Consider the following 72089-nt stretch of genomic DNA (forward strand, 5'->3'; position numbering starts at 1 on the left):
TCAAGAATCAATCAAAAAGTTTAAAGGTGACAGCTGCTCAGCAGTAGTTGGAAGGAAGGAGACACACTTGCATTGAAAGGTACAGAGTTTATTGTGGACCCTTGCCTGGGATGTGGTGCTTTAAAAAGAGCCCCCATGTTTCATAATTGAAGAATGTTAATGATATCAACATAATTGATAATATCCTTTTCATTATAGATTTATCTTTCTTACAGAATAAGTGTTTGACAAATGCCTAAGTACTGTGATATATTACCAAATTCTAAAAAAAAAAAAAAAAAATTAGAAAATGTCTTTAAGCCAGTCTATGGCGCTAGAAGTGCAATATAACTTTAATGAGCAGACATGGCTCTCTTTAGGAAGCTTAGTACTAAGCTTTTCGTACTCCTCTTTGAGCACTTACCTGTATCTGACACCATATTTATTAAGTACTGGGAAAACAAGGGAAGCAGCCAGGCATGGTCCCTACTTTCATGGAGCTGGTGGAGACAGACACAAACTAAGTAAACAGTGAAATGAAAGAAAATAATAGTTATGGATAAGGTGATAAGTGATGAAATATAGAATTAAGGGCAGGATTCACTGCAATTAAGATGGTGAAGTCTTAGAGTAGAAGGAGGGGAATGGAATGATAATCTCCTTTAATCACACTCAAGGTGATTTGATGTAGTTTTATTATCACAAGAATTCAGTAATTGTTTAGTATTGTATAGATAACTATTTAGGGGAAGCGAATATCATTCTTCCAGTCATTTTTGTAATTCAGTGAAGAAGAAGGGGGAATGACATCTATTAGTGTCTCTCATGTGTCAGGCATTGTCCACCTATATGTTAATTTTCTCAAGTAATCACTATTATACTCATTTCACAGAAGGGAAGATCCTGAAAGGCTTAGGATCTTGTCTAAGAACTCAATCAAAAACTGTTTCCTCTAAACTAGAATCTTACTTACATCTGTAAAAGGCAACAAATCATTTCCTTTATCCCAATTGGGTTGATTTTAAAATTAGAACCAGTAAACATTGCAGTCTTAAAAAATGTCTCAAATTAATTACATTTTTAAAGCACCTTTTTTTAAGCAGATACATTAAAAACATAATACCTTCTACTGAAAAAAAGAAGGAACACATCTCATTTGAGGTTTGCAGGAGGCCGGTTCATAATCCTATTCCCAGTTGATTCCATCTAATCTCATCCCATCTGCTTGTCTTTTTAAAAATTGTTTCCTCTCAGATATGCACCTAGATTTCAACAAGAGGTTCAAGTTCTGTGTAACCATGGGAAGGCCCCCCACTTTTATGTCCCATCAACTACCCTCTATCTTATCACCTTCCTTCTCCATGCCCTCAAAGAGTTAAAGATTCATTCATTTTTATTCAACATTTATTGCGGTGTCAGAAAGTACACTAAGTGCTGGGTACAAAACACCATGTGACTTTCCTCTTGGGAAGTCTGGTCTCCTTAACTCCCCGACATTCTAAATGGGTTGTTTTCTCCGCCTTTTCCCATCCTTTCTCCTCCCTCTGTCCCGGGAGGGGTTCTGAAGCTTGTTCTTGGGGTGGTTAAAGGGGAGGAGGGTGGACCCGCAGAGCTTGCCCAGATCTTAAGACGAAAGGCTCACAGTGCCAAGAGACGCCTTGCAGGAAGCCAGACTGACTCTCAGGAATGCCATTGGCACCCAGTGAGTTTCCACGGGCAGTTCCAGAATCTGGAGGAAAGGAAGAAAAGTTAAGAAAGGATGTTGAGCTGTCCGGCTGTGCCCCCTCGCGCCTGCGTTCCCTGGGCTGTTGCCGTAACCCAGACCCCGCCCTCTGCTGCGTCTCCGGTCCTGGCAGAGCCGCAGCAGTACACTCACCCTGTCTCTGAGATCGAGTTCGGAAATGGACATAAATAAGGCTGTGTAGGCTCGGGTTCAGAACTGGAAGTTTCTCTCTTACCTCCTGCTTCCCAAAACTCTTCCCTGGTAGAAAAAAATAATAACAACAATGGAAGGCCTTTCTCTACTCCACCTCTGTGCTCCCTGCACCCCAACCACGGGTTGATTTCCCTTTGCTCAGGGTGCTGAACCAGAGTGAACCCGATTTCTTCTCCTACAGTGATGCAGAAATCTTTTCTGGCCTGGGAATGAACGAAGGGATCCTCCTGCAAGGGGCGTGAGTCCAGGGTGCCCTGATTTCTCTCCCCCTTAGAGTAGCAAGGGCGCCAACAACAACCTGGCCCTATTCCAGCCAGGTCTTTAATTCATCACCTAACGACTACAATTTATCTTTGAGGGCATTAGATGAGGGTACCCAGGCTCATACACCAGGGTGTAACAAATCTTATTTTCTAAGAACTAGCCATTTAATTTCTCGAACAGCAGTTAGTATTTAGAGTCCATTGCATGCCACCCTGGAGTAAATAGAAAATCCAATCAAACTGGAGCCCAGAACATGCAGCCTCCCTCTTAAAACAAACATTCCACTTTGCAACATTTCCTTTCCCTCTGCATTAATTCTTTTTGTTTCCCTAATAAGACAGATCTCAAAACAGCCGTTCTCAAGATGTCCTTGGATCAGCAACAATCACCTCAAGTGGAAACTTAGAAGAAACTTACATTGTCAGAGCATCCAGGTGATTCTGAGATGTGCAAAAGAACCATTGGCTTAAAGTTCCCTCAGGCAGTATTTTCACTAATCACTAAATACACATAATACACATACACATAATGTGGACACCACATTACCACTGCTCAGCACTTCTCTTTTCAAAGACGAGACCCCATTCTCTGGTTTTCTCTTGAAAGAAAAAAAGTCTTCCATTTGGCAATGGGAACACTTGCTAAAAGTTCACTGAATTGCCTGTAAAAGACAGACAAGCAATGGAAGGGAGGGAAGCAGTGGAGAGAGAGAGAGAGAGAGAGAGAGAGAGAGAGAGAGAGAGAGAGAGAGAGAGAGTTTTCCTCTGCTACAGTATGGTTTGAATATGTATGTTCCTCCTGCAAACTCACAGACACACTATTTTGAAATACTTCATTTTTCCAGGCATCTATGAGCATCTTCGGTAATTCCTGGTTCTTCCTGAAAAAGTTTCTAATAAGATAATTTTCATAACCTATAGCTCATAGGGTATTCCCCACTCCTCCTCACTCCTGGCTATACTGGCTTGGGGCAAATGGGGTCCTCATTCACGTTTTGCACCTGCTTGTCAAATTACAATTCAAGTGAGTAAACTGGGCAAGGTAGGCTGAGAGCTGCACTCTTTGGGGAAAGATGCAAGGGGATGAAAAAAGTGCAAGGAAACTGGGTCTGGTTAGGGTGGGTTTACTGGTGATCTGAGATAGAAGGACCCATGGAGAAAGAGAGCCGTTTAGCTCGTAGTGTATGGTGGGTATGCAAGGGTGGTCATGTTGTGTTCTTGGGGCTAATGGTCACCACGACCCAGTCATTTCCTTCCCACTGTTTGTTTCATTTAGTCTAAAACTGTGGAGACCCAAGTGTGCCCACACCACTTGGCTGTGGGCCCTGATAGGACTTTATGTCCCCCTCACTAAACATCGGTGTCCTCTTCCACATGCAGCTCTAGTTCTGGGCGAATTTGGAGAACACTGGGGAGAGGTGGAAGGTGAGAAGGGTTCAACACTGCATGGAAGAGACATGATGTAGTTCATACAATAAAAGCTCATTGCCTACACATTATAATATACACCTTTGAGCTTCCTATCTGAGACACTTTCATTTTGGGGCCTATGCATATGCAGTTCACCACCTGCCATTTAGTACAAGTAACTGACATTTGCAAGGAACCTTTCCTTTATGAAGAAATTGCACCGATATAATCTCATGTGAGTCACACTAAGCCTTTGTGCAGGGAAGAGAAAAGCATGAGTTGATTATTACTGTCATTATCACCATCTTTATTTTTCAGGGAAGAGAAAATTATGGGTTGGCTGGCTCAGGATATAGCTAGCTGGATGCAGACCAGGGCCAGAATCTGGGTGTATTCCCTTTTCATAACCTCTTGCCTCCTGCCTAAAGCCAAGCCTCCAAATTAGAGGTAGGAAGCATGGAGACTTTTTAAAAATATCGCAGTTTGGGATTGTCAGAGAATGAAGAAGTTACTTCTCCTGCGTGGAGTGCTTAAAATGGGGAGCATTTATCTGGTGTTTTAGAGCTTGGCAAGTTTGCTGAGCGTGAAAGGCATACAGCTGAGTGGTGCTGGTTCTGAGTGGTGGTCTTAACGATTTGAACTCTAGGCTGGTGGAGGCAAGGATTCTGTCCCTCTAGAAGAAGTAAAGGAGGAACACGAATTTGGGAAAAGTGGAGCTGGCTAGAATTGGAAATACGCTCTTGAAAGTCAAATTGGGTGTGGGTAGAAGGTAGCCTGACACCTTGAAATGTGCTCCGACGTGCAGATGACGTGGAGGAGGAGGCACGGAAGTTCCCAGCCCCCGAAGAACCGACGCTTCTTGGTACAACACAGCGGGATCCCGCTGACGGGGCTGAGCTCCACCCGGCCAGCAGCCTTTGGGGTTGGCTAGATGCGGGAGGAGGGAGGGAAAGTCCTTACGCCAGGTACCAAACTGAAGTCCAGAAAAGAAGGGGTGGGGGGGATCGAAAAGAAAGAGCAAATGAAGCGGAAGTTTCAAGGCCCTCTACGAGGAATAACAGTATAAATAACCGAAGACGTCTTGTAAACACTGCGGTCATAACCCCGAACATTAAACAGCCCCGGTGGCATCTGGCGCATCGGCAGCCGCGGGCTGCGCTGGGGCAGCTAGGGAGCCCGATCCCAGGCTCCTCTGCCTCCCTTCTCTGTTTATCTCAACTTAATCTTCCTCTGCGAGCTGTTCCGTAGCCTGGAAGATGTTTAAATTAAAAACCAGCCCGCCGGAAGTCGTCGAGGGTGCTGAACGCAATGGGTAACCTCAACCGAAGTGCAGGCCTGCGCGAGTTGTTAGATTTAAGTAATGAATTATTAATAAGAAATATACAAGGTATGTGGCAGCACTTGGTAATCATACAACACTCCCTGAGGGCCGTGGAATTTGCATCTTTTATAGTCCCCCCTTATTTTTTCACTACTTTGCAAACGTGGATTGTTGGGATCACAAACACGCCTGGAAATTATAAAACGTGGAGTTTACTTTCCTATTTGTGTCGCAATTATACTGTGGAATACTTGAAAAATATAATGTCCTCTCTATGCTGTGATTTTTCCTCTTGCTCCTAGTAACAAAATAACTTTAATCCTGCTCTTTCTGTTTATAGTTACAATATTTCTAATGGTCTTAAAAGTAACTTGTAAATGACGTGGAGTTTGTTTTTAGGATTTCAAAATATGTTCCGTGCCTTCATAGTGGAAATAACATTTAATCCTTTTCTAGAGGTTTGGATTGAGGTTTGAAAGAACCATTGAAATCAGTCTTCCTCATTGTTTTCAACTTTTTCTTCCAATTAAAAAAAAAGTCACACCAATGTTTTTAGCAATATAAAGAAAGATTTATTTTTGAAAGTAGCAAAATGTTTGAAAAAAATATATATCTTTAAGTGAATTACTTTATAAATGTGACTGTCAAAGTCAGCTATTCTATGATCTACATTTTACAACACTGTACAAAAGATACACATTGATAGGCTCTTATTATCTATTTATATATTTATAATTACATATTGCACTTGGACCAGCAAGGCTCGCAGTCATTCACGGTAGAAGTTAATAAAGTTAAATAGATGGGAATCTAAAAGTACGATTGATCTCCTCCGGTTTGGAAACGAATCTCCTCGTCGCTGTCAAGTGTTCTCTCGGGGTGGGATGGGAGAGGAGCGTTGCGAGGGGGAAGCAGAGACAGAGAGCAGGGAGGGCAGGGGTCGCCTTCCCGGGACCCGCTCCCCCCCGGGAGCGCGCCTTTCCCAGACTCGCACCTCCAAGGTCAGGACGCCGTGGTTCCACATAAGCGGCTCGCGGTCACCACTTCTTTCAGGTCATTCTCGGGTTTTCCGGCCACCATAAAGGGCCACGTCTGCAGAAGACAAGAGGGTGGAGGAGGTAAGTGGCCCTGGAGGAGGAGAAGGGGTGGGTTCGGGCTGAAAAGCTAAGGAGGAGGCGCGGTGGGGTAAGCAGTGAGCAGGAGAGGGTGGTTATTTCTTCAGTTTACTTGGTGTCCAAGTGGTCCCGCAGTTGCAGTTGGATAAAACAAAGAAGATGCCTTGGTGCCAAGTCACAGCTAGAGGTGGTGGTGGTGGTGGTGGTCTTTTTGAATAGAGCCTAAAAGGCCCATGCTGGATTCCTACTGAAATCCAAGAGAGGCCCTGGTAAAGCTAAGTGTGCTGTGGCACAGGCAGGAGGAAGAGGCTCAGAATAGCCTGAGCAGAGAAACTCAGAAGGACCTTGCACCTACTGGGCACAGAGAAGAACCCCTTAAGCCCCTTTGATGAGGCAGTGGCCAGGTTTCTGGGTTCTCTCACCTTCAACCCCATCTATCTCCCTGGTGCAGACTTTCATTTCTTTCAAACCCAGGATTTGACTACAGTTTTAAGTTAATCACCAGCTCTAAAGGGAGGAAATAATGCTAATAATAAGTACTCAGTCATTTTATTTACGATCATTTTCCTACTATGGAGAAAGCAAAGCTATTTCTTCCCTTTTCTGGGCTCTTTTATAATAAAGCTTATTTAAATTTTAATTCAAAGATGAAGGAAGGCAACAGCAAATATTCTAGAAAATATTTTCATTTTAGTTTCTGATCTTAACATCATTGGGGGGAAAACCCTTTTAATTGGAGGGGAAACTATTTTTCATGGCAAAACGTGTTTGTATCCCCTCCCCCAACTCCTGAGACCAATTGGGTGAGACAACTCAATCCTTTAGGCACTAGTCCTGGCCGATAAGACTTGACTTTAAAGAGGAAAATCTCGTTCTTATCACATACAAACAGAAGTTCTAGTAAGTTGTTGTTTTCTTTAGAGCCTGCACCTTTTAAAGTGAAATCGAATGAAAGAGGAATTAAAAGATATTTCTTAAACAGGAAAATATATTTGAGAAAATAGTAGGCTCAACAAGCATTACTTTTTTTGTATTTAAAAGATAGGTTCAATGGGTATTGCTTTTTAAGAAGGCAAGGTAATGTGTTCTTAAATCTTAGGCGAGAGTGACCTGTTATTTTAGTGTTATTCAGGACACTAATACGTTTGCGAATTTGTTAATGATGCTGGTATCTACCAGAATTGATGATATTTAAAAATGTTAACCCACCTATAGGAGAAACAGAATAGTTAAGTGATTGGAGGTCTTCCATTGATAAGGAAGCCGGCAAGAATGTGTCCACATCCAATGGTCCTATACTTGGGAAAGGAACGGAACTGGATGTTTATAAGGAGAAATCACGTTTTACTCTTAGCTAAAGGAAGAATCAAGGGATTAATAAGATGTCTCTTCGGTGCGCAGCATCTCATCAGTGTTCCCTATCCTGCACCAGCCCCTTCACGCCAGCGGGAGCTGCCCTGGCACCCGCGCGGGGGATCCCTCCTCTTTGCCAGCTTAATACACTTGGAAATCCCTAATGCGGCTGCCACGTCAAACCCTCGCATAAATCATCCCAGTGGCTGCAAGTAGGGCAGGAGCGATGTCGGTGTGGAGAGCGCCCGCAGTCCGTCCCTAGAGGCGCGGGGCCGGCGGTGGCCAAGGTGTGTGGGGCACACCAAGGCCGGCACCCCCATTCCCAGCCCCACGCACACGAGCTCACTCACACCCTGCGGGCCAGACTCCGGGGCTTGCGGGACCGCCGCCCCACACCGCAGAACTCACCAGGTTGACCGGGTGAATGTAACCGTTCTCATACTTGTCGTTAGCCAGGATCTGCCTCAAATGGGCGATGTAGCTGGACGCCAGCCTAAGTGTGTCCAACTTGGAGAGCTTGGTGTCCGGGGGCACCCAGGGTAGGGTGGTCTTGAGCCTGGAGAAGGCCTTGCTCAGCACCCGCATGCGGGCCCGCTCGCGCGCGTTGGCCGCGTTGCGCTGGACCTGCTTCCCCTCCTGACTGACCCCGCTCAAGGGGCTCTTTTTAGCCGGCGCCTTCCTCCTCTTGCCCAGGCCGCCGCGGCCTTTCTGGGGAGACCCGTTCTCGCAGTTGGAACTCTCCTCAGTGCTCTCGTTGGAAGTCACAAACTCCTTGTTGGAGTCCACTTTTAGCCCTTCGCATTCCAGCATTTCCACCTCTTGAAGGTCCTCCACATCGCTGAGGGAGCCGGTGGACATGGTCAGGGTAGTGGTGGGAGACAGAGAGAAAAAAAAAGTGTGTGTGTGGAGAGAGAGAGAGAGAGAGAGAGAGAGAGAGAGAGAGAGAGAGAGAGAGAGAGAGTGAGTCTGAAACCACGGGCCTCCAAAGTAAGGAGCAGCCACCTCTTGTTGGGAATTGAAATTGGGGGGTCTGACTACTTGGGTCTCACCCCTTCCCAGAGTTGTGAAAACCCAGCGCTAAGGCTTCTGAGGGAAAGAAACTGGCGATCTGTTTCCCCACCCCCGGAGTCGTGGCCGCAGAGGAGTGTGAGAGAGCGCTGAGGAATTTGGTGGACACTAGGAATTTATCTGGGGAATAGAGAGGCGGATCCTTGCAGTCTAGGGGAGGGGCCTGCTAGGCTAGCAAAGCTTTTGGACCCCTTTCACAAGCAGAGGAGACACTCGTGAACAGACCCCAGTTTCCAACTTGTAAATCGACTCAATTGCAACGCGTGCATACCAGTCTCATTCTTCCACTTTGGCCCAAAGAGGAGCTAGTCCTACTACAGCTTTTGTCTCCTGCCCATTTCCTAAGGCATTCTTTTACTCTGAAGAGGTCTCAACTAATTGTTACTGAGAAAAGTAGGAAAATGTCCAGATCCTTTGCTTGTTTCTGGGCCTTGCCCAACAAATCTCACAAATGTTTCATGCCCCTCTCCCTTCCTTCCAAGAAACAACAACTAAAATCCAGAGGAGACTCAACTGCTTCCTGTTAACATCCCATGAGACTCCAAGATTTTACCCAGATAGCTTACCATTTTACCTGGGAGAAATTAAGAAAACAAGTGTCTCATAGAATCTTTATGGTGATGGCAGAGAAAGTACAAAAACAAAAATCCATCTGTACTTGGTCACTTTAGAGACACCAGTGGATTAGACAAAGAGGACTGAGGGAAGGGAGGTGGGATAGGAATAGGAAAGACAGTGGAATGAATCTTCCAATGTACATATATGACTACATCACAGTGAATGTACATCCATGGTGTACATCACCATGATGAACATCCACAAGACTGGGATTCTAATTAGAATAAGATATACTCATGTTTGTATAAGTATGTCAAAACAGACTCTTCCATCATGAAAAATTAAAATGAACAGCAGCAACAACAAAAAGATACCAAGGAACTGCAGTATGTACACACATTTGACCATTGCATACCTACACACAATTTGGTGGGGAATGAAATAGAATAATACAAATGTGGGAAAATATTTTATTAGGTAATAATCTTTTCTTTTATGAAATTAAAACTTTCCCTGAAATTCATTTTCAGGAGTGCTTTTCCTATAGTCTTCAGAGCCTTAGTTGCTCTAGGATATCATCTTGCCTGGGACTTCTTGTCATGCAAACTTCTTTCCACTGCTGCTGCCGTCCTCTTAGCTGTCAGGGTAATTCAAGTGAAGCTGACATTATGAACCACAAAGCAGGACTATGCTTTTGAGAAAGTTTTTTTTTTTCATCCTTAACTCCAGCTTGGGCCATCTTTCCTGGAGAGTAAAAAATCTTCTAGGAAGTTAGGTAGGTGAGCAAAGGGAACTGGAATGTAGGGGTTAAATGAAAGTGATGCCATCAAACTAGGAAGACTCTCTCTTACTAATGCACGATCTCTCCTACTCATTCTCTGCCAGGTTTTCTTTCCTTAAAATTAAGTATCAAGGAAGAGGAGCTGAAGCAGAACTCGGTGGAAGCTTCTGAGCCTTTGGCTGACTCTGAACCCCTCCGCTACATTAAGATATCATATCTCTAATCCTGGGCTCAGCTGGGAATTCGCTAACCTCTAACGTTTTGTTTTGTTAGCAGGGTCTTGTTTGCTTTCCCCCTATGCTGTAAACTAAACAGATTGTCAGCAAATCAGTCTTTATTAATGAATTAGTGAACCCTTCCCCCCTAATATCTTTGCCAAGGATCCAAAATTTGTTAATCACCAGTATAGAGATTTATGAGCTCTTATTTTCTGTTGTTTGTGCAGGTGGAGATTTAAATGACCATATCCACTACCAAGATTTATTGCGAGAGTGATTGATGTTATAAACCAGGAAAAGGACTCTTCCCACAGCAGGGATGACAGAAATATCAAGTTGAAGTTGCCTTTGTCTTCATGCACAAATGACCCAGTACTACAACACAGAGTGTATAATACTTTAATCTGAGACCCAAGACAGCATTAAGAGAACACCCAGCAGGCCTGTTAAAAATTCCCCCTCCTGATTCCCAAACTAATTTTCTTTAATTTGCTTTCGTTTTTCTCAGTCTTGGTAAGACTTGAAAGTCAAAGTTATTTTTAGGCTAAAGAGCTATGTGAAAATGGGCATTGGCCAGCACTTTGTGAAATGTGTGTGTGTCTGTGTATTTGTAAGTGTGTGTGGTGTGTAGCTACTGAGATATCTGCAAAATAGCCACAAATTATTTATTTATTTGGACTCTGAATGGAATGATAATTAAGAATACAAACTACTGCCATACATACACCAGGCTATAAACTGTGAAGATTCTTCTTCTTGGAGGACACATTTTTTTCTTCTGTTTTTGGGTCTAATTCTCTGCCATATCTCAGTAGATAGGCTGCTTAGGTTGTTTGGGGGTTAGTGACACTCACAGTAATATGGACCACTGAATAGATTGCTGCTTTCTATAATTCTTTTCAATGCTGGAAACTTAAAAATAGCAGTTTGTAGAACAGAGCAAAACTAACCTCATGCCATGAACTGGCTAGCTATTATTTGTCTTTATAGCAAAATAGAATTATAGGAAAATAGCATCTCTTGCAGTTGTTTTTCTTTATAAAAATGTAAACAATAATTAAGTATCATGTTCATTTATCTTGCACTGATACATTCAGGCTGGGGAGGACTAGTATGTTGATAATGAACTAATGTTTCTAAAATTCTGTAGGGGATAGTTACTAGTTTTGGAACAAAAACCAAAGAGGGCTATAACTTGGATATCCTGAAGAAAGTACATTAATGCATTTTTCTCTTGAAATTTTATGTCTATCCCTGCTAATAAACAGTTCAGGTAAAACAGGTGAGGAAAGTAGCTTATTGTCAGATTTTACTGAACAAATGATTTAAGCTTCAACTTAAACTGTGCCAATTTTTCCCAAAATGTAAACTGTATTCTGTGAGAAGAAAAGCACTTTTGATATGCTTATTAACTATTACAATAACAGGAGAAAGAAATACTTTGAAAATGAACTGTTTCAAAGCACTTAATAGAAAACTAGTGCTTTGAAAGTGTGAGAGTTTTTAAAGTTCTTACCTTACTTTTAAGTAATAGTTTATGCTTCAGAGGCATCTGGCCAATTTGCTGCACACTTCTAACAATTTGTTTTGCAAGGATGGCTATCTTTGAAAGATTTTAGTGCTAAGGAAAATTTATCTTCAAAAGTTGTAAAATGAAGATTAGTAATGGAATGTATCCTTGAACTTAAATCCTGCTTTATCAACTGATAAATTTTCAGGAAGTTCAAATTTGATTCAGTTGCACTTGGGATGGACTAATTTGCTTCCTTTTTTATGTGAAAGAAAATATTTCAGGCTTCTTTTGAACTGACTTGTATGCCATCATATTATCTTTCCCAGAGAGAAAAATATGCCTTTAAAATAAAATGTGCATACTTTTCTTATATTCCCCATGATGAGCCAGGAAATCCCTAGTGCTGGAAAATCAGCAAATCTGCCAATTTCCTTTTTCCTTCACATCTAACGAACATCTCCAGATGTTTTATTCTTTTTATTTGATGGAACTAACTGCTACCATTTTGCTGAACTTATATGCAAGTTAGTGCCTCTTCCTTAATTCTATATAACTGCCACTATCTCTTTTGTTTGCTGTTGACTGATTTTATCATCTGCTTGTAAATCCATTGAAGTCTGACTTTTTTAAAATTAAATTTTAACTTCATTTCATAAATTAAGAATTATCTCCCCTTGTTATACATCATAGTGGTGCCAATCTTTTGCATTTTGGCTGCCAGGATGGACATAGCACTGACGTAACTAGTGCTTTTCTAAGGCGATCAGTAATGGAGATGCTGATTGTGACCTTTCCCTGGCATCAGCCCAGGGCATGAATCCCTTTAGTAATCAGAAGTCCTCTTGGTGTTCACTGTACCTCAACTCTCTTTTCACATTTAGTGCAATGAATTATAGAGCTGATGTCAACAACAATAAGATTTAAAGCGGACTGATACCAGTAAAGGATAAAGACGCTTCATAGTTCTTTGGTTCCAGAAGTTAACCTTGCATTCCATATGCGCCCTGATGTAGCTTTGAAAGCAGCCAAGCCTGTGCTCTTGAAGGACTAGGTTTATCCTAAGGAACAAGTGACTGAATGAAACTCAGGTAGACAGTGAGAGGTAAGAACTTTACAAAGTCAGTTTACCATCCTTTTGTTTTCTAACACTAGAATAATTTTATTACACCTACTCAATGTTAGGAAAGAGAGGGCAAAAGCTGGAGCAAGACTTGAGTTGTGTACAACCCAGTGTTCTTTCCTTTCATTCTTGGATTTCATTTAGAATCTTTCTTTTCTCTGGAGACTACTCGAGAAAAATCTGCTATATGAAATGCAAATCTGAATTGAAATGTGTGCCAGAGAATTTCTCCTGTAACAATGAAGTTTTAGAGAAATTTAAGTGTATCTTATCTTCCACATCTTTCATTAAACTTGGAAGCAAAATCTCCATGGTTTCCTTAAAAACAATAAATCTTGTGGGATTTATGGAAGACACCTATAAATCACTTAAATATTAAATATGGCTTTTGATGGGTATGAAAAAGAAACTGGTCAACTTGATGTCAGCCTCTTTTCTGTCAGGATAAGAGAAGATGAACATTAGAATAAAAGGGTCTTTCTTGTAATTATTTCCTCAAGATTATTTCCTTGAGGAGTAGAATCATGGAATTTAGATCCTGGAATCAATAAGAGAGTTTTAAAAGTGTAAATCCTGACTTTACAAACATAAAATGATGTAGCATTTAATAATAAAGATACAAAATAATATACAGCTGGAATTAGAAGGGGCTAGGAGCTAACGAGCCTCCACACAGTCAAGAATTCTGTTCCTGTGAGATGAGAGTGACGTACTGCCACTTGAACCGGTGTCTCGATTTGCCTCTTAGCTGCAAGGAAAGTTTGGAAATATTGTTTCAAAATATGCTCTTTAGCTGCAAGAAAACTTGGGGTAGGGGTTTATTAGTAAAAAAGAAGGGGAGTGAATCCAAAAGTCATGGCTAGTGTATTTATAGTATGAAATACAGAGTTAACTATATAAAAACCTGAATATTTTCTTTGACCTTGATAGAAAATTCATTTTATGTGTAAGCAAGCTTCAATGATGATGTGCAGATTATGAGTTCTTTGTGGATTTATAAATAGTCTAAATCAAGTTCAGCTCTTACCTGGAGCTCAGAATCAGTTGAAAAAATTAACTTACCTCTGGTTACATGTCTGAGAACATGCACCAATGAAATAATTCCAACTAAATGGAGTCATTCCCACTAATGTTATCACTAACTTGCCTTCGGTGAAAGCTTTATAAATTACTCCTTTTCAGGATGGAACAGTAAAAAGGTGTGGATTGTTAAAGAAATATACAAAGCACCTTGGGCATTCACTAAATTCCTTCAAGTTGCTTGTTCAATTTTTATCAATCTGATTATGTAGTAAGTGTATTTATGCAGCAAGAGTGGATGGAAAGCTTTTTCTAATATAAAATTTCATATAGCTTTAAAAAATTGAATAGCAGTTTACTGTCTTGGGAAGCTCAGGCTACCATAAGGAAATACCTGGGTGACTTTTATTTTCTCACAGTTTTGGAGTCTGGAAGTTCAAGACCAGAGTGCCAGCTTGGTTGGGTTCTGTGTGGGCATTCTTCTTGTCTTGCATGTGGCTACTTTCATATTGTGTCCTCAAGTAGCTTTTCTTCTGATCGTGTGTGGACAGAAAGACAGAGATACAGAGAGAAACAGAGAGAGCTCTTCTTATAAGACCACCAGCCCTATCAGATTAGGACACTCTTATTGCCTCATTTAAACTTATTTACCTCCAAAAAAGCCTGTCTCCAAATATAGTCCCATTAAGGGTTGTGGTCTCCAACACATGAATTTTGGGGAGATACAATTTTGTCCATACAATTTGACATTAGAAATTATAATTAGAAAAATGGTTATTTATTGTTTCTTTTATGAACTTAAGATGAAATGAAACTATACCTAAGCCTCTTTGCCATTTGATGGTCTACTGTAAATTTTATACCAATGACACAAACAGTAGGGACAACAATAAATCTCAGGATTTTGTTGCCTGTATTTTCTTTCATGAGGAATCATTTTTTTATGATGAAGGGTTGTAGAGCCAGATTCCTGGTCTATGATGAGGAGAGTCATCTGACTCTCATTTCTAAAATTTGCAGAGAGAGAGAGAGAGAGGGAGAGAGAGAGAGAGAGAGAGAGAAGAGAAGAGACGAGACGAGAAGAGAGCCACTCTCTAGTTAGAAGCTCTGAGGTTTTTGGACATATTTTTTTCTAAATCAATTTTAAAGAACCATTAGAATTTAAGAATTCTTCATGCAGCATATCTGAGTACAACACACAGCTCCCAAACAGAAATAGAAGTGGGTTAGATCAGTTCAGTAATAAAATTTGTCAAATGCTTTTGAGCAGGTTACTCTATAGACAAAACAGTTGATTAACTGCACTGGGGTCTTTTCAACTGGACACTGACATATTTTAGATAAGACGAATATTGTTTTAAGTTAGAACATTAGGCAGATACTAAACTTCCTCGTTTCATATGAATAAATAATTCTTTTTTAACCTAATTGCAAAGACCTCCATGATGAAATAATTTACCAGAAAGGGTAGGCTCTAACACTTCTCAAATGAATTTGAGTATGGAAGAGTGAACTAAATGTTAGGTGGAGAATATAAAGTTCACATCCTTCAAATTGTGAAACATGGAAGCCCTTAAGATAATTATAATTTTTGCTCTTTTCATATTTTTTCTCTAAAGTTCTTGTGGCTCGGTATAACATTCCTGAACCAAGCCCAAATTCTGCTTGTACAATTAACTAGTTGTGTGAATTTGGACAAGTCCTTTAACTTTACTGGGCTTCAGTGTCTTCTCTTTAATGTGGTGATAGCAGGGATGGGTCCCATGTGGTGACTGAGATCATTGTGAAGCAATTTCACTTAATGCTTAATACATAGTGCTTTAGGCAGTTTTTGTGTTGCTGTGACCAAAAAGACCTGACAAGAACAACACGCAGGAGGAAGAGTTCATTTTGGTTCATGGTTTCAGAGGTCTCAGTCCATGGACATCTGACTTCATTGCTCTGGGTCTGAGGTAAGGCAGAACATCATGGCAGAAGGGTGTGGACCAGGAAGGGGAGAGGGAGAGAAGGGGGAGGGAGGAAAGAAGTGGGGGGAGGGGAGAAAGCTCCCTCACCAGGGACAAAATATAAACCCCAAAGGCACACCCTAGTGACCTACTTCCTCCAGCCAAACCCTACCTGCCTATGGTTACTGCTTAGTTAATCCATATCTGTGGATTAATCCACTGATTATGTTATAGCTTTCAGTTCATTCATTTCACCTTTGAAAATTCTTGCATTGTATCACACAAGCTTTTGGAGGATGCCCATATCTAACCCATAAAATATAGTAACTGCTTACAAATGTTGGTGTGATAGTACTTTGATTATTACCTCTAAGGCCCCTTTTGACACTAGCATTTCTGCCCCCACCCCTTCTACATTGGGTTATGGGTAAGATTATACAGAATGTATGACTTTTAACAATGGCAAAGGAACCACTTCTTTTAAAACTAAGTACAAAAAACATGTGTGTTGGGGGTAAGGAGAATTTTCAGTAAAGTCAAAAATTCTATTATTTTGTCTGAAAAGCGTTTCATGGTCTCAGTCACAGAATTAAAAATCTATTTGGTATTAAGCATAATTACTTCAGTCATTCCCTTCACTTTTTGATGATTTAAATGATCGTTTCATTACCAATTATTTTCCCACCAAATTAAATTCATTAAGTCCATACCATGTGCAATATAAATAAGCATATAGTGTAAAACTCCCACAGAGGGCACTGATGTCATGAATCATCTGATCATAGGAGTAAAAAAAAAAATCACAACTTTTTTGCTATAAAGTTATTTACACTTTTAAAAGAAAATTTTAGTTTGGCCTCCAATTCCATTTGTATAAAGAGAGGTTGATATCCTGAAAAGTTCTTATCTTTATATTCATGAATGATAAGTATATTTAGATATTTTAAAGTTCAACTCTTTGTTTCCTAGGCTTTCATAATGAATTATCACAATCTGGGGGCTGAAAACAAGAGAAATTTGTTCTCTGATAGTTCGGGAGATAAGCAGTCCAAAATCAAGGTGTTGTCAGGGCCTTGCTTCCTCTGAAGGCTCTAGGGAAGGACCCTTACTTGCTTCTTTTGGTTTATGTGGCCTCTGGTGATTTTTGTCTTATGACAGCATAATTCTAGTCTCTGATTTTATGTTCACATGGCCTTTGCCAAAGTTAATTTCATGTGTGCACTCACTTGGCCTAAGGGATGCCCATGTATCAGGTAAAATATTATTTCTGGGTGTGTTTATGAGGTTGTTCCAGGAAGAACTTAACATTTTAATCAGTAAACTGAGTAAATAAAGCCATATGCACCAGTAGAGTGGGCCTCATGTAATCTCTTGGGCCCAAGTGGAACAAAAAGGGGAAGAGGAATAAATTTACTCCCGCTTATACTGGGACATCTATCTTCTCCTTCCCTTGAGCATTGGCACTCCTGCTTCTTAAATTTTTTGGGTCTCTTTGGCTTCCCTGGTTCTTAGGTCTATGAGATTGGACTGGAATATACCACTGACTTTCCTGGGCCTCCAGCTTGCAGATGACAGAACATGGGAGAAGATTTCAGCTTCCAGGGACACATGAACCAATTCCTTATATTCAATCTCTTCACATCTATATCTTTATGTATATAAAATATATACAAATAAATTCTGAAGTTCTTGGTGGACATGACTTTTGGGAGGGGGTGGTACTATCCAAGTCACTATAAACTTCAATTTTTGCTTTGTGATATACAGTACATATGCTGCAGACAAGGGTCATAAGGTGGGCTTCCATGGGTGGAAGAATCAAAATGAGTGAAAGAAGATATTTAGTCATGTGTTTGCATCATAAAAATAGTTAGGCTTATATTACATCTTTATAAATAGGGAAAATGAAGCCAACTTTTGCCACTGGTGATGCATTAATCCTTAATGAACAAACTAACTAAATATGCTTTTTAAATGACCAACAAAGCAACAGAAAAGTTTTTAAAAATGGCACTACTGAATAAGTAAACTTTTAGAACACAAGGGAAAAATAATTATACCTCTTAATAATATTAACATGATTTCCCATTTAAATGGGGTACTTAATAAAATTGTCAAACCTCAATTTCAATGTTACCCCAATGTTTCTTTTTATTTTAATTTTCATAGATGTATTTGTATTCGTATATATTTCATCTTACCAAAAATCAAGTTTTAAAAAATAATCTAACAACCAAACTAATTATTGCATATATTGTTTATCATTTTATTTTTAAGGAGGTGTTTTTAAAATATAATAGTTTATTTTTATCTCATAATAAGTGTGAAAGGCTTAAGGGTTTCATCTTCAATTTTTTAATTTCTACCAAGTAATTCTACTAGATTCCATTTATTTACAAACCTTTGTTCCCTCTTTGATTAACTTTTTAAAAAATGTGTTCAAAGTCAATTCTAGCCTGAGCAATGAGGCAAGAGAAGAAAATAAAAGGGATAAGAACAGGAAAGGAAGAAATCAAATTATCACTGCTTTCAGATGATATGATCCATACATAGAAGATCCAAAAATCTCACCAGAAAAACTAATAAATTCTGCTAAGTAGCAAGTTGCAAAAGTTAACATACAGAAATCAGTATTTCTTATATACCAACAATGAATCTGCTGAGAAATAAATAAGGAAAACAATCTCATTCATAATAACATGAAGGAAAAATAACAACAACAACAATAATGACAAAACCTAGGAATAAATCTAATCAAGGAGGTGAAAGACCTCTATGGTAAAAACTATAGAATACTGAAAAAAGAAACCAAAGAAGACACAAGTAAATGCAAAGACCTCCCATGTTCATGGATAGGTGAACAATATTGTTAAAATGGCCATACTATCAAAAGCAATATAGAGATTCAATGTGATCCCCATCAAAACACCAATGACATTTTTCACAGCAGTAGGGAAAAAAAAGTCCTAAAATTCATTTGGAAAAATAAAAGACCTGGAATAGCCAAAACAATTCTAAACCAAAAATTCAATGCTGAAGGCATCATAATACCTGATTTCAAATTGTACTACAGAGTTATGGTCACAAAACCTGCATAGCACTGGCATAAAAAAGACACAGACCAACAGTACAGAACAGAAGGCAATGACTTTCTCAGCAGGAACCCTGAAACTCAGAAAATAATGCTGAGAGTTAATAAATGGAATGATATCAAATTAAAAAGCTTCTGTAGAGCAAGGAAAAGAATTAAGACTATGAAGAGAAATGGGAGAAAATTTTTGCTTTCTACTCTTCTGACAGGATTAGTATTTAGAATATATAAAGATTTTAAAAAGCTAACACCAAAACCACAAATAACACAATTAGTGAATTGAAAAACTAATTAAATGGATACTTTTGAAAGTAAGAAATACAAACGATCAAGAAACACATGGAAAATGTTCAATATCATTAGCAATTAGGGAAATGCAAATCAAAACCATCCGAGATTTCATCTTACATCAGTCAGAATGGCAGTCATCACGAATACAAATAATAATAAATGCTGGAAAGGATGTGGAGAAAAAGGAACACTCTGACACCATTGGTGGGATTGTCAATTAGTACAACCACTATGAAAATCAGTGTCTGGAATTTCCTCAAAAGACTAGGCATGGAACCACTGCATGACCCAGCTATACCACTCCTTGGTATTTATCCTAAAGCATTAAAGTCATCATACTATAGTGATACTGCATATCCATATTTATGGCAGCACAGTTTACAATAACCAAACTATGAAAATTGAAGGGAGATCAGTAGAGTAGAGGACAGGGACTAGGGGAGGAAGGAAGGAATGGAAAAGGGAAATACTGAGGAATGATATTGGTCAGATTGTATTGTTATATTGTATACATGTATGAATATGTAACCACAAATCCTACCATTATGTGCAGTTATAAAGCCCCAAGAAAAATGTGGAAAAAAGTGTTCAAAACCAATATCTTAAAGATGGATAATCTTAGGCTAAATGTGCTTCACCTACTCATCCCTTGTGGATTTTTATCCATGGGATCAAAAGTTTTCATGCATTTCCCAAACAATAAAGAAGCAGCCTTAGGAATTTCACATAAATTATGGAGGTTAGCAGTATTTCCATTTTTAAAATTTTATAACCATTTGTTCCCAATGTGTAAGAAAGACTCCTGATCAGACTGCTGTTTTTTCTTGCCCCTTTGGTTTCTTTCAATTCGTGTTATTACTTCTGTACACTGAAAGTGAGGATAGCTGAGCACAGTGACACACACCTATAATCCCAGTGGCTGAGGAGGCTGAGGCAGGAGGACAGCAAATGCAGACCAGTCAGCAATTTAGTGAGACCCTGCCTCAAAATAAAAGCAATTAAAAGGGCTAGAAATGTAGGGGTAAAGTGTTCTTGGATTCAATCCTCAGTTATTAAAAGAAAAAAAAAAAAAGGTAGGGTATACTCTCTTTTATAAATTAAAAAAAAAAAATCTTTAAAAGACAACCTGAATATAATGTGCTCAGTTCAGATATGTTCTTTTTAAAAATAAAATGTTGGCATATGGACTTCCATACTTGATTCTGGAAGTGTTACTGACACACACTATGTGAAACTTGTTAAAAGATCAGTATCATGAAGTTTCTGTAGGCAGTTTTTGTCCTTCACTTATAAAAATGATGATAGAAATAAAACATTCTTTCTCCTATCTGAGACTACTCAAGAACACTTAAATAAAGTAACCAATGTCTATGTATGTATTTATTTATTTATTTTTTATTCTTAGTAAGTACACATCAATTTCATTTGGAAATGGCAAAAATGTGGACATTTCAGAGTAATCTTAGTAAAGTAATATGTGGTATTGAAAATTTATTCATTACCTGTTTTTTTGGGCAGTGATAAATATTTTCTTAAAAAAAATTTTTTGATACACGTTTATAGGATGTCTGCCTCATTTTACCATTCTTCCCATCCCCACTGCCCCACCTCTCCCCTCACTTCCCTCTGCCTAATCCAAAGTTCCAATGTCTATTTTTAAAAATGCATCTCTTTATAACAGGAAAGAAAAGCATGGTAAGGGGCTGAGGGAGATTTGTGAGATGGCAGCACATTCTGTTGTATTAGCTTTTTTTTTTTTACAGAGAAAATGTTGGGAGTGATAATGTCTTTTCTTGTTTGTTTCTGGAATGTTAAACTCCAACAGAGCACTTACTTCACTTACAATGATTCCATACATGCAAAACCATCATGGGAATTTTCATCATTGGGATGATCCTTGCCAATTTTTACCCCCCAATACAAAGAAACAGACAAACTGGCATTTTGGAAAAGAGCTTAAATTATTGAATCAATCACCTTCCTTCTCTGTTCCATGAACACCACTGTATGTTTTTTAAAATGTTTTAAAATACTTTGTATTTCTTTTTTCCTAATGTAGCATTAGATCTGGGTCATATTTAGTGAAAATTCTCATTTTGATTTCAAAAGACATTTCAAAGAGTGGGATCAATTTGACCAAATCATCCTTTTGTTCCCAGCTTCCTACAGGTTGGTTTCCTTTGAAGACGTGTAATGTCCTACATCAATTACCTCTTCACCACCTGAACTTGACTGAGACTTGCAAACTTGTGGAAACAAAAGCCTTACAGCCCCCGACAAAAGTGAAGTGGGTTTTAAAGAGCAGGCAAGACATAAGTTATAATGAGGGCTGTGGGTAACTCTATAGCACAAGTAGCTATTGACCTGTCCATGGAGTTACTGAAACCTCTCCCAGAGCTTCAGGAAGGAAAATAAAGTGTTAGAAGTTTCCTGTAATCCTTCCTCATCCTGACATAAGATCCCTTGGGAACTCGGCTGCTGTTTTCGGATTTCTCTGCTTCTATGTGGAATGGTGGTTATCTTTCTAAAGCTACATTCTGGGCCCCTTAGCGAGTAATCCGACTCATTCTCCTTCACTCAGATTTCATCTATAAGAGCAGGTCTTCTCAAGTTGCTGTATTTTCCCATTTCAGTTTTATTTCAAAATGGGCACATAAACAGTACATGTAAGTGTGTTAAGATAAATGACAAAATGTTTCAGATTTATTATTTCAGTCATTGTGACAGTGTTTCAATTTTAGCAGCTTTATTGAAGCATAATTTACATACCATGAAATTCCCCCTTACAATTCAATGATGTTAGTAAATGTACAGAGTCCTACAACCATCACTACAATCCAAATTTGACTGCTTCCATTGCATCACAAATTTCCATCCAGTCATTTGCAGTTTATCCTCATTCCTGCTCCTAGACCCTGACAATCATTGATCCCTTTTCTATGTCTATCAATTTGCCCTTCCTGGACATATTATATAAATTATAAAGTATATCATTACAGAATATGTGATCTTTTGCATCTTCTTTCACTTAGCAAAATGTTTTTAAGGATCTTCCATATTATAGTAGAAGTTAGTGTTTTGCTCCTTTTAATTGTTGAATACTATTCTTGCATTTCAATTTTTAACCAGGTATTTGGCATAGTATGGAACACAGACTAACATTAAGGAGATATGATGATCAGTTCCTCATAATTTCTATTTAGTTTCTTATGAAGACAATCCTGCACTTAGTTCTGGGGAGTCTGTAACAGATAGATCACTGGTTGTTTATTTATATCAAAAACTTCTGAGAAAAAAACTTTATTACCATTATTTTCCCACACACCATCTGGGAAATATTCTTTCCAACATTATGTATAGAAAAAGAGAAACAAGTTATATAACAGAACATAATAGAAAAAAGCAAAGGTTTAATGTTATACAATGTGAAAAATTACATGAATGACAACTGTATTCAAAATCAAGGGTGAATCATGGAACACATTGAATATCAGAATTAACAAATGAAAAAATCAGGGTATAGAAAGCTACTTATAGTATGATTGTTTAAGTATGCATATATGAATGATGAAACTACATAAAAATATAAGGAATTGTTGAACACAAAATCTAGAATAGTGATTTTTACGTGGAGGTCTGTGTAGAGGGATATAACTGTATGTGAACAAACAGATTCACTGATATTGGCAGTGTTGTAGCTTTTATGTTGAATGGCAGTTCTAGGTGTTTTAAATTACTATACTTTATAACTTACAAATGTATTGCACAATTTTTTTTTATTTTGTGGCTCATATATTTTATATTTATATCATTGCCTGACATAAAAACAGGAAACAAATCCAATGCAGTCCACCTTCCCCATAGGTTTTATGAAGTCATTAACTTGAATCTTCTAAAATAATGTGAAAATATATTTGTATTTATAAAAGGAAAGCTATTCTTTGATTTCACTGAACATTTCTCATGTTAACTTTCCAAAGAAAACTACTATCCTCTCTCCAGGCATATGCCAGGAAGATTAACCTGTTGAGGGCATTAACTTCAGTGAGGTCAAACAATTTTTTAGCAACTTGACTAAATATCTTTGGGGTTCACTGCTTCAGCCTTTGGGATTGATTGTCCAGTTATTTTTCCCACTCACCCTTTCAGACTTTTCACTACTCATTAAGCAAAGGAGAGGAGGTGAAATTCAAAACGCCCAGTGTTATTTCATTGTTGGCTAGCAAGCTGCACTGGTAAAGAGCCATGCGACGGAATCCAAAATTAATGGCTGAACTAAGTGTTTTGGATGAAATGAAATTCACACTTAGGAGTTTTTTCTTACATTATATAGACAGAGTCCAAATAAAAATAGGCCTTTTTGATGAGTTTTATATCAAGTAACAAGAAACTCCATCCTGATTTAAGAAAGAAGTTAGTAATTTATTGGCTATTACAGGTGAAAAGTCTGAAGATAGAGTTGGCTCAGCACAGTGAGGTTTAGAGGTCCCACTTATTATTAGAATTCAGTCCACATTTCTCTCTGCCTCTATTGGTTTGACTTCTGGGTTGTCAGATTCCAAATGGAATCAGATTACCACATGATGGTCTAGATATACTTCCTCCCATGTATGACCTTGGAGGAAGAAGGAGAGAATACTCTTCTCCTGGCACATTAGCAAGAGGTTCCATGGTGACTTGGTGGCCATAACTAGCTCACTGCATGACACAGACTTAATGCCAAACAAGTCTGTGGCATGCCTATTTCCTTTATCTGTTCCCTCCAGGAAACAGATAGAATCTGTGACCCACCCCAATTTCACCTATTCTCACCCTGTGACCAGAATCTTTTTCTTACCAATATTCTGAACTTGCTCTTCTAGACTATCATCACATTTTAAATGAAAAACTGTAATGTCCATTCTCCTCATACAGCATTGGTATCTGGAATGACATAAAAATTTCATGATTTATTCAACTTTTACACAAGTTTGTGTGTGTGTGTGTGTGTGTGTGTGTGTAGGTGCACACATACATACCATATATGGGATTGAACCCAGGGACAGTCTGTCAAAAGCTTAAATACTTTTTTGAAATATGAAAATCCCCTTCATACCTAATGTTCTCTTTCTTCTGGTGGGCAACCTTAAAGCCTACTCTATACTAACATTCTATGAGTATATCTGTGTCTATCAATCATCCAGCAATGTAGATATATAGGTATGCATGTATTAACATATATCATACATATGTACTATGCAATGTTTCTTATTTTCCTCTTACCTATTTAGGATTCTACAACATATATATTTCATATGTAGTTGTTCATTTATATTATTCTGTGATTTCCTAATGTGGCTTTGAAATTTTTCCATGCTAGCAAGTATAGATCTAACTGATTCTAGTGCTTTTGTAGTAATATTATATGGTATTACTGTGCCATAACTTAATCACTTCTTGAATGATGGTTATTATCATTGTTTTATTACTTAAAAAATGATACATCTGTTTCTCTATTTTTTAGGGAGCTTTTTTTGGGATTGAATTCAGGATGTTTAACTATTGAGCCACATCCCCAGCTCTTTTTATTTTTATTTTTTTATTTTGAGACAGGGTATCACTAAGTTGCTTAGAGCCTAAGTTGCTGAGGCTGACTTTGAACTTGTGATCCTCCTGCCTCAACCTCCTCAACTGCTGGAATTATAGGTGTGTGTCACCATGCCTGGCCAGTATCTTTATTTTTTAAGTTTTCTCTTTGAATCATGCAACACTACACACTTTATGTTGTCTTCACATTGTCTTTGATCACCTGGTTTGTCTTCACTGTGTCCTATTCTTATATAAACAACTTACTGTGGGCATTCCCCAAGGTTTTTTTAAAAAATTATTTGTTTATTTATTATTTTTTTGATTCATTGTACAAAAATGGGGTACAAATTTTCATTTCTCTGGTTGTACATGAAGTAGAGTAACACTGTTTGTGTAATCATGTATGTACATAGGGTAATGATGTATGTCTCATTCTGTTATTTTTCCTTCCCCCCTCCCTCTCCCCCCCTCTTTTTCTTCTATACAATCCATCCTTCCTCCATTCTTGCCTCCCTCCCACCCCCTGTTGTGTATCATCATTCGCTTATCAGAGAGATCATTCATCCTTTGGTTTTTTGGAGATTGGCTTATTTCACTTAACATGATATTCTCCAGCTCCATTCATTTACCTGCTTTGAATGCTCATCTCCTCCCATTTAATGATTCCAACCATTTAGTATTTCTGAATGTATGGTTCTTAAATTGTCTTACTTTGGATTTAGTTCCCAAAGGCCAGGAAAGAATGTCCCTTTCCCTTTTGATCATTTTCATATATTTCAAAGGCACCATGCTCCATACTACTTACTCTTTCTTTCAAACTAACTTATCCATGCCAACATTGATTATTGAGGAGAAGGAAGCTTTGGCTATTGATGAGAAAGAATTGGGATTACAAAGAACCAGATTTTCAGAGCTTCAAACCAGTTCATCCCAGGTTATGCAAGAGGATGAAAATATGATTATATAATAATGATAAAGCACTTTATTCATTTTTTAAATTTTTATTTTTACAGACTGCATTTTGATTCATTGTACACAAATGGGGTACAACTTTACATTTCTACGATTGTACACAATGTAGATTCACACCATTCATGTAATCATACATATACATAGGGTAATACTGTCTGTTTCATTCTACTATCTTTCCTTCCCCCAAACCCTCCTGCCACATTTTCCTCTACACTATCCAAAGTTCTTTCATTCTTCTCTCTGTCTTCTCCCCAGTCACCGCCCCCCATCATTATGTATCATCATCCACTTATCAGAGAAAACATTTGGCCTTCGGTTTTTTGGGGCTTGGCCTATTTCACTTAGCATGATATTTATTTATCTATTTATCAGGAAATGCCATAATTTTATTCTTCTTTATGGCTGAGTAATATTCCATTGTGTATATATACCACAGTTTCCTTATCCATTCATCAAGGGCATCTAGGTAGGTTCCACAATCTAGCTATTATGAATTGAGCAGCTATAAACATTGATGTGGCTGCATCACTGTAGTATGCTGATTTTAAGTCCTTTGGGTATAACCCGGGGAGTGGGATAGCTGTGTCAAATGGTGGGTTCATTCCAAATTTTCTGAGCAATCTCCATACTGCTTTCCAGAGTGACTACACCAATTTGCAACTCCACCCGCAATGTAAAAGTGTGCCTTTTCCCCCACATTCATGCCAACACTTATTATTGCTTGTGTTCTTGATAATAGTCATTCTAATTGGAGTTAGATGAAATCTTAGGGTGGTTTTAATTTGCATTTCTCTAATTACTAGAGATGATGAACACTTTTTCATGTATTTGTTGATCACCTGTATATCTTCTATGAAGTGCCTGTCTAATTCCTTAGCCCATTTATTGATTGGGTTGATAAAGCACAACTTTAAAAAAAAAGTCCCCAAACTGAAAAACAAGAATCAAATAGAAGAAAAAAAATAACCTAAGGTCATGAGATATGGAAAATTATCACATTTGTCAAGGCCCTTGTATTCTTTGGCAAGTTATGGTGGGCAAAATCCAGCCATCCTAAGGCACCCAATCAGTTCTAAACAAGGAATAGTTGATTAATAAACCAGATTAACCTTGGCTGGTCTGAAATAGCAGTTTTTTCTGAGTCTTGTAATACTACTGCAAAAACACTGATGGTTAAAATTGAAATATTTCTATTCAGATTGGTAAATATCTCAACCTTGTCACATGCCTCCTCAATTCTCCAAATATTCCCATATTTAGCTGCTTATGGATTTATGCCTGGACACCTGAGGGGGCAAAGGAATAGGGGAGCAGAATTCTGAAGCTTATTTCAATTCAATAGTTATCCAAGAACAGGGATACAAATGGTTATTGTTGTGGGGATTAAAAGGGATACAATGTATAAAATCTATTTTGGAAGTCTTGGCACATAAAAAGTAACTCATAACTGTCTTCATTAGGTTCTTCAGTAGTTAAGTGACATACAAAATTAAGTAGACATACACAAAATATTTTTTTATATCAAGAAATGAGAGCCAGGCAATATAATAGTGGGTATTGTTTTTGTATTTAAAAAAGTTTTGAATTAGAAATAAGAGCAGGTATAACCATGGATAAGGAACCAAAATAATTCAGAAATAACTTTGTTCAACTAAATGAAAACCTTTATGGTGTCATAGAAAAATTAAACTTTACCCAAAAGATACAGAAAAATTCAGTAGTTCTTAGAAGAATTGAAAAGTTTTTAAGACTACACCACCACCTCACTAATAAAGCAACAAATCTAGATGATCTTGTCATGGAATTTCTCCCCTCTAAGGGACATATGAACCTATCATTACTTAAACAATTTCAGAGGATAGGGAAAAGAAAGTTTCCAAATTATTTTTGAAAAGTTAGTGTGGCATCAATGCCTAATTTTAATAATGCTAATGTACTTAAACATGTACATACATGTACACAGTCACCCATCATCCCTAAGAACTCTGCTTCATGTTCATGCAAATCCTTGCTAAAATGTTAGTAAATATAATTCAGCAGCTTGTGAACAGACTAATGTGATACAATAAGTGCATTAATAAAAATCTATGACTACAATGGTATTTTAGTATAAGGGACTCATATTTATTATGTTAATGAGTCAGGAAAAAAACGGAGTTATATGTGCTGAAGTCATTTGAGAAAATTTAACATCCAACCCCCTAAAAATTGTTATAACAAAATAGAAACTTCTGTAATGTGATAAAACATGCCATGAAGCCTAGATATATTCTCATTAAAGTCAAGGACAAGAGAACAAATTATCTTTGCTGATATTTATTATGGCTGTGTAAGTCTTAACCAAGGCAATTACAAGGGAAGGAAATTAAGGAATTGGTAAAATTGCATAGCTGGAGAATAATTTATGACCATTTTCAGATGACAAAATTTCTTACCTGGATAATTGAAGAGAATCAATTGAAAAACTATAGAAAGAATAAGATAATAAATTAAGATGAAAGTTTATAAATCAATATACAAAAATAGTGATCTTCTTACTCTGAGTGATAAACTGCTTTTGAAAATAAAAAAAGAAAAGATTCAATTTACAATATCAAAACAAAAGATAAAGCACTTCGGAAAAAAATCAAGAACCAATGTTCAGTGAGGATGTAGCAATAGGAAACATTTATTGAGTTGTTACTCCTGCCAGTGTTTTAAGTGTTTCCAATGAAGTTTTAAATTTAATCCTTATTATTACTCTTTGAGACAGTAGCCAGTGTTATTTCTGTTTTATGTGGGAGAAAGTAGGAGCAGAGTATTTTTGTAACTTTTGCTCAAGGTTTCATTAGCATGGGAGACTTTTCTCTTAATCACTATAATTCCTGCTGGTCAATAATTCCCTTCACTGAGGAACATTAAAAAAAAAAAAAAAAAATGGAAGAATAAAAATTCACCAAGAAACAGTTTCTCATGGATCCCCAGACTCAACGTTTTGAAGATGTCACTTCTCCCTACATAACTAATAAATTTAATGCACTCTCAATAAAAATACATGTAAAAAAATTAGAGCTAGGTTAACTGGTTCTTCTATTGCTAGAAATGTCAAAAAAAGTAATGAGGTAATAGGGGAGGAATGTTAACATTTATTATGAATCTATGTTGATTTAATAATTGTGTGTTGACACCTGAGTAAATGGACACATTTGTCAAACAATAGAATCCTGAAAGATTCTATTCTTCTATTCTATTCTATTCTATTCTATTCTAATTCTATTCTATTCTATTCAAAGAATCCTGAAATCCATATGTAAATTAAAACTTAATTTAATGGATAGGTGATATTTTAGACTAATGGAAAAAGAAATTTCTTAGTGGAAAGTTGAATTATAGTGGGCTGGGGTTGTGACTCAGTGGTACAGTACTTGCCTAGCATGAGTGAGGTATTGGGTTCAATTCTCAGCTCCACATATAAATAAATGAACAAATAAAGTTCCATCAAAAACAACAAAAAATTAATTATATTTTATGATAGCCCATTTTTTTATTAAAAAAAATTTTTTTTTTTTTTGAGCTGGGGATCGAACCCAGGGCCTTGTGCTTACAAGGCAAGCACTCTACCGACTGAGCTATCTCCCCAGCCCCTTATTCAAAATTTTATAGACATTTTTGAATGTCATTAAATTTCTTCTGACATAATTGAATAACAAATTGATTTTTCATGTTGTATATATTCATTTCCATTTTTTTGTTCTTGTGATATTCCTTAGGTAAAATATTTGCAGATTCTTTATTCTTTCTGTCAAATAAATTCCCCAAAATAGAGCTAAAGGGTATAGGCATTTTAGTTTTTTAATAATAATTTTAGACATTCCTAGTTTATTGTATTTTATACATTCTCAAGTAATATTTGGAAGTGGCTGTTTCATTGGATTCTTGTCAAAATTAAGCAATTATTACATTTTAAGAAATTTTGACTAGAGTGTGGAAGTTATTTATACTATTGCTTTAATATTTCATAAGTCATTACTATTGAGATTAAATTTTATTATATTTGTATATTGGCTATTTTTACTTTTGTGTATTTAAGCATCCATTGAGTAAAGATAAGTGCTATTTCTTCTTGGCTAAAATAACTATCCAGACTAGAAAGAAGTGAACTGATCATTTTAATTTCTCTTATCACTAAAGTAATTAGTTTGGGAATAGTGTCACAAACTTAAATAGCTCCTGTGGTCAAGGAACCTGCATATGCAGATTCACCCAGCGCCAGGCAAGAAGGAAAACCTGGAGTCCTTACAGAACTTGGATGGTTGTCCAGGATTCTTGCTGATGGTAGAAATTTTGCAACTAATTCCTACACTTTTTTTCTTATCACCTCTTTATGTAATAAACCCGATAATTTACTACTTTCTCTCCAATGGGATTGGTTTCATTTTCAATGGCCAAGGAAAGACACAAACATCTTGATGTTACATCGTCAATTAAACCAAGGTGGAGGAGGGGGAAGGCCAGTACAGTGATAAATGAGCAGTCATTTCAATGTTTTCTTTCCAGCAGAAATCTCAGCCAGATTACACTTTATCTCACCCTGACTTTTAGCAAGACGGATAGCCACGCAAAATTTTCAGGTTCAAATAATCTCCATCAAAAGAGCTAAAATCATCACCTTTGGGCCACACTGGAAATTTCATCTTCTTTACTGAAGGGATCTGATTTTCTTTACTGAATAAGAATTTTATTCAGATAAAGATTATTCAGTCCTAGGTCTTTAACCGAAATAAAAGCAAACAATTAAAGAAATAACCTCACAGCTTGTAGAAGAGCTTTTCAGAGACCATCCAAAGAGTCTGATTTCAGATCTGGAAGCAAAGTGACAAGTCCGAGTTCTTATGCAGAATTACACATTTAAATGAGGTATTTAGACTGGCATATTTGCATACTTGATAAAATGGAATTGGCCTTAACGCTGAGGCAACAATAAACTACATTGAAAGGAGTGCACTACTGGAGAAATAATTGCTTTTGATTGCACTGGAAGTTAAATTTTTACCTATTCGTTTTTGATGGTAAATAGTACAAATATTTTGACTTTAATAGGACTTTAATGCAGCACTTAATATATTAATGACAAATTCTTAGAATAATAAGTTCAGAAATAAGAAAGAATGAATATGGCAGTGTTTTGGTCTTTTCAACGTTCTGTTGCGTGAACAGGAAGATCAAGGACTGCAGGCTTTTGGAGCGAATCTACTACAGATACGGTGACACTGGGGTTGTTATCGTCTATTAAGAAACAGTGTATATATTATTGCCGTATTCTATATTAAATGGAATTAAAGGTCAGCTTCCAACCACTTGTCAATGTTTAAAAAAATGACTTCCAAACGACCTTTCACGTGAGTGATTCTGATGCTGCCAAACAAAGCGATTTTTACCCAGGTCGAACGCTTCAGAGTCCTGGGTCACCTGCAGGACACACGAGACAGATTGCAGATTTGGCTACCTTCCCGGAACCTGGGAAGAAAGTGTCGCTGGAGAATGAGCGGAAATCTTCCTCTGAGAACCACAGACAGCGGTTGGAACCCCTCAAGTCGGTCATGGGCACCTTGGCGGGTTAGGGTGGGCGGCGCTGCGGCCACGCGGCAGCAGGTGAAGACGCTCCCCTTTGGGTGGGGAGCAGGTGGGAGGATCTTGCCTTCCGCCCCAGCACCGCCGGGGGTCAAAGGGAAGGTCCTCTCTTGCACTGCCCGGTCAATTTGTCAAGGTTCCGCAGGGATAAATAGCTGTCTGCAAAGACCTTTATAGTGACCAATCCAAATAAATCGCAGTCACTTTTACTGTGCGCTTCAACAGGCTGCCGGGCTTTCATGGTCTGCCTCCTGGACCTCCAGGGAGGCTTGCTGCGGCCTCTGCTCCACTGTCAACGCCCCTCTCCGGTCCCCATAGCTTCGGCCTACCTCGAGGCTCTCCGGAGCCACTGGGCGAAGTGGTAGACCATTCCCGGCATACTGGCATAATCTGCCTGCTGAAGTGCCCTCTGGGGTCCCCAGAGTTAAATGTGTGAATAAAGCCTCCCACCTTCCTTGAGGTCCTGTCGCGTGTGATCTCTCCTCTGGGACCTTGTTTACTCCCTACCTTTCCTCTCCCTTGCCCAGCTGTTCTAAGCCTCGAAATTAAAAGTATCTTCTGCATTCCACTTAAAGCGCTTTGGCAAATCAATCCGGATCTGACCGATTTCCTCTGTAACCTTTAAAGCTTTGATCCCCAAACTTACAGCTCCATCTTTCCTACCCCGTCCTTTCCCTCTGGGATCCCTCTGGTTGCCTGCTCAAAATACCTGCTGGCGCCGGGAGGAAATTCACATGTAACAGATACCTAACGAGTAAAACCAACACTCAGCTTCCAGGGTCTTTTCCCTCCCCATCTTCTGCCCCATCAACTTGTCGCTTAGAAAGCGCTAACACCGGGAATTGAAGTGAATCCGGAGTGCGGGGCTGGGAGATTTGGAACCGTTTTAATAGAGCTGATGATTGCTATCTTGCATGTGGCAGTGGAGCCCTTTGCCCTTTCCTATGGGAGCAGCCGGGAGAGAGCGAGGGTGTGAAATTAACCTGAAACTCAGGATTGGTCCACAGGTAACTTTTGTAAAGTCAAGAACGACTTTAAACTTCTACGTATCCAAAATGAGAGAATTGTTTCATTTGCTTCTGAAACCGTTATTGAGTGTAAAAAAAAAAAAAAAAAAAAAATTGGAGAAAGCAGCAAACCTCATTCATTTTATTGGAATGATAATTGAAAGATTTTAGCAGTCAACATCAATTTTGTAATGGATGTTCTTCCAGAAAAAAAATAATATCTGCATATATGTATTTGCTTTTCATGGATAAAGTAAATTATCCATGAAGAAATCAATGTTATAGGAATGCAGATGGTCAACCTATTCAAAGAAATGAAACTGGCTTCAGAGAGAAATAACATATATAAGAGGAAACACATTTTCTTTTCCTATATATGTGTCAGGTAGGTTTTATTTCTACAAATAAAATTATTATAATATTTCCTACAATATTCCTTTCACTGTAATCATTTTTTCATTCAATTTCCTTATCTAATATCTGACTCCTTCTAAATTTTACTCTTTACAGATCATTTTGCATGAATGTGATTATAATGCAAAGCTCTTGAACTTTAAAAAGGGCTGAAAATAAAGTATATGCAGTATTAATATTTTAAAACACGAGTTTCTGGGGGAGATGGATTATTCTAGGTGATTTATTTGAAACTTCACCTTAGACATTGTTTTGCAGAGGAGACGTGGCTCTGGAGTTGTTTCGGCTTGTCTTTGCCTTTGTGCTGCTGAGCAGAGTTCTAAATTCTCAAAGAGATGAACTCATTTTGATTGATAGCTGATGGCAATGGTCTATGCAAAGGCTCCTACTTCAATTTCATCTATGAAGTCACCTGTATCAGCTCCAGATTAGCTCAGTTCTTGTGATATGCAGCTTTCTACCAAGATCCATGATGTTTTCCAGTTTACTTTCTATTGTAGCATCATTGATGGTCAGGAACTTCTGGAACTTTGTTGAGCTGAGAATTTTACCTTAATAAATCAATTTTCGAGATCTTGCCTGATTTGTTGGTTAGAGGTGGGGTTTAAACTGTAGTTAAAGGTAAGGTATGGATATAAATTGGCAATTAGTAAGATATTCCTTCTGGAAAGGATCTACTGCATTTCAGAAATTTGGAAACTTTGGTGGAGCTGAGTGACAAATAATTGTTGTTGCCAGGGGTGTTTATTGTTTATAAGGTTTTCCAATTTGTTTCTCTGTCAAACAGAAATGCTAGAAAATACCAGCATATAAACATTTTGACTAGAAGACAGTATCTTCTAGGTTCTAGGAAAGCTAGGATGATTTTACAGACAATATTAGTGAGAGCACAAGAAATACTTCATAGGTTGCAGCTAGATGTCAATGTTGTAATTGCTGTTTCTTGAACCTTTTAGAGAACATGAGGGAGGAACTCAAAGGGAGTTTCTTAGGATTACCAAATTAGATTTCTAAGTTGTCCATTATAGAATTTATTTGACAGTTAAACTGTGTAAGGTCAGTTAAAACAATTGACATTTTTCTTACTCCAGAATATTTTGATGGGTGACAGAGCATAACAGTGTTGTCTTAGGTATTATTAACTTATCCTGAAAAAATAGTTTTTGATAATGCCCAAGGTAAATGGTTAGCTGAAAGTTAATGTTGATGAGCATGAAAACAAAGCTTCACTCTGGTAAAGCTGAAGCAAATTATTATAGCCTAGTACAGAAAAACAGCAACGAAAAAGTGGGGAATAAAAGATTAAGATAAATACCATGCCAATTGTGATATTATATCACTTTTGAGTATCCTTTTTTGACATTATTTTTTAAAACATCTGTTGTGCTTTTTAAGTGTCTCAGCTTTTTAAATGGAGAGACCAAAAATCTTTAACATAATTTTGAAATACAGGAATTACAGTATCACACAAAGTAGAGGTGATAATAATTTTCTAGTGAATTTGAGATATGTAGAAAATGAAGTGGATGATTGTATATCCAAACAAATCTAACCCCAGAAAACTATTCAAGTCTCCTCTCTGTGTTTTAAAAGACAATTTGATTGAGATACAATGCACATATCATGTGCACTTCAAGGATTTTTAGTATATTCACAGGATTGCACAACCATTATAAAGTCTAATTGTAAACATTTTCATCCCTCTCTCCCTCAGAAACCTCTTGCTCATTGGCAAGAGGTTTCCTCTCATTACCCCTCCTCCACTCAGCTCTAGGCAACCACTGATCTACTTTGTCACTATAGATTTGTCTATTCTGGGAATTTTATGTAAATTAAATAATATAACGTGAATTTTTGCAACAGAATTTTTTCACTTAGCATGTTTTTGAGGTTCATCCATGTTGCAGCCTGTACTGATGCTTTATTCCTTTTTATGACTGAATAGCATTCTATTGTGCGGATGTGCTACATTTAATTTATTCATTCATTAGTTGATGGATATTAGGGTTTCCCCCCCATTTTTGACTGTTATGAATACTTCTTCTGTGAACATTCATGTACAAGTTTTTGTGCTCCGTTCTGATTTGATTGTATAGGTTGGGCCAAACACTGCCTGATCTGTAATGAGATATTATGAAAATTTCTCCTCTATCTTGAAAGAAATTAAATTCTACTCCAAGTTTTCCTGCTGGTTTACCACACTGTGCATTGTTTTCCTTGGTATATGCATGTAATTTATTTCTAAGAAGCACTATAGGAGTAAAGTGCTACTTAATTTTTCTATTCATTGGAACCAGTTAGAGGAAATGAAACTGGGAATCAAAAAATTGATATTTTTTTGCAAAACACAAATTAATAAAGTTAACTAAATTGAGTCCATCCAAACATTAGGAATTAACTATATTTACTTATGGCATTTCCATCTGGGCAAATAGAATGGCTATTTTCTGACTTTATTAGTCCTAAATTTTTGGATGTTTGATGTTGTAATTTTTATATGCCCACAGCATATACACTTCAGATAGAATTCTGTTCTATTTGATAAACAGAGTCCCTTTGCTTCTTTTTGGTTTGGTATTATCAGCGAGTATTTGATTTCTGTGACTATAGGGGATGGTTAGAATATTTATGATTTTGTGCCCTGTAACTTGGATGAATCTGACTCCAATATACATTTTAAAACATTTGTTGTTTCTAAAGTAGAACTGTAGGAAGATAACATGCTATAAAACTGGGCTGGATGGATAGTTGTTGGCACTTCTATGTGTTCCTTGTATTAAGGAGCCATACACTCAGATATTCATCTAACAGTTAACACAGGACTGATATTGTTGATACTGATGAATTTCTTCTTTGCCAATATAACTAAGGATTTATATTCTCCCTGTTAAAATGCATAAAATGCTGCTCAAGTTTGGGCTTTGAGCTGAGGAATTATTTGAGAGAGGCTAAAATATTAAATTTCCAAACATAGGTATTAAATCTTCCTGCTTCAGGATATTATACAATATTTATTTTTATTATTTATTTTTATTTTAATGTAAAATAAAAATATAAATTTTACTTTATTGTTATTTTATAATATAAATATATTTATTATATATTTATTATTTAGATATTTATTATATAGATTCACTTAGCAGCTTTCAGAACAGGTAAGCTCTTTTTGAAGTTCAAAAATTACATGGAACATATAATTTGTAGTGCACAACAATTTACTATATGTGAAAAAACTGACTTAATTCCAACTGTAAGGTTTACATTATACAGAATTAATTATAGAGTTGGTGGTTGTTGCTATGTAACTGATGTTAATAAATGCAGATAATGCAGAACAATAAAATTCACCTTGGTGGCAGGCATCAGTAACATTTTTTGCAGAGATCTCAATGTGTGTGATGTCTCAAAGTAAATAAAGTAGATCTTAAATTTTCAGGAGAGTATTTTAAAGAGATAGTTTCTAGTTATTCAGGTTATGGCTGTGGGGTTAAAATCATCATGCCCCCTACCCAAGGGATATCATTGACTCTTTTATTATCTCAGCATTGCAAATTCAGGATTATATTTCATTTGAAAGGAAACATGGGTGCTCCTAAGCTATATGAAGTTTAAAGTTAATGTCATGAGATTCAACAGGATTCAGGGCTTTCCAATTTCTTTTCCCTCATGTGTCATTTTGATTTGACTACATCTAAGTCTGAACCTGGGCACAAGTTGTATCCCTTAACTTGAAGTCTCTTAAAAACTGTTTAGGCAAGAGGTGGCCTTGGAATTGGATGAGGTCAGTGGTTCTGAGAACAGGATTTTAAACATGGCAGCATAGTTCCTATGATATTGAGCTCAGGTGAAGGTACCACACTAAGTTGACATCTTATTGGCCAAAACTCTTGATTCTCCTTTCCTGTATAGAGCACATCAAAAGAGATACCACACAACAAACATTCCCGAGCTTTGGAAAGTTTTCCCCAAGTGTGTTTCTCCACAGCACCAAGCATATTTGGGGTTTACACACTGTAGGAAGGTGCTACAATACAATGAAGAATCTTAAAACTATTTTACAATGTGTTTGGCTATCTCATGTATAGGATTTTTTAATTGCAGAATGGTTCTCCAATAATTTTCTTTGCAAGAAAAGAAATAAGGCCTGATATCTTTTCATGGATATAAATAAACTTAGTTCCGGTAGCCATACATGTTTATCTTCTTAATTACACAGATTTCTAACTTCACATAATTTACATATTACAGGACAAGTAGTATCCTAACAAACTGTCTTCAAAATAGGATACAATAATTATAGTACATCAGGATACTTTCTATAGGAATATTGACATCAGTAGCATACAAATTGCTCTCTAAAACCACTGAATAGATAGCTTGTCTTCTGACTTCCAATTAGATTTAGAAGACACAAAGATAAGTGAATAAAAGATACAATGTATGATGGAAGAGGTATGCCATAAAATGCAGATTTCTCTTATCTTCATAGGAGAAAAGGAAATATTGACTATGGTCTTTAGAATGTAGTTATGTAATTTTCATGTTAATCTAAGGATACTTACTTACTTACTTGTCTCCTTGCAGTATAATCATGATAGTTTTATTACCTGGTTGGTTACAAGTTTGGACGACTTTATTATATATGTAGTTAAGGCTCATGGTCTAGGAAAAAGGAATGAATAATTGGAAAATCAGCATGTATTTCATTGGGAATATAAATTTTAAATATTAGTTTCGGAGATTCTTTTTTAGTGCATATTAATTATGAAGAATAATGGACTTCACTGTGGTATGTTTGTACATGTGTATGACATACTTTGATCATATACACTCCCCATCTCTCCTTATCCTTGCCTTCCTCATCCCCCTGATCCCTTTTTTTCTCTAATTGTCTCCCTTCTATTTTCATGTAGTTTCCCCCCACCCTAGATTCCACGTATGAGAGAAAACATACAATACATCTCCTAAGTCTGACTAGTTTCACTTAACATGATGGTCTTCAGTTCTATCTATTTTCCTGCAAATGACATGACTCTGTTCTTCTTTATGGCCAAGTAATATTCTATTGTGTATACATAGCACATTTTCTTTACCATTCATCCACTGATGGGCACTTAGTCTCAGTCTATAATGTGGCTATTGTGAATAGTGCTGTGATAAATATTGATATGCAGGTATCGCTATAGTACGCTGACTTTAATTCCTTTCCTGTATAGCAAGAAGTATAGCTGAATCATATGGTAGTTCTAGTTTTAGTTTTTTGAGGAACCTCTGTACTGAATTCCAAAGTGACTTTACTAATTTACATTCCCAACAAATAATGTATAAGGGTCCCATTTTCCCTAAGACTTCTCCAGCATTTATTGTTTATTTTGTATTCTTTTCTTTTTTCTGAGTCTGACCTTGAACTTGAGATCATCCTGCCTCAGTCTTTAGAGTCACATGTACCACTGTGCCTGGCTCTGCTTTCTGTATTCTTGATGATAGCCATTCTGACTAGGATGAGACGGAATCTCAATATAGTTGTGATTTGCATTTCTCCAATTGTTAGAGATGTTGAACATTTTTTTTTTATATATTTGTTGACCATTTGTGTTTCTTCTTTTGAGAGTTTTCTAGTTAGTTCTTTTGTCCTTTATTGATTGGGTTATTTTTTGTTTGTTTTTTAGTTTTTGAGTTTTTTGTATATGCTGGATATTAATCCTCTGTTGGAAGCGTAGGTGGCAAAGATTTTCTCCCATTCTGTAGACTGTTTCTTCACTCAATTGTTTCTTTTGCTTTGCAGAGTTTTAAATTTGATATAATCCCATTTGTTGATTCTTGCTATTATTTTTCTGAACAGTTGGAGTGCCTGTGCCTATACCTTGAAGTGTTTCCCTTTTGTTTTCTACCAGTTTTAGGTCTTTGATTCATTTTGAGTTGATTTTTGTAGAGTGAGAGATAGGGATCTACTTTCAGTCTTCTACATGTGGATATACAGTTTTACCAGAACCATTTTTTAAGAGGCTGTCTTTTTGGCACCTTTATCAAGAATCAAATGACTATAACTGCGTAGATTTATTTCTGTGTCCTCTATTCTATTCCATTGGCAAATACCACATTTGTTTTTATGCCAATATCATGCTAGTTTTGTTACAATGGCTCCAGTATACCTAAATCAGATATTGTGGTACTTTAAGAATTGCTCTTTTTGCTCAGATTGTTTTGACAATTCTGAGTCTTTCTGCTTTGGGAGATTCTTAATAAGGGGTCTGGATGTTGAAGAGAATAGAGAGAAGAACAAAGAAACTGCAGTCAACATGGAACTTCTTGCTTCAAGAACCTGGACGCTCAGTACCTAGAGGCAGGCCCTGATCTCTAACAAGTATTTATGTGTCACTTTACTAGTATCTCAGAAAGAGAGAGAGAGAGAGAGAGAGAGAGAGAGAGAGAGAGAGAGAGTTATTGCCCAATACCATGTGCCCAGAAAATGTCCAGTAATTGCTTAAATAATTACCCTGTGCCCAGATACATAACTTTGTGTGTGTGTGTGTGTGTGTGTGTGTGTGTGTGTGTGTGCGCGCGCGCAAGAGCTCACATGTGAGAAAAGAAGGGTATATAAAAAGAATTTGCATTTGCTACTTTCTACCAACTAATAGAACTAGGAACATAGTGCTTGTAATATAGATTCTTGATTAGGATTGTCAGAAGGAAATAAAATGACAGTTGTTAAGTTGTTAATTTTGTAATGGGAGACAGAATAAACTCCATTTTCACTATAAGCATTTTTTTCACAGCAATCATTACAAATTATCAAGTAAAAACCAATTGTATATTTTTTCCTCCAGGAAGAAAGAGAAGACCTCATATCTTTGGTATCTTTGGTTTTTATTACTCCTGGGTGTTTTTTTTTTTTTTTTTTTGTTTTTAAACAGATTAGGAAACTGAGGGATGAAGATGAAGACTTGGAATTTTAAAACCACAATTCTAATTTCTTTCTTTTTAACAAAATAGAAACATTTAATCCATCTTGGAAAAATTTGAAAATGTAGAAAAATAAAGAATGATGAATTATTTAATTCTTAATAAATTTCACAATAAGACTCTCTCTTAAACAATACATAGATGACTCTTCAATGTCCTTGTGAGTATGTAGAATCTTCTTTCTGTTACACATGTGATGGGAACATTATAAAATGTCACTTGGAAAAAATAGGCATGTAAATGAATGTTTCTTAAAGTCTCTACCACTTTGCATGGGTAAATAAGCAATGAGCAAGTAGGAAAACATTTGCTTCTTTTATTCTCTGATTTTATAATTGAGGAGAATATGTCCAGCCAGTGGCAGGGATACATGTTGTTTTATATTAGAGGAAATGGACATTAAAGAATTATCCGTGTTCCTTTGGGTTGTAAAAATTTCAAAATATGTACTACAACAAGAAATAACAAATTATCATTCTTTAAGACTTTTTTTTCCTCCCAGGAAAGAGCAGTGGAAAGCTGACGAATTATTTTATTCAGCTCAACTGAACCTTTCTTGTGAAATAAAAAGATAATATCCTCAGAAATTGGGGTATCTTTATTTTCAATAACCTAAACTTGCCAGTCTAAATCAGGTCTAGATCATCACTTAAAGTTTACTAGGGAAAAGCATATACTATGATTTTAGCTTTATTCATTAACCATTGTGCACATACTTATAAGTGATTCGACTCAGAGTTTAAAAGCATGTACATATCACTTCATATTAACTAAACAGTTCAGATAGTAGGCTTTTTGTGGTTAATATATGCAAAAACTTCTAAAAATTGTCAAAATGGCCTTTATTTGTTTTTTCTTGCCATTGAGCAATAGGATATACTAAAAGAAGACAGATCATCCTCTTTCCTGATAAGAAGAGTAACCAAGAAGACGATCTGTAAGAACAAGGTTGTGAAGAATTTCTTTTTTTCAACCTATATAACAATATCTTACTATATATTGCCTCGGGCAGAAGAGATATGTTATTTCTTTAATAAGTTTGGGGACTTTGCAGAAAAGCAGTGAACATAGGCACTTGTTTATCTTTTGAAAAAAATTAGTAAAAATGAAAATTCCAGAAAATGTCTATTTCTTAGAATAAAATCCCCTTAAACTTTCCTAGTGCATAATGAAATACTTAAAAACATTTTTAGCATTGAACTTAACATACTTTGTTTTAGCAAATATATGAGAGAAACCTGGATTTAGGGAGTTTAGAACAAGTCTTTGAAGTATCTTGAATCTCCTTGAGACCTAAAAGACTGTTTACAACTAACCATTGCTTTATAAAAACAACATTGATGAGATGTTTTAAAATCATCTTGTTAAATTTTTATAAGAATATTCTGGAAAGGAAGTAGCCATATTGCAAGATGATTTCACGTAATTGATTTATTTAATCTCAGAAATGGAGAACAGGATGCTTGCAAGGAAGTTTATCAGTGGCCTTGTATTTGAAGGAAACTAAAATATGGAAAATTATGTCAACTTTGAATGGGTCTAATAATTTTTAAATATGAATATAAAATAGTGATCAAGCATCTTGAATAGATTTTTGTCCCCTTTTTTTGATAGATTAATGGAAATTGACAGCGGCTCACAGAAGTCTGATAGACTGTGAGACTTTTGAACAAATCACATCCACTAGTACATGTTTTTCTGCAAAATTTTACTTTTGATAGGACTGAAGTTTATTTAAAACAAATCTCATAAAGAAATTTGCTTGGGAATAAAGTCTGTACTATATTTTAAACTATTGAACTATTGATAAATAATTTTTTTTTCTAAGACAAGCATTTCAGTATTTTGCAGCACCCAGTGTTTTGCTTTTGTAACAGTCAGTTTATAGTCAAGAGAGGGCCAGGGATTGAAAGGAGGGTCAGCACAGATGTCACCTTAAAGTTGATTTCTTATTCTCAGTTTTGAACTGAGTCTGCTGATCATTTATTTCACTAATTAGAGCCTCCAGGAAAATGTGAACAAAAATTTGTACCATTGTGAGTCTGAAATTAATTTTTTAAAAGTTAGTGGTTAGTAAGAGGTTTAGTGGAAAAGAGGGTTAAAGTAACTGACGTTTTACTTATATTTTTGACATGTACTTTATTGATGGACAGATGCACTTAATATATGTTAATATGTAAATGATATTTATTTTTTCTCTTAATAATCACATATATATTCTAGATTTCTTTGAGTTGGGTTGCAGTGACCCTTCTTTCTTTTCCCCCTTTTCTCTAAGTTTGCTATTCTGACTATTAGCATCTGATGTTCTCCAATATTTTGTCTTTATAGTTAAAGGACATTCTTTGTGATGTAATAAATGTGTTTTGATCTGTTTTTACTCCAGATTTTGTAGGATTTATTATTATAAGGCAACAATCTGAGATTTCTTACCATTTTGAGAATTTTATCATTAAATTACCATGTGATTTGGAGAAAGTCATTTGCGTAGGGGAGGATAACTTTGTATTTTTTGGATCCTCAACAATATAATCTTGACAACCTGGACATATTCATCCTGTTGAATAAAGTGGATTGAGATTAATCTTATAAGAATTGTATTCAGGCTCCTTTAAACACTTAGTATTTATTGAAAAATATATTAAGTAAAAAAGTCAGGCTACACAAAAGTACATTGGATATGATGGTTTTCTAAAAATGACACATATGTACATAGAAAAATAACGAGAAGGATCTATTTCAAGATATTTGGTGGGAATATATGAATGTTTGGAAGAGATTGTCCTGTTTATTTGTATTTAAACATTTTAATTGGTTGATAACTATTGTTTTTATAGTAAATTTAAAAAAATTGATGTGCTATCAAATGGGGAAAGCTGAGTCACACAGGAATGTGCTAGACTGAGGTACAGTTGATTCTTGGTTAGCCGTGCCCTCATCTGAGAGCTGGAATTGGGGGTGAGAGGATGATTATAATTTAGAATCTGTTATGATTTAGATATGAAGCATTCTTCAAAGATCCATATATGGAAGGCTTGGTTCCCAGTACACCTATGCATTGAGATAGAGGTTTGGGGAAGTGACTGGATCATGAGGATCAGTGATTTCATCAAAGCATTTATCCATCATGGCTGAATGGACTATGGGGAGGTGGTGGAAATGTAGGAAGTGGTGTCTAGTTGGAGGAATAGGTCAAAGTTGACGTGCCCTGGAAGGGTTTATATTACCCATGCTTTTCCACCATGACGTTCTGCCTCATTTCAGGCCCAAAGCAAGGGAGCCAACTGAACATGTAGTGAAACCTCTGGAATTGGGAACCAAAATAAATCTTTTCCTCCCCTAAGCTGCTTTTCTCAGGAATCTGTCACAGTGAAGAAAAGCTGACTAACACAGAATAGATGCATGCTCACCTTGCCAGGGATTCCAGAGACTGTTGCTAGGACAACCGACTCATCCATCTGCAGATGAGATCACTGAAGCCCTAGATATTAGGTCACATAACCAAGTTTCCATGGCCACATGGCCAAGTTTGTTCCAAGAAGAAGTTTTCCCAGAGATCACAGACTTATAAAAATATTTTGGCTCCTACACCTGCAGGTCTACACCATATTATGGGAATTTGTAATTAGTGTTCATATTTAAAAATCAGGAATATTCCCATTCAGATATATATTATCATGAAAGAATCTTCAAAAGCCATACTTCATGTTCTTTTTGTAAGGTGACAGGTGGAATGGGACAGTGATTATTTTATGAGATTATCTATTTTATTCTCTACTGAACTTCACATGTACCACGTGGCCCTGTGGGTTTTTGAGCTTGTACCTTATGTATGAAGGTGAAGCCAGGAAGGAGCAAGTCTTCATAGATAGTACTTAGGATTGCCAAACACCATTTCTCAGAATACCTCAGTTTTCCTTCTTGTACCTTCAGTACCATTTGGATATTACCTCTTGGGAATTGGGAAAAAATAGGCAAAATGTACCTAAACCTCAACTTGGAGTCTTATTGTTAAACTAAGTTAGGAAACATGGTTTAAGTATGTGGTTTTGTCAATTCTATGACTCAGAGCAGTCAGAGGAAAGCAGCAGAGGCTTGGTCCACTGGGTTGTCCAGAGACCAATTTGAGACAGCTGAGAGTAAGCTGCATTCTAAATGTCTTCTTTTCTGGACTCAGAACTCTTACCCTTACATGAATTTACAGTAATTAATACATTAACTCCATGTCTGGTGAAACTCTGAAACAAAACCCATGTTTAATACCATAATGTGCAAAACACACTGCTAAGTCAGAGAAGGTGTGTTTTACTATATTTCTAGTCTACCCCTTCTGAAAGTAAATTATCAAGATTTATTAAGGCTATCTAATCATATACATTCACCAACCCTCTTCCAAGATGGAAGTGGATTCCAAGGTGGATGTTGGGTCACAATCAAGGGGAAGTGGCAGAATATTTTACCCAGAGGCAAAGGAGAGCTACCTATGACTTAAATGGAATTCCAGCTAAGCTACTTGTTTTTCCCACACTATATAATGTAGACACATCTTGAAGACATTGCAAACTTGGATTCATTTTTAGTTTCCATTATTGATTGTTATACAGACTAAAATTTTTATATGTTCTATGGTTAGAAATTCCAAAGTATTTTTAGTCATTGAATATTTTTCTAACATAATTCTCATCTCTTGGCTCTGAATAATCAAATACCTTACCTACTGTAGATTCATCTTCACAGCTACAATATTTGTCTAGAAACAGTCTTAATTGCAGGAAAACATTAATCTAAGCAGAAGCATTCAGAACATATGTGTAGAATCATTTCTTCTAGTACACATTTGTTTTGTTAAATTTAATTCACATCATTTACCAAGCTGCCTCTAGCACCACTTTCTTGTTAATCTAAACAGAGGAATCTTCTTCAGTTCAACATGACTGTTTACATAGGCTATTGACCAATTTTGTTTGGATTTTTAAAATTGTTATGAACATTAAACCTAAATGGAACACTTAAAGCATAACACTTTAAACATGTTTTCCTGGTTTTAGTCCCAATTTAATAATTAGGAAATGAACAGCTGATTCCTAAATAGCTTTTGGCTTAAAAATAAATTATTTTTCAAACACAATGCTTAGCTATGACTTTTGGCCAGTGTTTATGCCTTGCAAGTCATTTGCAAATGTTTTCAAATAAAAAATGTGCAGCACTGCATTTATTTATTTAATTTCTGGCTTCAGAGGCAGCTTACAATTGTTTCCATACTTATTATATCTTTATTACAAAGAGACGCAATGCTACTTAGATTTTAAACAAGTCAAGGGTCTCAAACAGGATTGTGTTACCATATCTGGCCATTTTTTTTTGCTTTAAAAGGCTCATTCCCAGTGTCTTGCAAAGTGCACTATCTGGGCATCCAAAATATCAATAACAAAACAAGACCAAAGCAAAGTCCCTTCAGGGAAGAGAATACTGAGAGCAAAGAATAGCAATGAAATATGCTTGTATCTCTAAAAAAGGCTTTTAAAGTTTTAGGTTCATGGATTCCTCCGAAAACCAAATGAAAACTGTAGATCTCTTTCCAGAGAAACACACATGCAATTGAAAATCTAAATATTAAGTAAGGCTCATTGAGCTTCTTGTTTCATAGATCACAGCTTAGCAAACCCTGTGAAAACTGGCATATTTTATATATATATGTATATGCATACACAAACATATGTACATGAATTATGCCATATAGTATATGTGTATGTGTGTGTATGTGTGCGTGCGTGTGTTTGTGTTTGTGTGTGTGTGTGTGTGTGTGTGTGAAATCACCCAAGTAGTTGAGAGCTTGTACATCTTGGTTAATTCTATTTAAGAGCTTGTCTAATTCCATAGAGTTCCATAGAATTCCATAATGCATAGGTACTATATCATAGAACATAAGGTAAGTATACTAACTGAAATCAACCTTTTAATGAAATAAAAAAAAGTATGTTTCAAACAACCAACTTACAGGTAGTCTATTCAGCTGGGTGAAATCATCTCATTCTCTCTGTCTTTTTTTTTTTTTTTTTTTTGATAGTAGAGATTAAACGAAGGGGTGCTTAACCACTGAGTCACATCCCTAACCCTTTGTATTTTTTATTTTGAGACAGGGTCTTCCTAAGTTGCTTGGGGTTTACTAAGTTGATAAGGCTGGTCTTGAACTTGTGATCCTTCTGCCTCAGCCTCCCAAATATCTGGAATTACAGGTGTGTGACACTGCATTTAACTTACCCTCATTCTTTTTTACCCTCATTCAAATGTTCATCAGAAGCCAATTTTCTAGATAAATCTATAAAGAACAGATATTAGGTTTATTATGATTTCAGTAACATTTATTTTAAAACACTTCTCATTTTTCTTCTGATTCCTTCCTTTGGATATTTCTAAAATTAGCTTGTGTATAATTCTAAAATTACTTAGAAATGTGATAGTGTTTTCATAAGTCCAAGTATGTAGGGATTTTATATATTTCTTTTTTGCTTTTGTTTTCTATTTTAATTCCATTATTGTCAGTAAACATCTGTGTATGTTCTGACAATTATTGAGACTAGAATATTGAAATATCCAAATATAAGCATTGAACTGGGTTGAATTGTGTCCCTTTAAAATCCAAGATCTAAGTATGGGGCTTTATTTAAACATGGAGTCTTGCAGCTGTAACAAGGTTAAGATGAAGTCAGAATGGATTAGGATGGGTCTTAAATCAAGTATTGGTATCTTATAAGAGGAGGGAAATTCAAACATGAAGAAAGTCACATGAAGACAGAGAGAGACTGACACCTTAACTGCAGACTTCTAGTCTCCAGAATATCAGGGGGAAGAAAAGAAGGTTAGGATGTGATAATTCTTTTTCACTTTTTTCATGTTAACAAGTTTAAATTTTTTTTGAATTTTAATTAATTAATTGAATTCTTATTATTTTTTTGGGAGGTGAACCCAGGGCTTCATGCATGCTAGGCAAGTGCTGTACTAAGTAAGTTACACTCCCAGTCCTCTAAACTTTTTTAAAAACAAAAATATTCCACCATGTTTCTATTAACAATCAAGAAGTAGATGCTTAAGCTAGCATAGTCTTACTAATTGTATGTATAAATGGGTGAGTATAAGATTTTCAACAAGGTAGTAAATATTTGTTGCTTTTCCAATTATAAGTCAAATTCAAATAAAAGAACATATACATATGGAAGCCTTCCCCAAATCACGACCTAAGTCATTATTTATCAAATATCAGTCAACACTGTGCATGTTGTGCCTTTTCAGGATTCAAAGGCAGGTTAACAGCAGCCCTGGTCTCAAGGAGCTCTCTGCATTTGTCTGGGGGAAGACTATAAACCCACGATGCCACACAGAACATAGGACAGTGGTACCACTAAAACGAGGCAGTGTGATGTTTTGGAAATCCTTCCCAGTCATTTATTGGCTATTTTTTCTCTTTCTGCCCTCTTTGACCATTCTTAGTGAACCTCAAAGGGGCAGAAGAAAATTACCTGGAGAGGGGGCTGGGGGTGGGGAGGGACACCTTAGAATGCAACAAGAAGGGGGAAATCCGGATGAAGATTGTAAAGGAGTAGGACACCTGCGTCCCTACCTTCTCTCCTAGGGTTAAATCTAGATCTCTGGGGCAATTGGCCCGAGACGAGGAGCGGAGCAGCTGGCGGAGCCTGTGCGCCCCCACGCAACCCGGATGGGATTGGGGATGAGCCCGCGATGAGGGGTCAAGGATCCAAAGGCAGCACAAAGGTTTGGGGCACAGATCCTGGACAGCTCCCGTCCTTGCCAAATCCAAATCCCACCCGCTCCCCGCCAGCAATTTAGAGTTCCTGGTAGAAGTGGCGCCCTCTGGAGGAGAAGAATAGAGGGATGGGACTGGAAGAGGGCAAAACACAAATATGAGCGCCTGAGTATTTTACCCAAGAGACTACTACAAGTAACAGACAGGGAGAAATTGCAAATTGTCAAGCAAGCTGAAGTCGATGTCTGTCCGTCCTTCGCACACACCTCACTCTCAACTACCCTGCAAGGTGGAGGTGTATTTTGGAAAAATATAGCAGATGGTGTCTTTAAGTAGTTCCAAAGAAGCTCCATTTTCTTCACAAGTGTTCTTGTGAAGCAAAGACTGCTGCTCGTCTTACATGTTTTCATTTCTACTTTTCAATTGTTCCTGCAGGAACAAAACAAAAAAGAATCCGTCGCGGGGTAACGTATCCCTCAAATTTTCTAATTGTGCCCTTCTTAAAGTCATATGTGGTCACATGTGCATAATCCAATTCCTGGACATTTTGCATTATTTTATTCTATTCATTCCACATTGCCTAATAAAGATCAAAATGTCACTTCTCTCTGCCTTTGCTTACCTTTTTTGAGGGTTTGGTGGTTCACTTTAAAAGAAAGCAGAAGAGTGTAACTGATCTATAATATAATTGATCACCACCAGAGGACATGTCAGCAAGGGAGCATTCTAGAGCACTGGCTTTGTGGAGGCAGAAATAGAGTTGGAATCCTCAACAGATAGAAACAGGTTTTTCAGGGCACTGGCTAAGCAGAGCACCCAAATGAATAGGAAAAGAAAGGATGAAAACAAATAATGTGGAATTAGTGAGTCCAGTGAGGAGCGGTCCTCATTTCATTGTATGTGTAACTTTTGAATTGTTCGAAAGATGCAACCATATTTAGGATTTAACCTTATTTTTATTTTAAATCACACAGAAAAGCATCCTTAACTTTTTAGTGATTATTTCACCTGAGAGGATTGCCTGGTCCTGTGCAGAATAGCACAATTTTTAAAAAAATGACAAAAATTTTCCATCTGATTTTAGGAGATCACCTGTTTATTTTTAATTAGGTAAAATGAAAATGAAAACGTTACTTTTTCTCCATTCTTATGGCATTTGCAGATAAATGGATGGAATTGGAGACTATCATGCTAAGTGAAATAAGCCAATCCCAAAAAACCAAAGGTCAAATGTTTTCCCTGATAAGTGGATGATGATATATAATGGGGGTCGAGGGTGAGAGAAGAATGGAGAAAGTTTAGATTACATAGAGGGAAATGAGAGGGAGGGGGTATAAAAATGGTGGAATGAGACAGATATCATTATACTATTCACATGTATGATTACATGAATGGTATGAATCTACATTGTGCACAATCATAGAAATGAAAAGATGTACCCCATTTGTGTACAATGAATCAAAATACAGTGTGTGAAAAATAAAAATAAATAAATAAAAAGAAAATGGAAGAGCCAGGAACCACCCTAGAGCAAGCATTTCCATTCATCTTTTTCTTTCTTTTTTCTTGTGAGGGGTCTATTAAAATCAGATTAGGATGTGTAGTTGAGTTTCCAAAAAGGTCTCCTCTGGGGACCTGTGTTTGTTTTGGGCCTGTATGTGCATGTGTGTGTGTGTGTGCATGTGCACACGTGTATGCTGGTATGATGACAAGGGAGAGGAAGGTGAGATCCACCTCCTCAGTCTAAGGAAACCCAAGTTCTGGAAGGAAGGAAAGAAATGGGGTGTGAGCTGCATAGCATTTGAGGATGAAACAGCACCGTAAAGACCACTAGGCCTCCAAAACCCCAACTCTGCAGCTGTGGGTGTTGAATCACTACAATGCACAAGGGCAGGATGCAGATCTGGATTTGAACAGGGAATTGATAATTCACATTTCTTTCTTTCAGGACACAGAGAAAGAGGTAGAAAAGTCATCAAAATCAAAATGGAGTTGCTGGTGTCATCTCTAACAACAAGGCCAACGAAAGTAATACAGTGCAGACACCATGAGGAAAGGGTTCGCATGTCTGATTGCCTGCTAGTAACTATCACAAAAGACTTTGCCAGAAGAAGAAGCTTGCAGAGAGGCCACTACAGATTTCTACAAAACAGGGATTTGCCTAGCAATAGTCTGTTCAACCCTTTGCTGATGCCACTCTTGTCATTTGTTATCGTAGTCAAGGATTATAGTTTCAACATATCTGTTGTAATCCTCCTCATGTTTGTCTTTAAAAAGTTCCCTTATCTCAACCTTTTTGAATATGCCTACAGTTTACTAAGGCATGTGTATTCTCATTGCAATGTTCTGACATTCTCCTTAAAATATTATTCTTTGGAGAATCTCTGTCTGATTGCTTTTTTATTTAGATTGAGAAGACCAATTTTTACTTTTATACCCAACAGGGGTCAGCAACACACAGAGACTTGTCTCAACTCTTTATTTAAAAAGTTATATAGGGGTGTGTGTGTGTGTGTGTGTGTGTGTACAAATTTTTTAATAAGGCAAGGGAGTGTGTATTCATGTTGGGATGTGTATTTGCATGCGTGTGTGTGCCTGTGTGTGTGTGTACTCAAGTATATTTGGTATTGCATAGAGTAGAGCTCAGTTACCTTTATTCAATTCTGTGACATCTAGAAATTATCTGTGAACTTATGCTATTCTCTTTTTAAGTGATATATTATAAACTTGTAAAATGTACCCAATTACCTCAGAACAGCCAGTAGTAATTGGTAATGCTTGTAAATAACAGCAGATGACATAAAAGTGTCTGCTGTGCTGGAGAACATGCCAAGCACTCCATCCGCATTATCTCACTGGTTTTGCCACCCTGATGACATTGGCCTGTTTCAGGTTTCTGCATGTGCCAGGCACTACGTGAATCACCTTGACATGCACCATATGATTGATTCTTCTAACAACCTTACAAAATAGAAACTGCTATCAATTCTACTTTGAAAATGAGGAAACGGGATTAGGAAGGCTAAAGAATTCCCCTAAAGTCACACTGCTGGTAAGTGGTGGCTCTGGGAATTGAGCAAACAGTTGATTTTAATCACCTTATTATCATTAATCACCATTTTATAGAGGAGCTGGTTGAAGCTTTTCAGAAATAAATCAAACCATGTTGCTCTTCTAATCAATACCATCAAGTAACATCCCATTTCAATCAGAGTAAAAGTCATGTTCTCTGTTGTGAACAAGACCCTCAGTGTCCTAGTTTCCTGTCCCTCTGACATGACCTGTTCCTTCTTTGTGTTCTCCACCAGGCATAGCTGTCTTCTGCTGATCTTTCAATACTCCATGCAGGACCCTCCTCTCTCAGGGCCTTCACATTCATCCATTCCTCCGCTGGGAATGCTTCCCCCCAGATATTCACCTGGCTCCCTCTCCTACCTCCTTAGGTATGTTGACCATCACATCAGATGATTCCCGACTGTTCTAGTCCAAGTTGCCAACCTCTCCTCGGTACCTAATCTCCCTATCCCTTCACTCCTTGTCCTTCTTCCCTCATTCCTTTCCTTGTTTTCTTGAATGTCTACTTATATTTTTAAACCCATCTACTTATTAATACTTATCACCCCTCTCCCAAATATAAGCTTCACTGAAGGCAGGTATTTTCTTTTTAACTTCTGTAGTTGAAGCTCCAGCATTTACAACAGAAATGGCACAATAATGGGTGCTCAATAAGTATTTGGATGAACGACAAGTGCTTAAGAAACTCAACAAGGTCACATAGCTAGTAATAGGTAAAGTGAGCTTAGTTGCAAATCCAATATTGGGTTTATCCACACATCAAATGCATAGGTTATCTTCTGGGTTCTTCTCCTAAGTCCCTTGGTCTTTACTTATAACAGGCCTGGTGAATGTGAATAAACAAACCAAACAGGAAAAAGGCAGCATTTGTTACTGTCTCTTAAAGTGGGATACTTTAAAGTGAGATCAAATCAGAGGCCAGGTCAGGGAAAGGGGACACTGGTCTTTAACAGAAAGGGAGTTGACAAGTGATGAAGTCAGGAATGTGCTGACGTTTCTGGGCTGGCGAAGGGCAAAGTGTGGGAAGGTCCTGATGAAGGTGGTGTGGGCTTAATTAATTAGGGTGGGATGCCTGCAGTTAAGGGGAGGAAGGAACCAAAAGATTGACTTGGACTGGAGTCTCAAGTAGTGGTTACAAAGGATCCTGGAGGTACAGGAAGGATGGGAGAAGTGTTGGGTACAGCTCAATTTGGACAGTGGCCAAGGAAACATGTCAGATATTAGTGAAAACAGGCCACAGCTGCTGCACTTTACGAGCTACATGGCCGTCCTTCCCTTAGCCCTCCCCCAGCCTGCCCCATCGTGTGTCCTGCAACAGTTCTCTCTCCACCGCAGCCAGTGATAACTCAGGTCTCACTTGAGGGCATGTTAGAAGGCTCGGGGATGCCCAGGCCTTGTGGCTAATGGAAAAGGTCTTGGAGTGCTAACGAAGCTCAGTTTCTCCTGAAACTGAGAATTGAAATGTTCGTGTGCTGAAGTCCTGCCCTGTTTGTTCCCAGTTTGAAAAATCATGGTTATTTTTCTTTAATCTCATTTTATCTCAATTTGTAATTTCTAAGACTTTCACAATATATAAAAGTTTATTTACTCCCTCCTCAAAATGTATTGACAAAATTTTTTTTTTGTTGTTGATACCAAGAAGAGACCTCTGGGACCCTCAACCACTGAACTGAGCTACATCCTCAGCCCTTTTTTTGTTTATTCTTATTTTGAGGCAGGGTCTCACTGAGTTGCTTAGGCCTTGCTAAATTACTGAGGCTGTCTTTGAACTTTGGGTTCTTCCACCTCAGCTTCTGGGATTGCAGACATGTACCACAATGGCCAGTGCTATGAATATATTGCATATGTTTGTATATTTCTCCTTCCTAGAAAAAAGATTTTAGATATTTCAGAATAAGACAGAAAACGTGTGTATACATACATGTATATACTTATCTCTGCATATATACATTACATCTGAGAGTTTAAATATAGAAAGGATAAAAACAGATAAAAGTAGCACATATTGTTACTGAGAAATACAATTTGGTTGAGCTTCCTGATAGCATCTCTCTCCTTCTCCTTTCTCTACACTCCCTACTGTTACCCTTAAAACTTAGTCAGTGATTAAGTGCTCAGACTTGGAAGCACAGGGTTAGGTTAAAACCAGGCTCTGCTACATACTAGCTGCATGACAGTGCTGAAATTCTCAAATTATCTAAACTTTATGTTTTTAAATTTTACTTATCTATAAAATGAGGCCTAATATGAAGCCCTTCACTAAGGGTTTTTGTAGATGTAATTGAATATGTATGTATAAATATATATTCAAAAATATATATATATATTCAATTAAATTTACAAAAGTCCTTAGTTAAGGATTTTTGTGTACATATATACACACACATAGACTCCCCCACATATATCTATGTGTGTATATATACACACCCGTTACATGTTATATATTTAAAATTACATTTGATATTTAAAGTACTATCATTTACAGATGCTAAATTCTTAAATGATTTTTGTGTGTATTTGGAGCCTCATCTTGGTAGCTTATTGCTTTTTGAATTCAAAGGGAATAGGAAACTGCTTTCTTGTCCTGTTTTATACAGCATTTAGAGAAGAATCCACACAGAAGTACTTCAATACTTTTTATCATGTTGAAGAAATGAAATATTTTGTAACAATTATAATTAAAGTTCTAGTCAGTTGATGTTTCTCATTGTTGATGAACGTTGTAAATGTATATGACCAATGAAGGACTCTTCTATTTAGGGAAATGAAAGTCAATATAAAATTCTTATTTTATGCAGGTTTATATAGGTTATTTTTAGTCTTAACATTCAGGAAGTGAATCCCATTACTTTTTGATGCTGAGAAGCTTATTTCTTTTTTTGTTGTAAACAAATGGGATACAACTTGTTTCTCTGTTTGTACATGAAGTAGAGGCATACCATTTGTGTAATCATACATTTACATAGGGTAATGGTGTTTGATTCATTCTGTTATTTTTTCCTTCCCCCCAACCCCTCCCACCCTCTTTTCCCGCTATACAGTCCCTCCTTCCTCCATTCTTGCCTCCCTCCCACCCCCCATCATCATCCATTTATCAGTGAGATCATTCGTCCTTTGGTTTTTTGAGATTGGCTTATCTAACAGCATGATATTCTCCAATTTCATCTATTTGCCTGCAAATGCCATAATTTTATTATTGTTTGTGGCTGAGTAATATTCCATTGTATATATATATATATATACAATGTATATATGTATATGTATATATATATATATATATATATACCACAGTTTCTTTATCCATTCATCAATTGAAGGACATCTAGGTTGGTTCCACAATGAGAAGCTTATTTTGAATAGCACTCATCTCATTTACATGTTGAGATGAAGTAAGGTCCATGACCTCCAAGAACTACACACTTTTTTGGATAGGGAAGGTGGTAGTTTATCAAAAAATCTGCTAAGAATGAAGACTAAATCATTTTCTTTTCCCAAAATTTCTTCTAGTATGAATTGACACTTAGCTCATGAAGGCATTAGAAAGTATGGATAAAGTGTGTAAAGTGCATTGAAACCAAACTAAGTCCTATGTAAGTTATCAATGAATAAATCTACCTTAAGTTGATAATTTTGAGAATTTCATTGTTCAACCTGACAATCACTTGATTAAACTAAACATTTTAAATTGATTCTTAAAATAAGATGCTGGGCACTTTGAAAGGGGCCCATAAGATAAGTTGAGTGAGTCAAGCCCTTCCCTCAACAGAAAGCATTGGTTACTACAAGAGATACAAAAAACCTTCCTCTAGTTGTAATGCACATCATACAGATACAGACTCAGTCCAAATATATGACTAGGAGGTGTTAAAAAGTGAGGGACTAGTTCTGCTGAAAGTGTGAGCTGTGGGTAGTCTAGAGAAATAGGGGCAACAACTGCAACACAAGGAGAGACAGAGAGTGCCTGGGGCTTCAGGTCCATGGAAATAACCATTAAAGTAAGAGCACACACTGCATGGTGAGATTGGCATGGTATGTGGCTGGAAAAAAGGCAAAGCCTAAAGTAATGGCAGTGAAAATGGACAGAGGGTTTATTTCAGAAAAATTTGGGGGTATGATAGACAAGACATGGTGACTAATGGCTGTGAAGGTTTAGGGAACTAGGATTCGAGATGATGTGGTTTGGATTTGTGATAGTAACTGAGAAAGGGGACATGGCACTATTTCTTGTTTTTGTTTTATTTCCTTTGCTTTTGTTTGGCAAAGATGTGTGCGTTCCTAATTTGGATTGAGGTATTTTGAGTTTAAATATTTTGTTACTATGCAATCAAAACTACCTTTGTCCTACATTTCCAGTGCTCAGTTATTATTAGCATCCTGTGAACAGATATTTGCAATAGGCTAGACATCTTTTGGCTCACTTTCAATCTTCCACAGAATGTGGTGTACCTTCTTCAGAACTCTTGGATTTTACCTGTAGGGACAAGCAACAGAATTGTAGTGCAACTAACATAAAACAAAAGTAAAATTTTTTTTCCATGATTCAAAAAGGACACATATCCAGGTACAGTAGCACATTCCCCTGGGTAAGGTATTCCAAGTGAGTATTGGACCTTGCAAACTTCCAGATCCCTAACTAGGCAAGAGAATTAGCAAAGGAAAGGAAACTACACATTTTAGTAGAGCCAGAAACTTCTCCTAGCTCACAGATACATTTCTATTCTTGTGAGCTAGTACAAGTCAGTGAAGATTTAGCAGAAATACAACTAAACAAAAACTGAGATTTTAAAAAAATCATTCAAGAATATGTACATCACACACTGGCAGGAAATTCCCATGAATTTCTTTTTTACTCTATTTTTTTGTACACTCTCTTTAGAAATCAGCTTTGATGACCAATGAAAATTCTTTATCAATGAATTCTTGAGAACTTGGACCTAAGTTCATAGTTTTCTTCTTAAATTCAGTGCCTCAGTTCACAATGTTGATGTGAACGTTAAAAATAACGTTTTCACTAAAATAAAAACTGAAAAAATCTAAAAACTTTCACTTACACTGCAAATACAAATATTAAAAGCACAGTTCAAGAATTTTTTGAAACAGATAAAGGCAAATATTCTTTTGGTTTGTCAATTTGTATTTAGATGTCAATGTAAGAATTTTTAAGCAAGGCAGGGTGACACATACCTGTAATTTCAGTGACTCTGAAGGATAAGGCAGGGGGACTACAAGTTCAATCAACCAACCTCAGCAGTTTAGTGAGGACTTAAGCAACTTAGTGAAACCCTATCTCAAAAATAAAAAATAAAATGTGCTGGGAATGTACTGTGTTCAATCTTCAGTACTCATTCCCCCTTTATACACACACATACACACACACACACATATATATATTACATATATATATATATCTATTTTAAAGCATATATTCTTGTGACTAATATTTAATTCTAGAGACTAGATATCTTAATTTTGGACCCAAGAAATCAATGAATTTCTAAAATTTTCCTTCAACTCTCTTGCTTTTGGTTGAGTTGTCATTTATTTGTGTATTTTTTCAGAATTAGGATAGAAAATAAAACTTGAATTACTCATGTTTTCTCCCTAAATGTAGCTCTAGTGCAAGTGTAGATGGAGTTGAGATTTAATTTGGCTGTAGTCCACCAACCAGATTTAAAGTTTCTTATGATATGTGCATTCCTCCAATTACTATGTATAATTGAAAAAGGATTCACATTTTAGAAATCATAATATTTCAATGTTAAAATGTCTTCATTGGAAATAAAGAAATATGAAACATAATAATTTGATAAGATAGTTTCTTTATAAGTAGCTAAAAGTCTACTTATTTAAAATCACTTATTGCTCCAAGTATTGCTCTAAAACTTTGTGGTTTCCAGAATTGAGACAGCACAATTAAGCAGCTCACATCATAAGAGCTCCTCTCTTACTAATTTTTTTTCATTTAGTCTGAGAATTTAACAATTGCTGGGAAAAAAACAAGTAAAATTATTAAAGACAATATTATTTTAAAATTTTTAATATTTCAGGAATCCATTTAAAAGTAAATTTCAAAAGTATTTCAGACACAATGATTGCTTTTATGGTGGAGTTTCTGTTAGTTTTGAATAACTTCATTTCCAATTTTTAAAAATTTGAAATATTGATAAAACTCTAGTAATAATAAAGTTAGTAATTTGATATTGGTTAAAAACTGCATATTATTTTTTATTAATCATTTCACTGTTATTTTTCCCTCAGTTGAGGTGATGATGAGGAGTTAATTCTGAACAAATTGTTGACAAGTGGAATCTTCCTGCATAGGTTCATTTACCTTCAGCACCATGGCCTAAGACCTCATAGATAGTTCCTGAAATTAATAATATTTTTCACTGCAGAGTCTCCTGCCTATCTCTGGGAATTTTCTTTCATTTTCCCCAGTAAAAAGCTTTTGTTGTCTTTCCCCTTGGTCTTGAATTCTGTTCCTAGATTATCTTTAAAGCAATATACATTAATATACCAATATAACCTAATAAAGTTCACTTTCTGGGTTATGTCCTTCTATACTGCCAAGTCAAAGACATACTAGTGGAAAAAAATCAAGAGTCTTTTTTTTTTTTCAAGGGAAGCCTTTTTCAATATTTCTCTCAATCTGCTTGCCTGCTTCAGCATTGTTATTTCTATAATATAATCCCATGGTATTTTATAAGTCACATGTAGAAGCCACACAAGAGTACTGACTAGGTACTGTCAAATGTAGGGTGGTGATTTTCAGTGGGGTCACTGCTGTGCCTTAACCCCCTGGAGACATCTGATAGTCTGAAGACAGTTTTTGTTCAGAACCGTGGAGGGCTACTGGCTGGCACATTGTAGATACAGACGGAGATGTTGTTCAGCATCCTAAAATATAGCCACCTACAACAGGGATTACTCAGCCCCAAATCTGAATAGGTCTAAGGTTTGGCAAAATCACCCTAGTAAGAAGGAAATTAATCTTGTCAATAGGCCTTTTCCTTTAAATCTGGAGTCAGAGACAAAGTGAATTTTTACTTTTTACCAAGACTGGTATAGATATTTATGAAATGACCCCCTACGTTTTGCTTTGTTAGATATGAGAAATTATAATATATACTATTCCAAGTTTGGATTTAAATTCATAAATATGTAATTAATCAAATAAGGAAGTTTGAAGTTTTGCCTTGATCATTAATATTATAGTTTTAGAAATAATGCTTTGAGTGCTCTTTTTAGTGCTATTCAGATTCTCCAATTCTTTTTGTTTTCTCTAGTTTGAGACAAATCACTCAGCAATCTCTTTGGGCTTATGTGAATGCTCAATATTTGTTAATGATTACCATATTTTCTCTAGGTCTGTAAGTTAGACCTTTCTGTATTTAAGTACCTCAAAGACTTCCACAGTTAGAGTCATTCTTTGATTTATTTATTAAGTCCATAGATGTTTATTGAGTGTTAAGCCACCCAGACATTGTTCTATATGATAGACCCACAATAGTGAACAGGGTAGAGTCAGGAAACCTGTGTTGTACTTGAGGGAGAGGAGTAATAGAAACGCACCAGAAAATTACAAAGTAAAAAATGCTATGGAAACAAGTCACCAAGAAAGGGAGAGGGTGTCAGGGTGAGGAGAGTGGTGAAACTTTCAATAGATTAGATTGGCAATAAAGACTCATTGCAAACATCTGAAGAGGATGAGGCAGACCAGTTTGAAAAACATAAATGGGGTCTGGGCGAAGGTGCTAGCAATGAGAGGTGGCTAGATCTATTGATGGACTAGATTTCTTTAAAAAAAAAAGAGGTCAAGAATTTTAGCTGGAGCAACTGAAGGACCAATGTGGTAGATTGTTTTATTGTTTACCAAATATTTTGGTTTTCCTCAATGTAGGATTCCTTCTTGTGAAAGGATAATATACTTCTGCTCTTTTGAAAATAGGAGGCCATGTGATTTACTTGACCAGTAAAAGTGGGTAGAAGCTTTAAGCATCAGTACTAGATTTTCTGTGTCATTTTTTTCTTTCAGAAAAAGACTGTTCTGTCAGTCTTGTTCCTAGGGCAAAGATGATGTGCCAACATCAGGATACATGAAGAGGTTCTAGAGCCAGAAATGAAGCTTTGTTATTGAAAGCTGGTATAATGTTTAGCTTATTTATCACTGTAGCAAAACCCAGCTTAGTCTGATTAATACTGATATGGTTGGCACCAGCAGAGATGGAAGTGTCTGCTATAAAAGAGTACAGTTTTGTATGTGTAGAGAGAGATCAGGAGTTCAGTTTAGGCATGTGAAATTGAGATGCCTATTAGACATCTGAGCAACATGGTCAAACAGCTAGTTGGATATAATGGGTTGGAATTCAAGGAAGTAGTATAAAGACATATATTTGAGTCACTGGTCTGAGATTGAACAAAGTTCCCATGAGAGTAGATTGATAAGAGACCCAGGAACTGAATGCTGGAGTAGTCCACTAAAGAACAAGACCGAGAATGAGAAGCCAACAAGGCAGGAGGAAGACAAGGAGAACTTTTTAACTTGGAAGCTGAAGGAACAAAGTATCTCAGGGAAAAATCGTCTGTGTCATAGTGTACTGATAATTCAGGCGAGGTCAAGACTGAGAATTGACCTTGGGAAGTAGTGATGTGGAGGTCACGGATAACCGTGACAGGAGCAGCTTAGGTGGAGTGGTCTGTAGGAAAGCCTGAATGAAATAGGTTCAAGAGAAAAGGCAGGAGAAGTGTGAAATGGCAACTATGGACAACTCCATCAAGGCATGCTCCTGAAGTGTGGAGCAGAGAAATGATAGCTGTGGAGTGAAATGGCATTCAAAGGTGTGTGTGTGTGTGTGTGTGTGTGTGTGTGTGTGTGTATTTTTTTCAGCAAGATTTGTGAAAAGAGAGTCAAGTCATTGATAAACAGAATGATCCAAAATAAAGGGGACAACTGATGAGGCAAAAGAGAGGAGAGACTTGCTGGAGACTTGTAATTTAATAAGCCAGGTAGTGTGGATTGTGGTACACAAGAGGAGATGTTGGCCTTTGATAGGACATGCAGTTCTTTTATGGGAACAAATTGGTAGAAAAATTAGGTGAATATGTACACAGGTACGTGGGCAGAGGGTGAGAGCATTTGGAACTTCTGATTGCTTTTTTTTTTTTTTTTCTCATTGAAATTGGAAGCCAGGTCATCCACAGCAAGGGAGAAGGGGGAAAGAGCTACTAAAAATTAGACATAGTGGTGTATCTTTTAAAGTTGCATAATCAGTTGGATGTGGGAAGGTGTAGAGTGATTAAAAGGTGCATTTAACCATGGTTGGAGGTTTTCCTTGCAAATCTGAAAGCAAAAGAGGATGAAACACTCTTTTTTCGGTACTGGGGATTGACTCCAGGGGCACTTGACCACTGAGCAACATCTTCAGCCCTTTTTTATATTTTCTTTAGAGACAGGGTGTCACTGAGTTGCTTAGGTAATTGCTAAGTTGTTGAGACTGGCTTTAAATTTGTGATCTTCCGGCTTCAGCCTCCTGAACCACTGGCATTACAGGTATGTGACACTGTGCCCAGAAAGACTATTATTCTAATGACTAGCCATGCAATTTGGGTATGGAGGAAAGTCAGGGCTGAGGGCACTGAGAGACAGTGACAAAATGGTACTAGAAGTGCATTGTTGAAATGGAAGTAGTAGAAAGAATAAATGTCAAAATTAGAAGTTTTTGGTTGGAGAATGAGCTGCTTAAAGCTGATATTATAGAAAGGCTGCAGTTGCTGGTAGTGACAAGGTCTAGGGTGTCTATAGGAGCGATTAACTGAGTGGAGCACAGGACAATATCTTGGAAATTTTTTGACTCTGAAGTTACTCTAAGTAGTTCATATTCTTAAAACATTTCCCCATTTAAACTTCTTAATTAGACTCACTTGTATTCCATATGGATTTGAATTTACAATTTAGTTAAATTAATGATTGAAGCACTATGAAGAATTATTTTGGCTTACTTTAGATTTATACGGAATGAAAATTTACAATGTTAATGAATAAGGAAGGATTTTGGGGGTATTATTTTAATAATTGAGAGGTGTTCATATAAAAAATGACCTAATCATTCATTAAAACCCCTGAATGTATATTAAACAGTTAAATTTGGTCATTTGCTCAATATTTAGCTTGTTTTTATAAATTGCTATCTGGGAAATATGACTCCTGTTACCATCACCCATTGAATTATAGGAATTAAGATATGGGTTATTGGTGGTGCAATGACTATTATGTTGTGGAAATCAGACATAGAGACAGGAAATATTTATTAAAAAAAGGTGAATCTTATTTATCTTAAACGTTGGCATAAGTCCTGTTTTATATTTGACAAATCATAGAAATCTAAATTAATCTAAATCTAAATTGTCAGTTTTTTTCAATTGACATTTAACTCATGTCAATCCCATACAATGACCAGTTTTGTTTTCTGAAATGCTTTCCAATTAATGAAAATTCGTAGCATAGTATATGTCATATAAATTTAATTTTATGCACTAGTTTGGAGGATAGTAAATGTCTCTGTGGCAGAAACTATTATTTACTATGCTAGGCAGCTTTCTGTCATTAGAACAAATACCTGAGATTATCAATTTATACAGAGGAAGGTTTATTTTGGCTCAGTTATGGAAGTTCCAGTCCATGATCAGGCAGACACAGTGACACGTGGACATTAGGCCTCTGGTGGGGGTGCTGGATGACCATGGCGGGGAGCATGAGGCGGAGCAAAACCACTCTCTTCACGGCCAGAAAACAAAAGAAAGACGAAGGGAGTGACCAGAGTCCCACAGTCCCTCTGGAGGTATGTCCAGTATGATCTCTTACTAGGTTCCTCCTCTGAAAATTCCACTACCTCCTACTTGTGCCACCCTAAGGACCCAGCCTGTAACACATGGGTCTTTGGGAAACATTCAAGACTCATACTATAGCATTCATTTCCCAGCTTCCCGTTCCTTCTTCTTTAATATAGATACCTGCTTTTATCTTCACACTTTGCAGCTTGGAGTCAAGACTGCATTTTCCAGGCTCAATGGCCACAGAGGAGACTCTGTGGGTAGGTTGGAAAAATTTGGGTGCTTCTTCCTAGGAGTTTTCTTTAAAGTACACTTTTCTCTTTTCTCCCTTGCTGGTTTCCTGCAACTCACCTGTGATGTCGGGAGCTCTACAGCCATGTTAGATGAAGTAAGGGCAGCTACTGGCACTGCATTGGCAAAGGAGAACTGGAAGTTTCCTGGGTTGCTGAAGCCACAGTGTCAGTGTTTCAAGAACAACATAAAGGAGGAAAAGTTTATTCTGACCCATGATTTCAGAGGTTTGGGCCATGACTCCATAGCTCTGGGCCTGAGATGAAGCAGAATATTTTGGCAGAAGGGTGGTAGAAGAAAGAAGAAAGACGCTCAGAACACAATACCAGGAAGGAGAGAGAGACAGAGGGACAGAGACAGAGAGAGAAAGAGAAGAGAAGAGAACTCCTCCTCACTCCAGGGGCAAAATATAAACTCCAAATCACTTCCCCAGGATCTACTTCTTCCAGTTATACCATACCGGTTTACAGTTACCACCCAGTTAATCCATTTTGGTGGATTAATCCACTGATTAGGTCACAACACTCATAATCTAATCATTTCACCTCTCAATATTCTAGCATTGTCTCACCCATGAGCTTTTGGGGAACACCTCATATCCAAACTCTAGGGTCAGAGTGTACTGCTAGTTTGCTGTTTTCTTGGTAGAATGGAATCTTTCTGTGTCAATCATTGCTTTCCAGGCCACTCTCAACATCCAGTTCTTAATAGATAAAGTAAGTGTATTCATTCTCATCCCAACTGCATGACTTTTAAAGCAATTTTCCTATTATTGACTGCTCTTCTGATACTTCCTTATTTCTCTGTAACTTCTGAAGAAAAGGGTAAAGTTTGTCTTCTCATTCACAAGGTTTCTAGCTATGTGTGTTGGTTCCACTTTTGTGACACTGGTTTAGTCTCATGGTAGGAAGTAACAGCTTGATGGTAATTCCACATGAGGGAGAGAGCAGGGGAAGGGTTGGGGAGTTTTTCCAAACTACACATTCTTTACACCATTATCTCTGCAGATTCTGATATTCTCCTACCAACTCCCATTTGAGAAGCACTTATCTATAGCACATCCGCAAGTTTTTACTTGCTTCCAGTTGGCAAAATTTAAACTAATAGTTTAAAAATTGACTCAGAATTTTGCTAAGTGAAAAGATATAGAAGGTTAGATGATATTAGAAAAGACCACATTTTTCACATTTTGAAGTCCGGTTAGTCACACAACTTCTTAATTTAAATATATATCTTGAACCTTGGTTTGAAAAGTTCAGTCAAATATCCACAAGCAACTACATATTTTCTCCACTAGGTTTTCCTTCCTAGAATTGCTCTTTCAGGAGTGTGGGGAGGGAGTGCATGTGGGGAAGATGCTGTGCCATACATCTGTCAAACCACTATTTTTCTTTTTACTATCAAGCTTTCAGGAATATTTATTAAACATTGTGGCATATGTGTTGCTGTGCTAGGCACTATTTGCACTTGCCAATAGCAAAACACGATTATCTCCTGTTTCCATCGAAAGCTCATCCAGTTCTCTGTGGGAGGAACTGGAGTCTTCTTTTTCTCTCTTGGTGGGTGGCCTGTTGATTTGGGCTGACACTGCTCAGTATGTACTCATTTGGCTAAGCTCTTATTAGACCACGACTGTGGCATTACTTGCTTTGTCTACAAGACTTGGTGACAAAGAAGGCAAAGGTTCAAGAATGCACACCTGTCTATTGGATGCAGTTGTAGCATGATGGGGACAGGAAAAGTCTTTACAAATAAAAATCACTGCAACAGAAAACAAAAAACTGAGAAGGAAGATATCAGGATTATGTTCAAGAAGGAAATCATTCAAGCTCGGACGTGGAGTGGGGACATTGTAGGTTCTAAAACTGTAAAAAAAAAAAAGCTGTATATTGTCTTGTGTTATTGTTCCCTAATCACAGAGAACACTGAGATCAGGAGGCAAATATTATACCTGCTGTACACAGAGCATTGCTGAACATGGTGCCTGTGCAAAGCTTGTGCTTAGGGAATGTGTATTACTGATAGATAAATGTGAAAAAGTAAGTAGGGCCTTGCGGGCATGTGGCTCAATGGTCAAGCATACACTTAGCATGCTTGAGATCCGATCCCTGGCATGTCCCCCACCACACACACACACACACACACACACACACACACACACACAAAGAATAGTAGGGATTTTGGTTTTTGGTTGTATTGAAAGTTTATTCCAGTTTAACTTTGATTATGCCTTTGATTTTTAAAATATTATTTGTGCAATTTATATGTAACTGTACACAGTCTTACATTCCTTACTAGGTAACAGAAGCTTTTGTAAAGCCAGGGATTTATTATTATGACATTGAGTGTACTAAGCATTTTTCTGGAGATTTGATTTTTCCCTCACTGTTGAAGACTTAAGCTTTAAGTAATGGATTTGAGAGCATCAGGACTGTGAGTGTCACCTAACTCACTAGGTTTGGTCCCTCTTTTGTTTTATCACCAGGCAAATGCCAGGCTTTACTTCCTGTTATCCCTTGGCTTTTGAGTGGAAGTGACTTGAGTCATATGCAGGCTGGGGATTTTCAGAAGGTTCTACATATTCTCCTTCAGCTTCTGCCAGTTGGATACAAATGGTGCTTCAACTCCAGAAGACAGCAGAGCCACACATGCCTTCAGGAAAGAGTCCCTCTAGCCTCAAGAGTAGTCCTGTACTGCTGTATGTGTGAAAAATAAATTTCTATTGACTTTAATTCACTAAAACTTTCAGGCCAATTTATTATAGTGGTTTATCCTAACTTGTACAGTTTTAAATCTGGGTAAAAATTTAATGGTAAAAATCAATTATTCATAATCCCAGTGACTGGGGAGGCTGAGGCAGGAGAATCACGAATTCGAAGCCAGCCTCAGCAACTTAGTGAGACCCTGTCTATAAATAGAACATAAAAAGGGCTGGGGATGTGGCTCAGTGATTACATACCCCAGGATTCAATCCCCAGTCCCCCTCCCCCAAATCAGTTATTCAACCTTCAAAATACATGCTTAAAGTAGAAAGACATAGGTATTAGGTACTACTTAAGTACAAAGAAATGCTAGATATTAAGGCAATTTTCAAAGAAGAGAAACACTGTAGAAAAATGGAATTTGGGGTACAATACACAGGACAGTTACTGTATCAGTGATGTCAGGAGGCTGGGCTATGGTTTTCCCCATCAACAGATGAAGGCAATTAGGCTACTGTTACCTCCAAAGAAGCTAAATATAGGGGAGAATCACATTTTTTGATGTAAGAGTTGCTGTAGTTTTTTGGCCAATTTGAGAAGGTAATTGGTTTTCAATAGCTTAGTCCTATCATATCTTGCCTCTCTTGCCACATGCAATACTCACACTTTATGAATTATAAGTGGAAATTCATTATAGATTTTTTAGAAAAATTACTTAGCTTGCTTTCTGCCTGTTTCTTTAGTATATTATTTTTCAATATACAAAATAAATAATACATGGAATCAATGTATTTATTTGTATATTTAATAACATACTGGATAAATATATTTTATATTTAGTCACATATATAAATTTAATAATATCAGTAGCATACTAAATATATATATTTTCTCAGCATTTGGGTCTAGGTCATGAGGATTGAGTTGGATTATTTGCTTTTTAAGAGTCTTCTGTAAAAACTGAGATATATTCTTATAGGAGAAAGTTTTCCAAAGTACTCTAAACAGAGAGCACTGGGCATAAAAGAAGTGGACTGGCTGGTCAGCTCCAAGACCACGACAGCCCAGAAGTCTTTGCTTTCACAGGATGAAAAACCCAGTGGCAATGGTTTTAGGATTTCTTCTTCACTCTCAGGCTCTTCTGCGTCCATCCTATTCTACTATACCACACTGGTTCCCTTGTTCTAGGAATTTCCCTGATTCTAGTGCCCAGGACCTCTCAGGGTTTCACTTCTCCATCCAAGCAGGTATTGACATGGCCCAGCCAGATGAGTACACAGCGCCTTACTTGTCCAGTAGAGGCGCTGGTCACACTTATATTTGCTTTAATCTGGTATTTCCTTTTGGGTCTGTGGTTTAAATTATATGGTAAGTTATTAGTAGGTGGTCCTCCTTAAACACATTTCTATTTTACTTTAAACTCTTATTTTATTTTAGCTACTCATTTTAAATCCTCATAGCACCTTTACATTAGTTAGCAGATTTCATACCAAAAACATAGTACTTGGGGCTCTGAGTCCTTAAGTACAGAGCAAGATATTTGATTTATAATAGAGACCCTACAGGGGCTCCTAATTGTTAAAAGTTGAAGTCATCCTGGCCTAAGTGATTCAGAATAACCTAGAATCCTAGTCTCTGTTACTGTCTAACTGGTCTGATTTTTCCAGACCAGTGGTTGAGTGCCCCTGGGTTCAATCCCCAGCACCCAACCCTCACAAAAATTCAATTATTCAACCATCAAAATACATGCTTAAAGTAGAAAAAGATAGGGATTAGGTATTACATAAGTAAAAAGAAATGCTAGATCTTACGGCAATTTTCAAAGAAGAGAAACACTACAAAAATGGAATTTGGGGTACAATACACAGGACAGTTACTGTATCAGCGATGTCAGGAGGCTGGGCTATGGTTTTCCCCATCAACAGATGAAGGCAATTAGACTACTGTTATCTCCAAAGAGGTATGGGCCCATTTTTGCAAAGGGTGTTTGTAAGTCATGTGCAGTGAATGGAGTGCTTTCCTTTTCTTTTGGTTTTACCTGAAAGGAAAGTCTTGACATTGCAATGACATTGTCAATCACACAAAGACCCCTTCTCAATGGAAGGTCCTTCTCTCCCATTGCTGACTCGTTTGGTATGTAGACTGGGGCTGTACAGGTACTCAAGGTTCATTAAAAACACAGGAGAACGTTGGGTAGGAGAAAAGGGGGTCAAAATATATCCAGGATCCTCTCAGAGAAACTAAAAGGCAAAAAGGTCAAAGTTTCCTTGTGTGTGTTTAAAACAAATTTTAAATGAAAGAAGACACTGTTTTTATGTTCTCTGTGTCCAAGTGTTAACAGGATGAGAAACACTTTTTGTTCACATTCCCTTGTAACCTTGAACTGAGAATGTTGAAGTTCTTGTCTTTTTATTTCATTGCATCCCACAAAAAGGTTATTCTGAATTCACTTGGCAATATTCAGACAAGCTATTTCCTAATCCTCAAAATAGCTTTTGTTTTGAATGTTTCCCAAAAGTCTTAAAATATGTTCATGAACTGTATATATACTTCATTTACTAAATTTTTGGATTGCAAATCCTTAAAGGAAAAATAAAACTTGAAGAGCAAAGATTTTAAAATACTGTAAATCTAGATGAGTGGAAGAACGCATTAAATATCTTTTCATAATAAACAGAAAGTGATATAAATTTATATACTCGAAAGAGAGTCTCAACAATACTAGGAAGCTCATTTTTGTTGTTCCTGTTGTGATTCATACAAACTTATTGATTTTAAACCTCAGAAAATTGTTATTTAAAATAAATTTACATGTCAAGTAGCAAACACAAATATTACAAAATGATTTATAATTGAAAGTTGTTTTTTTAAACATTTCAAATGGAGTGGTATTTTCTTCTAAGGAAATACAATCTATTTCCTGAATTTGTAAACTCATCATTTACTCATTCAACAAGTACTTGCTGAGTGGCAGTCGGCATTGTACTAGGTACTGGTGATACAATAGTGGAGGAAATGGATAGTAATCCAATAACCACACACACAGTTCTATCATCAAAGATTGGTATACTTGAGGAGGAAAAAACATAGGGAGACTTGAGATACCTTATTTAGGCTAAGGAATAGGGAAGAACCTAGAGAAGAAGTAGCCACCGAGCTACAAGTCAACCAGGCAGAGTGATAGCACGTGTGCTGATGCTGTCATCAGAGTATGCACAGCGTGTGTGAAGCCCTGAGAGAAGGCTGGCATGTCCAGCGTGCAGAAACACAGGGAAGAAGTGTCCCTAGAGTTCAGCCAGGTCTGGATCTTATTGAATCCAAAGCTTGGTAATGATTTTGATTTTATGGTAAACCCAAAGCAAGTTTTTACTTTAAGCAAAGAGATGATAGGTGATAAGAATATATATATATATATATATATATATATATACACACACATATATTTGAATTGAAAAAATATATATTTGAATTGAAAAAATTATTCTTGTATTCTTGTATTGTAGAGGAGAAATTAGAGGGGGAGATAAGTGTGGATAAGGGAAGGTCAGATAGGGAGCTATGTAGATGATTCAGGGGAGACTTGATAGTAGTGGTGGTGGATAGAGAGAAAAGTAGAGAGATTCGAGGGATTTTTAGGAAGATAAAATCAACAGGAAGATGCCTAAAGTTTTCACTTAGTGAATCTTAGAAGCATGAACAATACACAAGTTGATAAAGGCAGCCATCTTCCCCGTGTTGAGGGGTAGGTGGCATTTATGTGACACGAGCAAAGGTGGCTGCTAAAGAAGGTAGACAAGTAATAGGCCATCGTGCGGTAAAAGTTTCAATCAGAAACAGGAAAGCCAATGTTATGGCAAGACGGCGGCCAAGCCAAGGTCGCAGCAACAGCTGGGAGCTCTCTGGGGAAGGCTTGTTGAATACAGAAACAAAGCTTGACATCCAATGCTGGTTATATATTGGGTGGCTCCTGATTCCCAGGCAGCTCTGCTCCTGCCCCAAAGTAACCCAAGAAAGCTAAACAGGCAAGTCACCTGACTTACCTTTGTGACAGCTCCGTGTGTTCTCAAAATATCACTCTCCTTCTAGGATGCAACACAATAACCAAAGTTTCTTATTCTTCCCACACAAAACCTAAGTTGGTGTTCTAGAAATTTCCTGGAATGGGGTGTTAGTAGAAGATCTGGGATGAATATTGGCTCTGAACCTTCTTAGTAACATAAAATTTAGAGACACATTGTCAATGTATGACAATATGCATAGAGTATTCTCTGTTAGGGAAGCTCACCTGGTACTGGTGTTCAGTTTTTAATTGGGTGCCATTATGTACTCATGACTGCCCATATAGTCAGTCTCCAGTGGCTCACTGATGCCACTTGACCCAAAGTCTCTCCTCAGAATTACCTTGTTACTATCAACTGAATGGTAGCCTAGGACCATCTGGTGTGGCCAGCCCTTACTCTAAATCACTCTGTCAGACTATCCAGTATGACTCCAAAGTCCTAGGTAAGCAAAGTCACTTCTTTTTTTTTATTTTTCTTTTTTTAGTTGTAGAGGGACACAATACCTTTATTTTACTTATTCATGTGGTGCCGAGGATCGAACCCAGTGCCTCACACGTGCTAGGCAAGTGCTCTACCACTGAACCACAACCACAACCCACAAAGGCACTTCTTTTAGACATAATATTCCAATGACCTTGAGATTCCTTCCAGAAACCTCATGTAAACCTAACTCTCTTTTGGCAAGGTTAATATAAATCCATCTATAATATTTTTTAATTAAAGTTTCACAATTTATACTGAGTTTTAACTCATTATTATCCATATTCATCCATCTACATGAATTTTGAAAGTTCTGAAAATTTTGAAAGTGTTGAGGATGAAGTGATTAGGATAATTTTAATGGATTATCAGATGTATTATTTGGGATTTTAGTTGCAAATAATAAAATTCTAGTGACTATGGTTTAACATTTTTTTAAAAAAGGATTCATTATGAGGATAGGAAGTAGTTTATGAAATTCAAAGCCAAACCTTCATTTCTCCTCCTCTTCATGCTTATTCCTCTAATTCAGAAGGAGGAACTTATTTACTACACAGTTCAGAATATACATCATTTAGGTCAAGTAAATGAGATTCTGATTCTTTCTTTTATGGTCCTTATTTTAGTCAATTTTTTCATCACTGTGACTGAAATGTCCAACAAGAACAACTTAGAGAAGGAAAAGTTTATTTGGAGATCACAGTTTCAAAGGTTTCAGTCCATAGAGGGCTGACTCCATTGCTCTGGGTCAAAGGTGAGGCAGTGTATCATGGGTGAGGGCTCAGTAGAGGAAAGCTTCTCAACTCAGGTGGGGTCAGGAAGTAGAGAGAAAGGGGAGCAAGGAATGGGCCACAGGGAAGATGCAGAGCGCATACCCCCACTGATCCCCTCCTCCAGCCTTGCCCAACCTGCCTACAGTTAGTACCCTGTCTATTCAAACTAGGATGGGCTTATTAGGTTACATCTCTCACAGATCAATCATCTCACCTCCAAGCATTCCTGCATTAACAAAGGAGTTTTTGGAAGACACCTTATATTCAAATCATAACTGTTCTGGTTTCAAACCTCTTTCAGGAGGAAACAGATGGGCTCAAGTTGGAGGAGTTCTTTAACTGTGGTCCAATAAGCTACCACCAGTGGTAAGAACATGAGGTATAAACATGCGCTCAGGAATATGGCAGGGGAGAGAGCCTATTAGATATTGACTGTAGGGCTCCGTAGTCACAAGGCAGAGCACTAATGAAGTGTCTGGCAGAGAAGGGGGTCATCTGTTGCTGAAATACAAGGGCATCTGGACTAATGGATAAGTCCTGGAACATCAAGAAGGCTGCTATGTCCTACCATATATTTGACTGTATATTTACAATGTTATGTTATGCCAGACTGTGTATTAACATGAGTAAGACATGGCATTTGGATACAGAGGACCCATATCTTAGCCTCTTACTGATAACTAAATTAGTTATCTTCTTGTAGTCTTTGCTAAATAAGGAATTTTCCTTATTAAATAAGGAATTTTCCAACTCATGAGGTTGTAGTGAATAACGAATGAGATTGTGTATATAAAAGCCCTTCATAGAAAGCTGAGCACATATTCTTAACTTGCCCAATTTTTTAGCATGATCCAAAAATATTCTAATTTGAGTAATTGAGAAAATATATATTTAATTAGCCTATTACTTTTATCTGACATTATATCTTTAAAAAAATTCTTTTTAGTTATATATAGCACCAGGATACACTCTGACATTATCACAGAGGTGTGGAACTTTACCTGCTGCAGTTCAGTCCCCAGCAGCCCCTCACCCCATCCCTTGATTCCTTCCCTCCACTCCTCCAATCCCTTTTCAATCCATTTATAGTTTACTTTTTTAAAAATTAGTGTCCTGTGGATATTCCTGATGTTGGGATCTGCTATGAAAGTTTGATCAGGTTCATTCCAATGTTCTTCCCTAAATATTTTGAACCCTGACTTATATATGGATGCAAGTATACAGACTCATCTGAAAATCAAAGAAAGTGTTTCTCAGGGAATTACAAGACTTTATTCAACAGTGTCTTCATTGAAACAGATGGCTAATTATTTGAATACTAAAGAGATGGTTCATTAGTGGTAATGCAACATATTTAAATGATATGTGAAGACCTTAGAATTCTTTAATTCAATTAAAAAACTATGAGTACACATGCAAAAATCTCTGTTTTTCCTTAAAAGGAAAGAGGCAAATCTATTTGATACTGCGATTCAGCAAGTTGCGATAATTCATTAATTTTTTTTAGATGAATTATAGAATTTGGGCAGAATTTACCTACTAAATAGTTACTGAATTCTTATTGTGAAGGAATTCATTTCTCCAGTGTTTCTAAGGAAGCAAAAATAACTGATATGTTTTATTTCACCCTGAAGTATACAATACTTAAATTAAATGACTGTGAACATTGGATTTAACTATAAGAGAATATCCTACCTCTTTTCCTGCTGTCTTCCTCCAAATGACAACTCCATGATTTTCCCTGAGATTTTTTTCACAGTTCAATAAGTTTCTCCTGCTTACCATTGTCCCGGTGAGAGAGCAGGGGCACTTAGGAATCTCAGTCCTATGCCTGCTACTGAAATACTAATGTTTTGATTTTTCTAGTGGTATCTTCATTTCCTGCTAAAGAAAAAATTCTTGACTGACTACTACCATTGCTAGCATTCTCCAGGTTTCTCCAGGTGTGAGCATGATGGAGACTCCACTAGATTTTACCTGCTAGTGTCAGGTAATGACATGGTCATTTTTCTCTTGGGTGGACCTATGTGACTGCTATGGTTTGAATCTGAAATATCTTCCAAAAGCTCATGTGTGGAAAGCATGGTCCCCAGTGGAGCACCGTTTGGAGTGGGTCTTTCTCATGATTGTATCATGAGGGCTCTGACCTCATCACTGGATTAATTCATTTGATAGGTTAATCCATGAGTAACTGAATGAACTACTGGGAGATGGGAACTAATTGGAGGAAGAGGCATTCCCTGGCAGGTTTTATCTTCTCCTTGGCTCCCTCTGCCCCTCCCTCCCTCCCTCTCTGTCTTGTATATACACACACAGACACTCTATCTTTGCTTCCTGGCTATCATGAGCTGCACAGCTTTCCCTGACAAGTTTTTCCTCCATGATGTCCTGCCTCCTCTCAGGCCCGGAACAAACTGAGTTGGCCGAACATGGACTAAATCCTCTGAAACTGTGACTGAAAGTGAACTTTTCATCTTCTAAGTTGTTCTTGTCAGATATTTTGGTTACAGTGATTAAAAAAAACTGACTAACTGGCTAACACAGCAGCCAGCTTTCCATCCTTGGTAATCTATCCCAGAGACAGCATATACCTGGCAC

At 37.1% G+C, this 72089-nt stretch overlaps 1 protein-coding gene and 1 long non-coding RNA gene across 3 annotated transcripts; one reads left to right on the forward strand and one right to left on the reverse strand.

Moving 5' to 3' along the window:
* Positions 1-5464: 5464 nt before the first annotated feature.
* On the reverse strand, positions 5465-8540 carry TCF21 (transcription factor 21). Its single transcript, XM_079148474.1, has 2 exons — positions 7786-8540; positions 5465-6001 (listed from the first exon to the last, which is right to left on the reverse strand). The coding sequence occupies exons 1-2, from the start codon at positions 8233-8235 to the stop codon at positions 5912-5914; spliced, it is 540 nt and encodes a 179-aa protein (XP_079004600.1). The 5' UTR covers positions 8236-8540; the 3' UTR covers positions 5465-5911.
* LOC306666413 lies at positions 5968-45728 on the forward strand. Of its 2 annotated transcripts, none has more exons than XR_013765303.1 (3): positions 5968-6027; positions 40391-40465; positions 45658-45728. It is a non-coding gene; the product is annotated as an uncharacterized lncRNA (long non-coding RNA). The 2 variants fall into 2 exon arrangements; XR_013765304.1 differs by having other exon boundaries at positions 45654-45698.
* The last annotated feature ends 26361 nt before the right edge of the window (positions 45729-72089 follow it).

Source organism: Sciurus vulgaris, assembly GCF_902686455.1.
Source record: "Sciurus vulgaris genome assembly, chromosome: 7".
NCBI lineage: Eukaryota > Metazoa > Chordata > Mammalia > Rodentia > Sciuridae > Sciurus > Sciurus vulgaris.

Bases quoted from the DNA above. Each gene is read 5' to 3' on its own strand.
- TCF21 (XM_079148474.1), bottom strand. From the start codon at position 8,235: ATGTCCACCGGCTCCCTCAGCGATGTGGAGGACCTTCAAGAGGTGGAA. The intron at 6,002-7,785 runs GTGAGTTCTGCG...TGTCTTCTGCAG, and splicing joins ACATTCACCCGGTCAACCTG to ACGTGGCCCTTTATGGTGGC.